Raw genomic sequence first — 72,089 nt, forward strand, 5'->3', positions numbered from 1 at the left:
ATATGTTTTTATATATGTTGGATCATCAATGTTTAGAATTTTTACACATGCCCAGTATAAAATTATAATACTCTCTTTGTTAATTAAGTGTGACTTAAAATAAAAGCAACAGACAATCTCAGTTTGTGACTTATGTGCCTTTTCCCGAACACTCTAGATATCTTACAAAATTACTCAATATACAGGATGGCCCAAAAGTCAGTTAACCCTGAGAGAAACTGTATATGTAATTCTAAGAATTAAATTTAAAGTGTTGTTAAGAACTGTGACAGGAGAGTCATATCTGGAGATGCTACAGGATATTGTGATGCCAGATCTTGAAAACAACCTTATGAACTACAACTTCCCGCCTATTATCTGGCAACAAGACGGTGCCCCACCGAACTATTCGGTTCCTGTTCGCAAGTTTTTGAATGAACACTTTTCTGAATTGATTGGGCGCCGCGGGACATTCGACTGGCCTCCTCACTCATGCGATCTTACACCTTGTGATTTTGCCTTACGGGGTATAATTAAGGATGCCGTCTACGCTGCAAGACCACAAACTGTGAATGATTTGCGACAAGAAATTGAAAATGCTTTTGATGAGCTTAACGCATATAAGGGTTTCTTATCAAAGATATGTGAATCTGTGTATCATCGTTGCTTAGAATGTATTGCAAATGATGGGAAACATGTTGAGCATGTACGGTCGATTGTGTTGTCTTGCCTTTCTCCAGCAATAAATACGCATTTACTTACTACAAGTTCTCTCCTAGGGTAAACTGACGTTTGGCCCACCCTGTATATGACACCACAAAATGTCTATGTAGGTACATTGATTCATCTAGATACATTGTAAGATTATTTTTATTCGTGTACCGAAAATCGCACGCTGTTTTCAGTTTTATTCTATGGTAATTATTGTTAACATATTGCTGCTTATTTGAATTACCTATTTATAATATTGGCGACAAAACACGAACGTGCTAAATCTTGCTTTGAGATGAAAGCATTTTAATGTTTAGGAAGAAAATGGTTTTTACATTCCTGCTGTAAAAGTTGGACCTGCTCTTTGCTTCTAATAGGTCCACACGATATTGTAATTGCTGTAGTTTGTCACACGTTTCTTGCTTAGAATTATAATAAAATATTAAATAATTCTCATTTCAGGTAAGTGCTCATTCTTCCCACGTTCTTGGCGATCAACGGAAAAGCAACAATGACTGATCAACTTTGTTTCTCTGCGCTGTGTTTGAGGTAAGGAATTGAGCCGCCTTTTGCATGTACAAACTATAGTTGCATCGTCATATTGTCACAACACTTACGTATCAGGGACGCCGACTTGTTAAAATTCTTGGGAGGGGGGCTCTGATCACTGAAATAAATTAATGAATGACTCACTCCCTCCCTTTTTAAGTTTTGGCCTCAGTGTTCGGAATCTCGTAAAAACCCATGAATTCCTCAAAAATATTAAAATTTTCATTTACAGTTCGAATGCAAAATGTCAATTGTTCACGGATGGATATGTCACAAGTTTTGTCAACAATAATAGCAAAATATTCCAGACTTGTAATATCTGTTACCACGGAGCGCAAAACAGATCTCCCTAATATATCAATGATCTCGTTCTGAATGTCATGTAAGAGCCATTTGTACCTCGAACGTCCATCCACTCTCCTAGTTCAATCACGTCTTCTTTTGAACTCTTTTTAGTAAAAATGTTAACAATACTCACAATTAAATACTTAGTATGTAGTAATAAGTCATGTGTTTTGCTGTATCTGGTCATAGCCCCCCTCCCCAAATTGAAGGTCTAGAACATTTCAAATGTGTTTTTAAAGTTAAGTTCATGTGGCACAATTCAGAGTAAACTTTACAAGAGAAGCAAAATAATATACATTAGATTCTCTTAAGCAAAATTATTTGGGGCCTCTGCCCCACATCGTTAACATTGGGAGGGCTCGAGCCCCCCCCCCCCCCCCAAGCCCCATGGAGTCGGCGCCTATGTTACGTATATGTGGTATATATGGCAAATGTAATGCACATGACATATTATTACGAATGTATATATTCATTTACAAATTTACTTTGCGAGACTTGAAATGTTCTCGGGTCCGATATATTACCGTTGTTCACGTTTTTGCGTTTTCTAGACATTTATTAGAGCACGGAACGTGTATGTATGCAAGTAGAATGCTGCAGAGAGAAGATTTCCTTCGAGCGCCAAATAGTTCGCAGGGACAACGCTAGATAGTGTACAGGTCGAGAGCTTCGCTCGAGCGAATAACGCTTGAACAGGCCAGACGAGCGGCATACGCTCGAAGCCAAATAGTACACGTATAACCGTAATTTGTCTTTGGTACTGGATCCTCAAATATCGATCGTGAAGTGAAAAACGCAGGGAAATTGAAACTAAAGTGAACATAGTCATCATCTCCATGTTAAAATGTAGTTTATCCTATCTTACCAATGCGGTTATGCATGAAAATGAAATAGATGATTGTGGGCCGAAACTACCAAGGTGGATATTCTACATAAATGTGTCGACGATTATCGTCACATTAAAATGATATTCCATTGAAAACACTCGATGGTGGGAGACCCGAACGAGTATACAAGCGAGCGAAAGTGGTTCCATGCAGTACTTTGTATGCAAGGTTCTTAGAAATACACAGGTTGGGTAGATGGGACGAAATCTATGCGCTAGTGTTGCATTATGCAGGTAGAGAAAATGTCAGACAACTGAACACCCTTAATCTTGTACACAAATCCGCATTATGCGATGTCACTTGTTTTTCATAAGCAAAAAAACTATTTTAAGTTTCTGGCTTCAGATAAATTGAATAACTTACTAGAGTACTGCATTGGACCAGTTTCGCTCGCGCAAACTCGATCGAATCTCCCACGCCTGAGCGTGTTTCGCTCGAATATATAGACCATCAAATATCATTTCAATGTGACAATAATCCTACCGTATTTCACCGCATAATCGTCACACCTGTTTTTTCAGTCCAAAAATTGGTTTATAACCTTTCATCGCGTAATCGTATCATTTTTATTTGCTTTTATTTATTTATTTTTGCTTTTTGGAAAGTCAATAACTCAAAAACTAACGGCCCAAAAAATCTGAAATTTGGCAGTTTTTGTCCTCTTGATACGTAGGTACAGTCACGTACGTCAGTGGGTTTGTTACAACTCAGAAGTGGTTAATCACTGTACAACGAACAAACAAAAAATCTTATAAATGTGAATTAAAAAAAATTGGTCGATTTGGCATGGAATGACCCGTTTTGAACATGGCACACGGGTACTCATTACGATATGTTTCTTTGTTAACTGAATATACATTTTCAACCACTGAACAGATTTCGGTGTACAGTCAACAAAATGACATGGATTGGATAAAAATACGAAGCTACAAAACACAGCAAATAACCACAGACTATCAAATATAAGGAATAAAAATGTGTTTTAAACAAGTCTAGAAAAACATATTTAAAACAAGTTGTTCTAAACATGTTAACCCTGTATGAATACTAGTACAAAGCTAAGTAATCGAGATTTAAGTTTTATTTGTTGTCAATAAGCTTCCTGGTAATGCAACGTTGGTGAGATTCGGTTCAAGATTATCTTCCGTCAGATAATCAACTCTATTCACACTCCAAGGATATTTAGAAGTGACCTACATTTCAAACACTTACGGACAACAGCCCTCCCACAAACCTTCCTTTACATATCCGTAACCTTGGGGAGCAGCTAGACGAAATCTGATTGGTCAGTTCCCTGCCAAACTGAATAATCAACTACCAGTTTTTACGCGACTTAATATTCGCTGCCGGAAAACTGCCGAAAAGCGACATTAAAATTGGTGAATTGCTTCTTGTTGAAGATTCATCATCCCGTTTAAAAAGATGCTACCGATGCGAGTGCCATCTCTTGTCATAAACTTAAACTTCGTCCCAAAGCGATCAAAATGCTTTCGTTAGCTGTAGTATTGCATTCTCAATTGCAAATTCCATCGCGAGTGATTTTTTTTAAAAAATGGTGCACATAGCTACACGTTGACATTGGGTTCTTGAAGTCCCCCCCTCCCCTATTTTTCAACATGATTTTTCTTCGCCTCGCACCTTGAATGTCGTTCAGGTATAAAAGAAGAGGCAACGTCATTGTGATCTGTCTGTTGCTGGTTGTGGTGGTTCTGGTTGGGATTTCGCATCTGGGATAATGTTGAAGCTGGTAAGCGAGATAATTCTTGACCCATTTTCTTAAAAGGTTCGAAAGGCTTTTCGGTCGCATATTTTCACGCCGAAAACGGTGACAGTGAAGGAAATTTTGAGAACATTGTGCAAGGAAAGTGTGAAAGCTTTGTGAAATGTGTATTCTCATACGGAAAAGTACAGGATATGAATGCTTTCAAGTCTTTTCTACATAATGAACCAACTACTTATGAAGTAGCCTAACTCTTATGAGATAAAAGCTTTTAAATGTCCAACAGGAGAGGAGAGAGAGTGAATGATATTTGCTTGTGTGTGTGTGTCAAAACTACAATTATGCGCAGAAATTAATCTATACTGGGTCTTCAGTTTACGTTGGATCTGCAGTAAATCGTGACTTGATCTGGAATCGAACTCAGAGACCGTTGATTGTACGATGACGTAGAACTTTCTGTGTGTTGCGTTTCGTGAATATGTGTGTGTGTGTCTGTCTGTGTGTGTGTGTTTTGTGGTAATTGGCTAATCGATTTTAACATAAACTTAATTATACTAGAATAACTCTAGATTAGTTACATATTTATTGACAAGTAAGTTTAGAATTTAACCAAAGTGAAACTAGGAATAGCTTTAGTTTAAGTTTTGCTCGCATACGGCGCTGATCATCACGAAACGTAAAATGCCAACAAGTCAGGTCTTCGATGCAGTTGGAATTTGGAAAAGATTAATGGTGATATTAACAATGCAATCCGTTAATTTTCTTACTCTTGCCCCTCTCGGCACAAGACTATCATTTTATCTGTGAGATATGTCTCAGTTTTTCAGACATAGCCCTCATATCACAACCACAATATTTTTCTCGGCAACGTTTTCCTACACCAAAGGCTTGAAAACGAGACTTACTGCTCCGTGTTGACATGGTTTTCAGACCGTAGCGCTCACTTCGAAATTTAGATAATAATTTTTGAACACTCTGTATAGCATTAGAGTTTTAATTTGACTGTGATGTAGATTTTCTCGTTATACTGATGCTGATGATCACAAAAAACATAGTTTTGTTTATATTAATGTAGATACATACGGAAAACTGAAACTTTGAAAAAATCACAAATAAATATGCATTATGTTGGTAAAATTATATTCGCAAGTATTCTTGTAAATGAATAAGGGAAGAGAGTATCATCTGCGACAAGCTGATCAAAATTGAAGTTGAACTGCTCTACAAGAGGAGGTAATGGCTCTAGTCATAGAATATTCAACCCTAAGCATGCGTGGGTGATGCAATCAGCTGCTTGCCATGTAATACTGCCCCTGCGTGCCAAAATGCGCAGATTCTTCAACACATTGTGCCTCTACTGGGTATCGAATCCGTCACCCCTTGATTAGAAGGCGACGACGTTACCACTAGGTCATCAGGTTCTAGATGTAGTGTTATATTGATTATAATTATTACTGCCTAATTATTAAGACCTGAATTTAAATCGTATTTGTTTTTCAAAGGGAAAACAAGGATATATATTTGTTTTTCCTCTCTGGTGACGTAGTATTAACGTCCTCGCTTTGTAATCAAGGGGTTCCGGGTTCGATACCCGGTGGAAGCACATAGTGGTTCGGATCCCACTTTAAAACTACTGGCCCAGTACCGATTAGCGTATATGTGCATGAAGTGAACTTAAAACAAATTAAACTCGTTATATTTTATTTTTGGTTTGATTCGTCATTTTCGAAGGTCGTGAAATATATGCTGGATTGGTGTCCCCTTCAATCTGCACACTAAATTTGTTCCCTTTAAATATACTTACTGCCTACACTTATTGGTTGGTTATGTTTTAAACCGTTCAGCTTTCGCGATGCCAAGTGGTAATCGTTTTGACTGTTTACCTAAGTGGTTCCGGGTTCGATTCCCGCTGGGAGTATCAAAATTTCGATGTTGAGCCACCATCATGATGGTAACTGGGGACCTACTTGAGAAGAAAAAGAGAGTAGCTGCCTTTGATCTGTAAAAACAGATAAAAAACTGTTTGACAAGCTGTGGTTTTTTAAGTAGCCGTTGTTCCATGGAATTTAGTTTCGCTAACCGCGGTTTCATTCCCTAGTGAAGATTGCTTCTGCATGAACGGCTCTACGGCTCATCCAGCCTCTCATCAGTGGGTATTCTAAGGCAACCCGGAAAGTAACGGCGGCAGGAGCGTGGTGCTGATCACATCACCTCCACTGTGTTCGAGATCGAGAATATGTGGGGCCCTACATCCACATATAAGAGATGCCTTCATGCCAGGGTACAATACACAGTCGTCGAAAGTGCTGAAAAAATTTCCATCTGAAACAGTCCGGCCAGGGAATCGAACCTGGGACTATCGACTGGACCACCACCACTTTAGAATTCTCCACGAGATATTTCGCATTAATCATCAGGCTGGCTAACTGTAGCACAGATGGGGAGCTCAGATTTTGTCTGCATTTAGCTTCCACTTATTCTCATTGTCACGTTATGATTGTCCCTACGTGGAGCAATGGGGTTCACCTAGTCTCTAAGAACATGGGTGCGTACCCGGGAGCAACCCTGGGTGGGTCAAGGCGGCAATAGCGTGGAGATCACCTCCACAAAATGGTCCCGGACACCCCCGTATGCCTTCACCGCATCTTGCCACGTGGAGCTGAGCAGCTTTACTTTACCTTACCATGGAGAATATAAAATTATTGTATCGTGTGCTCTAAGTGATCCTCTATTGAAACGGTTAGCAGAACCAAGGTCACCATAGCTGTAGCGTATTATCCGCCAGCGAAGGTTTCGGGTTGAAAACCTAATTGCGTGTTTCTTTGTAGATGTCCTCTTCATCTCTTAAAACTGCCATTCATCATCTTCATCATGATTAGTCTCCCCGATTGCGTAGTGGTAACGGTGTTGTCTTGTATTCAAGGGGTAATTGTGCCTAAAATCCTTATTTTGACACAATGAATTAATGAAGTCGAGACTGCATTACTTCCCCATAATTACCAAAAGGATTTGCTTAAATTGAACTGCTTTGCTAATTTCTAGATTGTAGCTGAAACTAGCTAATTCAGTACTCTTCAATAGACCCGTCCCTAGCTGAGAGTTTCAGGTCAAAACTATAGAAATAGGCGGTGTCCTATGACGGGTTGATCAACCTTATATCCAAAATTCTGAATAACTTCGTCGCCTTGTCATGAAGGGGTCCCCGGTTCGATAACCGGTGGAGGCACAGCTCGGATTCAACTTTAAAGTGCAGTCCTGAGTGGCTTATCAACCTACCTCTTCATCATGATTAGGCAAAGTGGCACAAAAATGATCCACATGTATCTAGCACAATCCACATGAGAATCGCAACCTAACTCAGAAGATGCATTTTGAGGCATCCAATTTCAATACTCGGCGACCGCAGACCACCGGAACGGAGAATTCGTCACGGAGGCAACTGAAAACCTCTCCGTGGAGCAAGAAAATAAGAATTTCCGAGGAAGCTGTGCGTCTTTCAGCTGCCAAAGGGATAAAAATGTCTTGTGGTTGTTCTGGAATTGATTGAACCGTGGAAAAGGAAGTGCGAGTACATGCGTTGCATGCAGGCGGAGGGCCAAGAAAGGAAATGATGGATAGGACGTGCGTCCGACAGCCACAAAAACCGGCTTCTTATGCGATCGGCGAGCTTAAAGCAGGCGGACATGTTGTGCCTGTGCTCATCAGAGTTGCCAGGTCGTGATTTCGATAAAATCAGGAAATGTTGTGAAATCATTATTTTAAAAATAGTGGAAAGTTAATATTCGTCTCATAAAATTATAATCAGCCACAAATCTATGGCTACCTGGGGGAGGGGGGTACCCTACCCCCACATCCCCTAAATGTGCCTTCGTGGTATGGGGAACTTTACCTTTAAAATTACAATAATGGAACTAGGAAGACTTCAGTGCATAGGACGAATGCAGAATGGTTTCCATAGGGGTTCCTGCTTCGAATCTCGGCCTGTGCATGGGTGTTCTTTGTGACTGTCCAATTTAATCATTTCATAAACCTTCCCGATGGCGTAGCGGTATGGTCGTCGCCTTTAATCAAGGGGTCCCGGGTTCGATTCCAGGTGGAAGCACATTGCACAGTGTTCGAATCCCACTTTAAGCTGTAGGTCCAGTCCCGATTAGCCTATCTGTACATAAAGTGGAAAACAACAATTCATCAATAATCAAATCACGCATGGCACGAATGGATTATGTGATTTTGATTTATTTTTATTTTACTCTGCTTTCTGCCACTTTTGGCTAATCGCGACGATGAGGATCGATGGTGATAAAATGAGATGGATGATGGAACAATCGCAAACATATATGGACGACATTATAGCCCCAGAGGGAATTATATTGGCGGTGAGTCCAGACGCCAGGACCTCAATAGTCTGCAAGAATCATAGGCGTCTCCTGAACGCATGCGGTGCATGCTGCGCATGCGTCCATTGTTGGAAAATGGACAGCTTGGTCTGCGACGATATTAATGAGCATTTCTACATTCAAATTTCTTCATATAGGAGATGTATTTATTTTAGACGAGAGCGCTCAACTAAGATTATATTACATTTCTTAGATCTGAAGTGACGCATGCGTCAATTGTGGGAAAATAATTATTACTTTATTTCACTTCAGATCCAAGAAATGTAATAACAGCGTAGTTGAGCGCTCTCGTCAAAAATAAATACTCTCCTATATGAAGAAATTAGAATGTAGAAATGCTCATTAATGTCGTCGCAGAGCAAGCTGTCCTTTTTCCCACAATTGACGCATGCGCAGCATGCACCGTATGCGTTCAGGAGACGCCTCTGGCAAGAATGCAGTCCAGGGTGTACTACACGGAGGAAGGGTTGACATTTAGATGCTCACGGGAAAGTCACCCCTTACATCTTACAAGATCTTCGTTAGGAGACCTAATGGTAAGAGACCCATAGGAAATCCAAGACGAAGATGAACAATATTGACCTGGTCCTCAAACAAGTTTGGCAGGAATTGTTACGTTTGGATTGATGGTGGCAGATGTCGCTGGTGCAGCAAATATCCATTATAGAAATGAAAGAGACTCATTTGTAGTTAGTTTTGAAAAACTAATATTGGTTGTAATGTGTCGTAATGTACGTACAGTCAGGGAAAATTCTGAATTGTAAGAGTCCCATTGTACGTCTTCGAGGCTGCTACACAACCTATAACTTCCCGCGAATGTACAGGCTAATTTATGGAAGTAAATTGTTACAAATAGCAGACTTCTTTATCAGAACAAACATTAGTATACCCTAACGCCTAACCTCACATGCCCTCACACTCACGACTCGCCTAAGCCATTGCCCTCCATCACCCTGACAAGTCTTGCGGAGGATGAGGGTGGCGTATGCCCTCATGAGGGTCGTCCTTCTGCGGGGTATCATATGGGCATATCTTCTCGTGGAAAGTAGCCTTCCTGCATCCACTCCATTTGAGTGGTCTAAGATTAAGAACAGAGGTTTTCTTCACTCAGATACGCTATTGTGCGTGGACTTTCGTTACGGAAACGGTTGGAAATTAGGGTACAATTATAATTTTATCGCATGAAATGTATTTTACTGAAGTAAACATATCTTTAAACAGACAAACAGGGTAGACACCAATTCCTGTATTCACCACTGTCGCGTATTCAAGTATCCACGAATCGCTGCGTGAAAAAATCAGGGAACCAGTTGAAAAATGAATATACCTGGCAATACTGATTTGGCTATTGCGTCATCTTCCCTTCTAACTAGAATTCGTGAATTTATATGTACAATCGTGATGTAAGCCAGCTATTGATTGTTGTGAATCGACCTACAACTATAAATATGTTTGTAACGGGTAGAGAAGAGTTTTTACTCCTGCTAGAATCCGGTTTCGAATATGAAAGAGATATGGATGATTAATTTGGAGCTACTATATTAAATTCGTGAATAGTATGACAGCTGCAAGTAACTCGAAGCAGAACAGCTAACTACCTTTCGCCATTTATCTACTAAAGATGGAAGACCGGTAGCTGAAAGAAATGTAGATTAATGAGACGTGTTCATCTCTGTCTAAGAGATGGCGCTGATTGTCAGCTCATAAAATAACTAATTACGGTAATGTATCTTAACGCGTATAAAGTCTATTTTTTCACGTACAACTGCAGTAATATGTATCTTTAATGAAAAATAATCCTTGGTCTAAATTTCTTGAAAATTTAATTTTGTTTTCTGAGAAAATGGTAAAGAGTGCAATGTAATTTTAGTTCCACTTGTATATTAGATAGAGCTGCTAGAAGAACCAACTGGTAGCGTACCTTGTGACGTTACCAGTGCGTAGACAGGGAATCGGTTAGTGTATTAAACTATACAGCATAGCTGTTGCCTAATTTGGGAGGGAGCTAGATTAGATTGAAGCAATGTCCCTCTGATTCTTCCTAGAGAGTCTCCGGGTACCTGGGCTTTCGGTGGAAAGGAGGTCTCCCTTAACGCACAACGCGAGAACAACCTGACGTTGGACAAGGAATGCCTACGTTGTTAGGTTATGTCCATTAGCATAAATACACAGTAAATGTATTATTTATGCTGAGAGAATTAACCTAACCTAACAACTTAGGCATTTAGCCTATCAATGAAAGCATTCCCCTGTGACGTCACAGGGCGGCTACTCACCGGGAATTCCTTGATTTCCGTAGACGTGAAAAATTGCAACTTTAATTAATACCAGGAATTCATATATTTGCAAATGCGCCGAGGAAAGTTATTCACAGTTTTATTGCAAGATGATATATCTTTAAGTTGATTAGGTAAATTTGAGTTTGAAATTCTTTCACAATTAATAATTTTTCGTAGATTAGTAGACTATATCTCGCAATATTTATTTATTTACTTCTTCTTTTGGATGGCGAAGTTAAGGCAGAAGCCTTTTCTTACACTTAACCATCTCTACTTCACATTTTATAAATTTAGTTGAAATATCTAACAGTTTGCGAAATATAAAACATCAAAATACCAAAGAAAATTTTAAAAAACACAAAAGGATAAAAAACACACAAAAAGAAAAAAAACACAAAAATACACATGCTGTAAGAAACGTAAGAAATGCACGTACAGCATGAACACACTTAAAATAAAGAAAAGCGGTCGGTGTTTGTCCTACAAATTTAGATCAAGAAAGATTTCATTTTATTGTCTTTCCTTGTTTTCAGTACTGGTAAGTTGCCTCCAGAAGATGCTTTCTTAATTTTGATTTGAAATTGCCGAGAGAAGAAGAGTTTCTTATGTCATTGGGCAGGTCGTTCCACACTCTAATGGCAGTGACAGTGAAGGAATTTCCGTAAAACGCTGTGTTGTGGGAGGGGATGGTGAGCAGGGAGTTGTTTCGTGAAGGGATAGCAAAAGTGTGTGCTGCGCTTAGGGGTTGAAATCGTGAAAGTAGGTAAAGGGGTTCTGTTGAATGCACTATTTTGTAGAGAGATGTAAGAGCGTGGAAGCGACGACGTGTTGAAAGGTCGAACCAGCCTAGGTCTTTGAAAGTCGGGGTAAGATGTAACTTTTGTTTGTAAATGTATTTCGAATCCGAGTATATGAATTGGCAAATGCAAACTCTGCACCTTAAATTAAATATTTTAAATATATATGCAGTTTAATTGAATTCAAAGTTTTGGATACGTTGGAATCACACAGACCCTTTACATTGTTAATATATTTGGGTGTGTGTGTGCTGAGAGGCGGTAGTACGTAAGGTTGAAATAGAGAAAACATCTGCTTGTATGCCCTGGAATTTTTGGAAAGTTTGCCCTGAAAACCGGGAAATATACTTGAATTTTATCATGGTCCTAGAGTAGCCACCCTTCGCCTGAACGCAAGGTTGTCCGCGTTAATTAAGTCTAATTAATTTCGGAACATCTCCAGCGGACTGCGCGAGTCAGTCTAGCGAGCCTAGTGGGCGTGTAGAACCTGAGCAAGGGGCATAGCGATAGGTTCTGGGTTGAGATGACGTCAGCGGCTCGCTTGGTTAATTGGCTGCTTCGAGAGTTGTGACTCGTTCCGATGCTTCAAATGCATAAGAGCCAAAGATGTTACGGAAATAATCTTCCTCTACGCGAGAGAACAAAAAAAGATAGGTTTAAGTGGTGATGGGAAATTATGACCGGAACTCTGGAATCTTGTTGCATGAAGATTGAACGTGGAAAATAAATGTACACGATAGTTTCGAACCCCAGAATAGGGGGAAAATAGTGAGGATACGTAGCCTACTTGCAAAGTACGACAATAGTGTTAGTATTTAATTCTTAATGACGATAACATAATGTTTAAAATCAGTTCACAGGTAGAAAACCCACCCTTGCGACACCATCTCATTCTAAGAGAGGTTCTTACTAAAACATTCGCGCTGTTTGATTTCTTCGCTTTTCTGGTACTTTGGCTAATCACGACGATGCTAATGGTGATAAAAAAATGAAGAAAGTCTAGGGTAGCCCATCCCGAAACAATAGACAAGGCACGTTCAGTATTACTAACGCCTTTTTTTATTACATTGTCGTCCTTCGTGGCGGAGTGGTTATCACAGCGCGCCACCAGGAGTCCCGGGTTCGATTCCAAGCCTGGGAAGACACCCCAGTGGCGCATGGTAACGTCGTCGCCTTGTAATCAAGCCGTCCCGAGTTCGATACCCGGTAGAGGTACATAGCGACTCGGACCCTACTTTAAACCGTAGGTCAAATCCAGATTAGCCTATCTGTGCATAAAGTGGACTTTAAAAAGCTCAACACTCAATCCAGGCCTTGGCATGGGTGTTCTTTGTGAGTGTCGCTTCATCATTCATCCTTGAGATTTTCCAAAAAGCGGCAGACAAGCGAAGAACCAAGTCATTCAGTCAATCGTATTTGATTATATTTGATTTCACCATCGCAATAATGATGATAGCAATAGCCGAATGTTTTCAAAGGGTTACTTGAAGTTCGGTTTCTCATCTTCTATCTCGGCTTTAGATGTCTATCTGTCTGTTTGTTAAATGTTGCCACAAGAAATTCGATCTGAAACCTGTTTACTACCAAACGCCAGTCATAACCAGTGAGCTGCCTCGAAGGGTTAATGTAAAGCCAATGCTTATACACTCCATCATAGTCTTCGTGGCTGCAAGTCGGATGTAGCCGTCAACCGATGTCTAAATTTTGTTTCTACCTTCACCAGAAACGTCTGCAACCGGTTCTTCTGAAATTAGAGGCGGGATAAATCCTGTTTCTGCAAGTCTTAACACTATCTTAATAATCTCGGGTTCTTTTTTGTCCATTGTAAGAGCTGAACGAGTAGTTTGTTCAGTGGCGTAGCTGAAGTTTACTGGTGACCCTGCATCAAGGAGTTCTTCCCTTCAGTAGCGTGTTCAGTGGAGGGACTTGTGGGTTATAGTTCCTATTTGGCTCAACTTGATTATTTTTATGGTATATACAAGAGAGAGCCAAATGAAGACCTTCACTTGTTTTTGTTTCTTATCTAGTAGGTTTCTGTACGTAGGGTTGCACAAGTTTGCTCCATTTTAGTACTGACCTATTGCTGATCTGCATATATTTTCAACTTTGAGGTAGTGCCTGTACACACAGAAAACTAAATGCATCATATGGATTGATTCACCAGAATGCATCGATTGATACACTAAAGTGTGTTTCATGGCTTCTTCAAAGAATCAGATTCACATTTGATGCATTTGGGTGTATTTTTGTATGTCGTGAAAGAAACACCAAAGTGCATCATTTGATTCAAGTGAGGATTTCTTTCAGTCGAGATGCACTTCAATGCATTAGCTGATGCGTTTTGATGCACCTTGATGCGTTTTGATGCACCAGAATGCATCTTTTTTGATGATGCGTTTAAACGTTTCGTCCGAGCTACAAAAACTCTGTAGCTCAGACCAAACGTTTAAGTGCATCATCCAAAAAGATGCAGGAAGGTGCATCAAGGAACATCAACTGATGCATTGCATCTCGACTGAAAAAATTCCTCACTTGAATCGAATGATGCTCTTTGGCGTTTCTTTCACGACATACAAAAATGCACCCAAATGCATCAAATGTGAATCTGATTCTTTGAAGAAGCCATGAAACACACTTCAGTACATCAATCGATGCATTCTGGTACATCAATTCATATGATGCATTTAGTTCTCTGAGTGTATACTTCAAGAAGAGTAAGTCTTTGGGGTCCACGTGCAGTCACTTACGAGCCACTGCGAAGTCCTTTCCATATCTGGCTGCGAACTGAGTCCATTGTCGAACTTTCTCCTCCATTAGTAAACTTGTGGTAAGCGTGCACACAGATATTGCCGAGAACGTTCTGTAGGTTTTAGGCTGAGAGATGGCAAGAAATAACTCCTCTTCACTGGTGCAAATGTGCATAGTAGGTGCCATCTTTAAAATAACAAAAATGGTCATTTTGAAGCTCACCTGATTAGTGTTGCTGTCTTGAGTTCGTCTCGTAAATAACAGTTGATACTCATGTAAATTTGAGATGCATACAGTCCGCCCTACAATTTTTATTGGACTTCTAAGGTTTTCATTTGATTCTTGTAATATTTCTAAACCAATCAGGAAGATCAGCAATTAGAAACGCGAATGATATTGATGATACAGATATTCGAGTGTAGAGAGCCCAAGGAGACAGATGGCATACACTGACTTCATTCTTACAATACACAGATAATAGTTTTCGTAGGGGAGTAGTTATCCTAACGCGGTACAAGGTTAAAGATCTCGAATCATCCTCATTGTCGCGATTAACCTTAAGAGTAGGAAAGCAACTAAATTAACCCAAAGATACAAACACAGGCTGAATACGATTCTTGGAATAATAACCCATGGCTCGACAGCCCTTGAAGGGCCTATAGGCCGATCTCCCGACTGCCAGCCCCTCTCCCACAATCCTACTTAGAGTGTAAATATCTTCAACAGGTATTGGGGTGACGTGGGGTCAGCACGTCGAACCCCCAGCCGTTATAGATTTCCGAGACCGGGTTACGCTACTCCCCAATCTCCTCACGATGGTGAGTTGCCACCGGTCCTATTCACAGGCAGAGAACCCAGAGACTGAACCCAGGCGGACTCGAACCCATGCCGTCGGAGCCCAAAGCACAGCGCCTTAGACATCACGGCCACGGAGAAGGACGATTCTTAGAATAGTGATTTCAAAATCAAAAGTGGCAAAACTGGATGTGTTACATAAACATTGACTGATTTGTTGTTTTAAGTCCGTTTTATGCACAGTAAGGCTAATCGGGACTGGGCCTACAGCTTAAAGTGGGATCCGAACCACTATGTGCCTCCACCGGGTATCGAACCCGGTACTCCTTGATTACAAGACGAAGACGCTACCACTGCGCCATCGGGGAGGCCCTGTTACAGCAGCAAAGGCATGGAGTTCATTTATTTCAAGCTAAGTTCGCGGATGTCTGCTGACGTCATCTTGTCAGCTGCTTGAGCGAAAGCCTCTACATCACCCGCCTTCTTTTACTGAAGAAACTCTGCAAGGTAGCAAGAAACATTTGTGACGTTACCGAGCTGCACCAGGAGCGGGCTAGAGTTAAGCAGAAAGACAATCCCATGCCTTTAGTTTAAAAAGAAAAGAGCCGACCAATCAAAACCCACATTACCACTTCAGGATTTGCTACGTGTCGACATATCCCCCGTTATTAATCCTCGCGCATAGCAGCTACAACCTCTTTACCACTTTTTTGCGTGAATTTTCAGCTTGTTCTGGTTATGAGGTGTATTCAGGAGACTTTTTGCCATCAAAATTCATTACTAGGATGCTCGCTTCGAGAGAGGAAACGCAGTAATTGGTTTGTATTTCGAATCAGGCGCCGTATGAAGACGTGTCGCGCTGAGAATTCGAATCACTTGCAGTCTCTTATTACACGCTTATTAATAGGAATTTATGGGCGACATACCGCTGTGCCCGTACAAGGCGCCATTTTGGGCCCACGTCAAAAAACGTGCTTCATTTACATAAAAATGCACAGCCAGAGCGCGTACGAGCTGGTTGATGGGACAGCTGGGTTACAATTCGCCTGCATTAATGTCCTGGTCATCAAAGAACCAACTTGAAATTCTATTCCTGTCGAATGGCAGGGAGGGTCACGTGAACCCTTGAACCAATCGTTTTGCTCCAGTTGTCACGGTGATGGGGATTTCGTGTGATATTCTGTGCTGCCAAATTTATATCTGAAAGAGGTGGCAAAGGCACCCCCAACAAAGTCAAGGCGCGGATAAGCCCTGAACATCGAGGGAAGGTTGTATGTTGACAGCAGAAAGTGTCATTTACGACTGAGCAAAAATGAAGCATGTGGCAACACTGCTTTTTGCACTTCGAAATTCTCACATCTGGAGAGGTAAAGTCTGTGTTTGCGCATGCGCTAGCTGGGCGAGTTCACTGGGAAAATAGGGGTGACGGCTGCGAGTGGAACAGATACAAGAACTCTTTTGCTTTTAAATATGTGAATTTATATTCTTGCTATCAATTGCTTCACTTTTGGGTGAGTTATTCAGGCAAGAGCGGTTTGGAGAATTTATATGGTTGAAAGTTGATAGTGGCACACGTTGTGTGAATTTCCCAATGCGTATAGTCGCCCTCGAGTCCCGATGGTGGCACATTGCATCATGGTTCGGATCCCACAAAACTATTCATCCAGTCGCGATTAACATATCTGGGCATAAACTGGGCTTAAACTTACTTCACACTTGCTTAAGCGATCTTGTAACGATCTTCTTGACGTATGTGTCCGTGACCATGCACTTCCCTCTGTTTCCCGGAACGAATTGTTTCTGGATTATACTGAGGGACATTGCCCTCTGTTCCTCCGTCTCCGACGCCCGTCTACACGCGCATGCACTACGTTATACAGTTCTATCAGCAGCACCGCATTATCTTGAAACGATCTACACTCTGTCCCAAGAGTCTCTGGAGCAAGCAAATGAAAACAAGTCCACTGCGCAAGTACTAACTCGATAGGGCTCAATCAGTGAACGCGTAAGAGGGGATGTGGGTACATGGAGGGGGAACGCAGTCATTTGTAGCAGCGCTCACTGTTTTGCTCCGCCCACTCGCTTTCTCCCCTTCTCTACCGTTATGTGCTGCTTTGCTCCACAGATTCCCGACACAGAGTGTATGAATCGGTTTACCTACAAAGAAACTACTCACAGGAGCATTTGTATACAATTACCAGGGTTCTAAACAGACCTGTACTCATATATTAATTAGCACAGACTCTTAAGTACATCCACATATCTTTCTTCTTCTTTTTTGCCTTTAAATTATGCGACTTTCACACACCTACACGCATGCGCAGTGGTAATCGCGCCAACGACAATATTTACAATTGCTCTACGAGCCACGATTCGCGATATATGAAATTTATTGTGATTTGGAACAAGGCTTGATGTGCGCGAACACACGACTTTTCTCATAGCGCGGGGCCATTAACACGCAGCAAAAACATGGTCGATTGGAAAAGCTGCAATATCTCATGCCACGTTATCAGGAGCATTTAAGACGAATATATTTGCATTCAATTTGGAGGCTACTTAATAGTGAGATAAATGAAAGCCAAGATTGGCATATTAATGAACGACTTAAAGGGTACCGGTTTATATGAACGCTTGGAGTGGCGCCAAAAGCTATGAGTTAATTTAATTGCCTTTTTTATAGACATGTTCAGGTAGCATTGTTGCGTGACTAATTTGGGCGTTGACGGGAACACCTTTCATTGTTGTAGAGGCGTGTGTGGATCCTTTCTCGCCTCTATATGCTACCAAGTAGCTTGTTTGGCGACTGTGCTGTACAAATATTTTTTTCATGCACTCTTTGCTCAATCTCTCACACTGGTATATGCTGGAAAATGCTTGTTTGGCGATTACGCTGTGCAAATAATTGTTGCCGTCTTGCTTGCATTAAGGCCGCCAGGAGGATTTTTTCCCTCAGGTGTGGTCAAGTTGAGGGAAACGTGGGTGATGCGCTCCCCCCAGTTAAGAAAATTCTCATAAAGCATTCTCCACTGGGATAATTTGCATAGGAATCCACCCACTCACCGTATGTACTGCATGTTGATCCATACAAACAGTCCTTTCCCCCAAATGGGCAAAGCATCCCTCCCGCCCTCAACCAATTAGGAATAATTTCCACTTATACCGGCTGCAACACTGGTAACTCGTGGGACCAACAATCACCACAGTTGCCGATTATTGCGAAGGTGAGAGAGGACCCAGCGTCGATTGCCTCGCAACAATCGCCAACGGTAGTGATTGTTGGTCCCGCGATTTACCAGAGTTGCAACTAGTAGTCTATAACAAGGTGGCAACTTTCCCCCATAACACTTCATTCACTCATATCACTTCTTACTCAATTCACTTGAATGTACTACTTGAAGAAGTGAAAGTATTGGGAGAATTATTCTGGATATAGTTGACTTATATAAAATGAGGTTGTACTGACCATATTAACCATTAGGGAGGGTCAGATAATTTACCCCCCGTTTTAAGATTGTAAGGAGAAAAAAGAGGTGTAAGGAAAAGCTGGAAAGCAAAGTGAGATTTCATATTTTGGTCATGAGTCACAAAATTATTATTATTATTATTGTTTCACAAATTACAAAATTCAAATGGAATTAAAAATACCGTGGTGACGTTGCCACGTTCAGACTTGCGTCCACTATTTAAATATAAACTTGATTCCACTTACTTCCTTTTCATAACCATCCATCATTCTGTTGATGAACAGTTCAGTGTATTTTCTGTACTTTTTCACGATACACATACAAATCAGAGACCACTTAATCTGCTGTCTTTCATGGCACTCCTGGTCCATGTTTTCACGCAACAATTTCACCATTCAAATTATGTGGAGCTTTTCCAGATATCTCAGGAGGGCAAGTGCCCCTTGCACCCTCCTACGGTAGACCTTTCTTGCATTGGTTGAAAAGTTGTTTGTTCGGTGATTATGCTGCTCTCCATTTCATGTTGTCAATTTTCATTGCTTTGTCCCGTTCTTGGAAGGCACATGGTTGGTTGTTGATCACGCTGTACATATTATAGTATACCTTTATTCTTCTTGGTTACTTATGCTTTGAAGTTGTTTGCTTGAACATGCTGTACCAATAGTTGTATGCTCTTGTCCTGCTCTTACAGTTTGCTTTGGTGCTGGCCATATCGGTGGTAGTGAGTGGACAGAACCACCAGCCGTCATATGGAACCAACTACCAAACGGGCGATCACCAGAGGTCAGAGACCGTGGACAACCAAGGTAACGTACAGGGGAAATACAGCTACGTCGACCCTAACGGCAAGACGATCACTGTGAAGTACACTGCAGGCAAGGACGGCTTCAAAGTGCAGGGTGATGACTTGCCAGTGGCCCCGGCAGCACAGCAACCAGGAGGATACCCCCAACAGCCCAGCTATCAACAGCAACCCTTCGGATTCCACGGCCAACCCCAGTTTAACGCCCAGCCGCAGTACAACCAGTACAATCCACAACCGCAGCTCGGCCAATACAATCCTCAGCCCCAACACAACGCTCCTCAACCGCATCTCGGCCAATACAATCCTCAGCCCCAACACAACGCTCCTCAACCAAACCAGTACAATCCTCAACCCCACCAGTACAATCCTCAACCCCACCAGTATAATCCTCAACCCCACCAGTACAATCCTCAACAGTACAACCCTCCTCAGCCCCAACACGTTCCCCAGCAGAAACCCTCCTATCCTCAAGCAGCACCCCAACAACTTCAGCCCCTCAACTACCACTTCAATGCCCAGCTTCCCCAACAACAACACAGTCCAACGACGCAATTCCCCGCAAGTGCTTTCCAGCAACCTGCTCATCGGTTTGGACCTTCGAACCAGTTTGGCAGCCTCGGACAGTTTGGCAGCCAAAGTCCATTTGGCGGTCCTGGCGTCAGGAATTCCAACGGAGGACTTGAGGTCTCTGTCAGCCAGACACCTGGTCAGGGTTTCAACTATCACATACGGTCTTAACAGATACTGCTTTCCAACAACTTCAAGACTGTCAGTGCGGCTATGTGCGACGTTAAAAGCGAGTGGAGAGGGTGGATATGTATTATATGTATGCTTGTGCAATAGTTCGTTCCACGAAAGTATTCCTCAGGCATAAGCGCTAAGGCTCATTCTTTGTGTTCATTTGCGGTGTATATTTCAAGCTGCAGACATCCTTGCTAACTGAAAAATGTTTTCTTGGAATAGCCCTTTGCATCCCAGTCTCGAGAGGAACCTATAGTAAAACTATAAGAACTGTTGAAGCAAGAGAAATATAATTGAAAGGCCACTTCATCATGTTCATTCAATACTATTTTTTCTTGTATCATTCTTGGCAGCACCCCTTTCTTTTCAACTGACAAACTGATTTTCTATGTCTTAATTCTAGTCTTTGTGTGTTTTCTGCTTTGTGTTAACATTTCGTGTACTCTGACTTAATATCCTATGTGCGTCCGTGTGTGTTTCGTATGTGACTGACATAGTTTCATATATATTCTGGAATCAAACATATCTTATTCTGCATAGTGTGCTATGTTAGGATGTCTGTTGGTGCAATTCCAACTTTATACCATTCTCTTCTTGATATTTTTTGTTCGGTATTCTCTCTCTTGCTATCTATGTTGAACCATTATATCCATATTTCTCACTTGTCTTAATATAATATTATATTTCTCAAGCAAGTACTTTTTATCAAGGCTTTTCCTTAACTTCTACTGTAGAATTTCTATCACTTTTCAACTATGTATATATTTATTTTCCTATTTATCTTCCTCGTTCTTACAATCTTCTAATATTCTCGTGTTCTTGCAAGTTCTTTAACTTGCATCTTCGCTTCTATCTTTCCACTTTTCCTAGAGCAGATTTTTGGTAATGGTTAATTTCACGTACTGTGTATAGTTTGCATGAATGTGTATGTATTTGTGCTTGTGTACGACGGCGTGTGTGTGCGTGTATGTTCTGTATGTGTGAGTGCTTGTAGCTGTAGCTTTTATCAGATCGTTCTTTGTATCCATGAGAGTTTCATGCTTACATCTTTCCAATTATATTCTTTGAATCTTCTTATGTTGTTATAATGACACAATATGATTATCACTTCATATCTCTCTTCCTTGTTCTTTACCAACAAGTATTCTTCTAATATCTTAACTTTATTCCTTGTTAAAATATATAATAGAATTCTTTGATATGTATTTCAATCTTATCTTTCTTTTCTGTTAAAAGTTGCTCGTTGCTGACATTGAATTGTAAATTTAATTACTAATTACGAGTCTATCCTATGTTTTGCTATATATTCATATCATATATTTATTCGTTTCCTAAACACTCTTATCTATATCCCTATATCCTAACATTGCTTGAAGTGTTTCAGAATAGTTCTAATTCTTTCTGTCTTCTTTTCGTTGTGTTCTTCATCATTTCTTTACACTATTTTTCCTTCCTTATTGAATTCTATTTTACCTATATGTAGACTGTACCAGATGATTAAATTCCTATCGTTTACACATCTTCTTCTACAGATAAGTAACATAGCATTCATAAATATTTTATGAGTAAATATTTTTTCATTGCGATTTTTAAATGCATGTTCCAAAGTTGAGCGTGTATTTTTATTGAAAGGGGTACAGTAATATTTTCTACAATATATATATAACCCTTTTTTCAACAATTTAGGTGATTTGCTTTTTACATTCATTTCTTTCATAATACGTTTCGTTTTTCGTTGTTAGGAAGTTTGACTAGATCATAAAAAATAAGTTTTCCGTCATGCTTTTAGTCATCCAACATTCCAAGATATGTATTAACGATATATCATTTGATTATTTCTTTTCTTACCTATAACTTTATATTCTACTTTCCACTGTTCTATGTGCTTTTATCAATTTTTGTTTTCTTCGCAATTCTATCCTCTTTATACATCTTTATGCTGTCATGAAGAGTTTTTGTCTATTACTTCCTGATTGTCCTACATATTTTCATTAAACAATTCTTCTATATTTAATATTTAAGCTACTCCTGCCTTATTCTCTCACATTTCCTACTTCCTCCTACTGTACTTACCTCATTGCTTTCTTCTTACTTGCTTTCCTTCTCTATCACTATTATGCAATAAGTAGTGCTTATTAGTACAGCTCTTATGAGGTAAGTGCATTAATCTTCTTTACTTCCAATCTTACACTATTCTTGTATACTTACTTTTTATTGTTTCTACTTTAGTTCCTCTGCGTTCTTTCTCAAATTCTTATTTTTTACTACTTTAAATTCTCGATATGTTGCTCTGTTCACTTCTTTAGTATATTGCTTTATCCTATATAGATAATTTATTTTCCTTATTTTCAGAATGCAATATCTACAATCATCTGTCCTTTATCTTATCTTTCTATATCATCCTGTGCCTAATGTTTAACTTTCTATCTTAACCTTCCACGATTCTACCACTCTATTCTTTGTATCCAATCTGTAAGCCTTTGTATATATTTATTCAATAGTCCTTAATTGCATAATACTTAATTTTTTCTGAATATTATAAACAAACTTCACTTCTGCTTGTACCATTTTTCTATTTGGCTGCTTGTAAGATTTCTCTTGCACCAAACCCACTTTCTAGATGTATGTTATTCTGAATCTTTCCTTTTGTACTTCTTATTAGTTTGTACTTTTGTCTCTCTTTCAATTACCATTACTATTGAACAGTTTTCTCATCTTAGTATCCTCATAAGGATATTTATTTCTGTTACCTATCTTGTTGTATTTAATTCTAGTTTAAGAAATTTCTTCTTTGTTTACTATTTCAACGTTTAGATAATTTCATCTCCTTACTTTTTTTTAACTTTTCCTCTTTTATTGCTTTTACACAATGTATTTCTGTTACTCTACATAATTACATAAATATTTATTTTATTGTAATATGTATGTAAAACCTTACTCCTTTCTTTATCCAATATATCCGTTGTGGTAATCTAGTCCAATAATTTTTAATATCTGATAAGCTTTAAATCTCCTTCCTAACCTCTATAAATACTACATAATGTATTTTCTGTTTTTCTGTCGTTTCCTTTCTACTTCTTACATTTTCAATTTCAAGTTTCCAAGATTTTCCTTCAGTTACTTCTTATAATTGAGTAACATATTTAATTTCTCTTTTTCCTTTACCTTATGATTTAACTGTAAATATGTGTGTGTGTGTGTGTGTGTTTGTGTGTGTTATGTAGCGTGAACATGTGTGTCTATGGTTTTATATACTAATTTGTGTATGTGTGTTCATTGCAATTTTCATTCACTAATATCTTTGAGAATAACGTAAATTTACTTTTCTCTGAGCTCTTGATCTTGCTATGTGCTTCTTTGCGATTTCTAAAGTTTTTTTTACTTTATTTTTACTTTATTAAGAATGAATATAATCGCTTCTCTTAAAGACTTCTCTTATTCATATTCTTAATTTAAGTGTTCATCAAGCCTAGCAACCTCTATAATAAATATTTTGAGGTCCACTTTAAAATTGTGTATGAACGGTTTAAATTTATAGTTAATCTGTCATTCTACATATCACAGGATGTTAAATTTTCGGTAGCTTATTTTCGTTCTGTACTGTTTCTAATCTTTTCTTATTCTTTTCCCCATAATTCTTAACATCTTTCCTTACAACTTTTCTCTACTGATATCTAGATACTGTTTCTAGTACTTTCGTTGTAGTAATTGTCACTTCTAAATATGTTTCAAACGCATTTATGTCTCCTTTACGTCTTTACTATGTTCACAAATATTTTGTTGGCCGTGACTCCACTCTTTTCTTCTTCTCTTTTTCGTATCATTCTTTCAATATTCTCTGGCATCTCACATTTCAACTATTTCTGCAAACTTCTGATCCCTTGTCTATTTTCAATTGTGTAGTTACAATATCCGTACGTGTATTCTTCTCTCTCTCTCTCTCTCTCTCTCTCTCTCTCTCTCTCTCTCTCTCTCTCTCTCTCTCTCTCTCTCTCTCTCTCTCTGTATGTTCTACCAAACTCATTTACGTTCTTTATGGCATTGCATTTGCATAATCAAATTTACTTTTGCATACCATATTTATATTTTGGTTTATACTTTTGCACCTGCAAAACTTCTGCTTTCCTGCCTTCTACTGTCTCCCATTTTTTTCAGTTTGTTTCCTCAGTAAGATCCACGTGCTTCAGCAAACATTCTTTTTTCCAATATTTCAATCCTAACCAGTGATTCTATTGCATTCTACAACACAATTCTGTTGAATTTCTTCTCATTTATATATTTTTAGTAACTGCCTCCCTATGTTTATGGTAATTTACCCTTCATTCTTACCATTTTTATGAATATTCTTACAAATGACTTGCTTCCTTTTGTATGTTGGTTCTTGCCCCACCACTCAGTTGATTTACACATTGTGAACTTCTCGCTACCTTTTCTTTTATTTATTTTTAATTAAGATGAATTGTTATAACAATTCTCTTTATTAACTTCCTTTTACGAAGTTTTCTAAAACTTATTAATTCTTTGTTCTTATTCTATCCCTGATAAAATTGTGTTCTTTTATCTATATTTTCAATTATACCTTACTTTAAAGAGTTTTATTCTTCTCTACTTTGTTTTCTAGCTTAATTTCATCTATTACTTTTTCAGTATGGGTATCAGCACATTCTCATTCCTTCTCTCAAGTACTTTATCCAATATTATAAACTTACCTATTCTTTTATAGCATAATTTTATGTTATTTTATTATTTATCTCGTAGCTTTGTTTCAGTGTACATATTTACATAATTTCTAATCTACTATTTCTCTTTCTTCTTGCCTTGTCGACACATTACAGGAATTCCTTTTCTTTCATTATAGTATTTTTTCCATGAATTTCTATTCACACTTTAAATAATTATTTATGTTCATTTCTTTCTTGCGTGAGTGCGTTTCATATCCGGTTCATTAATTATTTACCTGCATTTCTTTCTTGCGTTAGTGCGTTTTATATCCGCTTCATTAACTAGCAAACATAATTCTTATTATATACTTCTCTCCTTATGTTTCCTTCAAATTATCGAACTGGTCGACTTATGTTATATATCCTTTTATTATACTCTCCCTTTTCCATTTACTTTAGATATTCCCTTATATTTATGTTATACATGTCCTTCTCTCTCTCTCTCTCTCTCTCTCTCTCTCTCTCTCTCTCTCTCTCTCTCTCTCTCTCTCTCTCTCTGTGTGTGTGTGTGTGTCTTGTCTCTTTCGTGTCTTCATATTCTCACATGCATATTTTCTAATCTCAGCTGATTTCAGTTCCTTGGCTACTTGATTTGCTGTTCCTCTTATGTATTAAACAATTTTCTGCTTTATTTTATTACTTCATCTTCTCCTTTACTTGTGAGTTTCCTCTTCTGTATTTGCACTGTTACTTCTTATTCTTTGCTATGTTCTTTGTTATGTTTTATCCGTGTAGTAACATTTTACTAATGCTGTTTTCATAGTATTTCCTTATCATTTTTTCTACCTTCTCTGCAAGTTGTTCATTAATTACTTGGACTTTCTGTTATGAACGTCTATATTCTATTCTACATTTCAAGAATTTATCGACTAGCTTCTAATATATTCATAATTCAATGTTTTCTTCACATATGTCAATGTTTTCGAATAATTTTGTTCAATTTATTGTCTATTCTTGTAATTTCCTGTGTAAAGATGTTCTCTCTCTCTCTCTCTCTTTCTCTCTCTCTCTCTCTCTCTCTCTCTCTCTCTCTCTCTTTCTTCTCTCTCTCTCTCTCTCTCTCTCTCTCTCTCTCTCTCTCTCTCTCTCTCTCTCTCTCGCTCTGTGTGTGTGTGTCTGCGCGCGTGCGTATGAGTCGTCCTTACTACGTGTTTCTCTGATACCTTTCATTAATAGAACTCTATTATATTTCTTAAGCATTTATAAATCCCTTCATTCAATCTTCTAAACATCTTTCTTGATCTTGCTTTTTCCGAAAATATAGGGAGAAAACTATTTTTCTTCGCTTATTAATAGTCTTTTGTAGTATATTTTCCCATACCTTAACTATGGACGTTCAAGGATTTCCTTGAACTTTTGAGTCTTCGTTGTAATTGTAAATATAGTCTACAATTTGTATATTTTAGTATGTATTGATGTCATTTTTATGCGGTGCTGGTCAGTAAATATTGCTTTGTGAAAATGTGTACGAGTTTGTGTGTGTGTGTTCTTTTTCTGGGCATTTGCAATAATTTCTATGTGTATATACACACTCCACTTTCCTGTTTCTTAATATGTATTCAATGATTCAAGATTACGGTTCAAAAATACCATTGATTTAAACTTTTCTTTGGGAGCTGCTAACCGTTCATAACTTGTGAATATACTAATGCTTTTTCAGCTTACATTTTTAGACTCTGGTGCTTATTGTCGTGTATGGACATTGTAGAGTTTATGCATGTGGGCAAGTATGTGTGTGTGTGTTTAGGATAAAATGTCAGTCCCTTAGTCTTCAGAAATTCCCTACTCAACATTACTTGTCACAAATTAATTCTCGTTAAATATACCTTCAGGTCAATGCTTGTGTGGTCTTGTATGCATTGAGAGCCAAATTTGTACCGTTCAAGCTAGATTTGTTTGCTTGCAATATTCTATTCTCTTGACTCTTTCTGCCCAAGAGCGGAATTTCCCTTTGGCAGTTTCGGTACAGATCTTCTTATCTCTAATTAGAAAAGCCGAACTTGTAATTGCGAAGGTTTTTTGCCGTTTCCTTTCGGCTTAATCCTCAGGCTCTCGTGAATAAATGGTTTGCGTGGAGAGCAAGAGCATGTCTGCACTCAATAATTACTTAGTTTCTCCTTTCAATCTGATTTTGAATAACACGGAAACACTGCAGTTGGGATTCGTTGCATTTAACCACACTTTTTCTGTGAATTATTCTTGGTTATTGTAGTTAGAAACTTGGGAATAATTTTAGCCTGCATTGATTTTATTTCCGCTAGTATTCGATGGCAGAAGACCTAGACCTACAAACCTTTTGGCCTAACACACTATTCACAGGAGCTATAGCTTCTCTTTCTGCCCATTGGCGGCGCTACGTAGAAACTTATGGTTTCTTTTGTCTTCTGTTAAGAATTAAGTTTCTTTGCGCATGTGTGTGTGTGTGTGTGTGTTCTTCCCTACTCCATTCTTAGAATGAACTGCTTCTTTACTTTCTGAGTGCTGTACGTATATTAACTAATTCCCTTCTCTGTTGTTTTCACATACTTTATGAATATCCTTGCTTCTTTCGTTGGACAATTGCGAACATAACCATGATGCAAAGTGGCCTTGTAGAAAAGGTATAGTATGTTTTACTTAGAATGTACCTGCTCAAATGCTGAACAATTCTCAGATTATATTTTTAAGTGAGCTTGTTCACTGTTAATTACTCGGATGTTTATCGTGAGATGTAAAGGACTGTTTCAAACTTCAGCAATCCTGTACAGAATACTAACATTAAAGAATAAAAACAAGAACTTCGAGTTTGAGGCGTTTCATTTGTTAATAATATTTCCCTTAAACTGTGAAAGGCTTCAAAATGGTGTACAAATATACGCTGTATAATTAATTGAAGAAACGATGTGAAAGTTGCAGTGACGATCATTTCCGACGCTCATTATTGCTTAATTTTTGTCTCACTTGCAGGCCATATAAGCTAACCATAAACAATGTGGCTTCCATACACCGTCCTGGCATTGAAATGGGTATTATGTTAGTATATCTCTGTGAATGTATGTAATTTGTGCCTTGAAGGCGCCTCATTCATTTGAGGATTAAACGACATTCTATATTCTAGTCATGTAAAACAGTCTAAGGCTGAATCGTTGTGCAGGTTATGGTGGAGAATACTAATGAATCCTTGGAAGTTAAATAAAGGGGAATATAAAAAGATCCTGCTTGGCTTCTTTTTTACTTTTATGTTCTTATTGTTGAGGTGCTATTAGCAGGAATGTCAAAATGGGCTATTTGTAATCAGTTCGGTTGATAAAAATAAACTTGGTCTTGTGCATTAGCATTTTCAGGTTTCACTGAATATACGAAATCTTTTGACGTTTGTGTAGATTGCAGTAGGTTAGGAGAACGTTAAATTTATCAAAGTCCGACAGGAGCTATCGTTTGAAGTAGTGCAATGTGCCTCTAACGGAGATCGAACCCGGGACCCATTTGTTACTAAATTAGGTAAAGTGGTATTTTGTAACGATCTTACCCGGATGTCTACCATTATCTCAGGAAATAGGAGTAATTGAAAGATAAAGTTAGGTGCAACCAAGGGAATACCAATAACTAGTTTATTGTAACATAAATTGTCTCCAATATTATACCTAATTAGATAGGATTTCGCCGATTCCGATACCAGATCTGATAGGCCATTACCGGCGAGTTCATTAGGGAGGGGTATGTAATAATCACTCATGAAGCATCGGAATACTTTTGTGTAGTTCCCTCCAAGTGCCAAAAAGTATCAACAGTTTGATTTGTTTTATTTTACTTCGCTTCTCTGTCACTTTCGGCTAATCGCGAAGATGAAGATGAGTGAAGATATGATGAAATTCATGCCACGGAGGTCGGCTAGTATCAATCCTTATACCATTTCAAATACCTCCTGTGTACACACGCACAATATCAGCCTAAAATTCGATACTTGTATCACATGTAATATCCACGTAATACCTTTTTGTGATTTCGATCATCTCTGTTATCTGCATTATTAGATCTGACATACAGTACTTGTCTTCAGTAACTGTCCTTGTCCCCCCACTTTTGGAACCCAATCGCCGCCACTGCATATCTTCAATTCTTACACGAGGATTTTTAGAATCAATACTGGATAGATTCAGTTTACATGACATGACACTTGGATGCCGAGCTACGCAATTTTGATGAAACACTGAGAGTGAAACGAAACTCAAAGGGAAAGGAAACCGATTTATGCCCATCAAAGCGAAAATTCAATTATGTTAGCAAACTTGTCTTTTTAGAGACAAGAATCCTGGGTTAAAATCTTAGTAAAATATAATGGTTCCAGAGTTGATCATAGCATATCATTGCTGGTTGCGTTTCTCGTAATGCTGCACAAGAAAAAGGAACAGAATCCAATCGCTGCGAGAGCAAGCAGACACGTGGCTCTCCGTGCAGGGTGGTGTTTGAATGAGCTCCTGATCTTGAGATATACAGTGACCTTGATGATCTGTCCATTACTCTTTTTAGTTTTGGCCAAGGCTGGCGAAATCCCGTTACGTGACAAACGCCCTTCAAATATCTAACTGCTGGCATTTCCACACTTGTTTCTTTTTCATATCTGTCTGCGTGGTCAAGTTAAGAAAGAAAGATCTGTCCTTTAGCAGACCCTTATCGTACGGAGGAGATTTTGGAGCTGTTTCAGTATCTTTTGCGAAGTTACTTCGGGGTGTAAGGAGTGACCGTTTTCGAAGGCACCATGCCATCTTTTCTTCCACACGGTACCCCCTGGACCTATTTTGCAAACTATATAGACTCTGGCAAGTGAACTCACAGTTATGGACCAGAATTTTTTGTAAAGGGGGGGGGGGTTGTCAGCCCTTTGGAACAACTTGAATAGTAGAAATAGTTATAACAATAATAATGATTATGATTGTTATCATTGTACAATAATCACAAAATGTTTGGAATATAGTTATAATAGGCATTAGGTGATTGGCACAGCCTTGGAATGCAACAACACATTGTATCTGTGTCTGCTGGATGCTCTTGTGTTTTCGCTGACATATGGCACAGTGACTATTACCTATTGATAATATAACAATATTTCAAACTTTTTGTGAGAAGTGTACAATAATACAACAATAACAATCAAAAACTAACAGAAATAAACGAATTGTATACTGCTATTATTATTAACTTCCTGGTAAGACTCTTCTACTTAATGCACCAGATGAATGGATATTTATCCCAACTGCTTTTCATTATTATTTTACGTTTCATACAGTTGGTGTCCTGCAATGTGCAGTTATATTATTTTGTTATTAAATTTTATACACCTCATCCAAGAAAAAGCTTTAAAAGTTAGGGGGAAATTTGTTCCTAAAGTCAATTTTCTCTCAACTCTCGCAGAAAACTGAAATTTTTGGAATGTATACAATTGTGGAGTCATTTATTCATTGGATTAAATGCTAGAATATAGAAATGTAACCTGGTTTTGCACTCAATATATTTGATCTGGTTATTCTGCTATTAGTACTATTACCAATAAGAAACAAGTTTTCTGTTTGTAACTTGAAATGAAGGACGTCAATTTCCAGGGTTCTCCAAATGCTCACAGCCAGTATAATCAATCCGCTGTGGGACTTTTGTTTTGTGGTGTCCATGTGGGTTCGTCAATTTCATCGTATATCAACATGCATCCTCATCTCGCAGATTACACGATTACCATCTTCGTCGTGCAAAGGCAGGAGCGACTTTGAGCGAATCCATGTTGGGATCTTAAAGCAGAAAGAAACGAAAAATGTTGCTCGGAATGCGCACGACCTTAAACATCATGAAATTGTTTTACAACATCCAGACGCATTTGCTTCCTGAGACAAACAAGAAATATGCATCCGTCACGTGACAATCATCAAGTTATTTGAGAAGGCGAGGAAAAACTGGTTCCATTTATAAGACGAGGAAAACATTTCATCCATTACGGGAGCGACTTTCACCGAATGTCTTCTCTGAAAGAAACAGCCAACATTGTTGCCATCTTATGTGAGAAATATTTCCGTTGCCACAAAGAAAAAACGTTCTGTCATAATTTTATGTATCAATTATAGCAAATTCGAATCTAGCTAGGATTTTTTATATTTTTTAAAAATTTTGTTTTGTTGTTTTATGTTCACTTTATGCACAGTAAGGCTAATCGGGACTGGACCTACAGTTTAAAGTGGGTTCCGAGCTACTTGTGACTCCACCGGGTCTAGCTAGCAATTGAACGTTATGTTTCAATATCACGCAATAGATTGTAAAATTATCTAGATTGATTATAATTGATTTGATTTATTTTACTTCGCTTTTTGTGCCACTTTTGGCTAATTTGCGATGAGTGATGACATGATGAAATTGATGAATCGACACTCACAAACATCCATGCCCAGGCCAGGATTCGAACCCGGGACTCGTGGCGTCGTAACGCGATGTTGTAACCACTCAGCCACGACGGCCGGCTTGTGTTATTGTTGTATTTGTTATTTACCGTCACTTTTCCGCCACTTTTGGCTAATTGCGGCCAAGCGGGTGAATGATGATTACATGAAATTGATGAAGGGACACACACACTCAAAGAATAGTAATGCGCAGGCCGCGATTGGAATCCGGGAACTTTGGTGGTGACATCGAAAGTCAACCGCTGGACCTTGGGCTAACGCCAGCCAAGGAATTGGAAGAGAAAAACCTCTATAATATTCCAGGTTGTCAAAGATTACATCTGCTTAGAATTCCCTCTAGTGCTAGCGTGAATCTTCATGCGGCTTACTTTTTCTTTTGCGTAGATATCTGTGATCCAAAATAGGGTTACGTAGCTACGAAACTGTCGCGAATATCTAGGCAACAACGAAAGGAAATCACATCAAGATTCACGTGCATATTCCGGAACGAATTCGATACAGAAGGAAATTTAATGTTTTGGGGGAAATATCATAGTAGGCTTCCACCAGGAGCCTATTTTCCACGCTAGCTAGGCTATCTGCGAAGTCTGAAGCCTAGAAAGTAAAATACTGAAGAGAAATCTCTTAGAAACTGTGTGAATTAAGATTATTTGATAAAGAAGATAATGGCGATTCTGAAGTTGGCATCCTGAATTCTTAGGAGTTGGCAACCTGAATTCTTGGGAGTTGGCAACCTGAATTCTTATTATGAGTTGACAACCTGAATTCTTATGAGTTGGCAACCTGAATTCTTAGGAGTTGGCAACCTGGATTCTTAGGAGTTGGCAACCTGGTTTCTTAGGAGTTGGCAACCTGGATTCTTAGGAGTTGGCAACCTGGATTCTTAGGAGTTGGCAACCTGGATTCTTAGGAGTTGCCAACCTGAATCCTTAGGAGTTGGCAACTTGGATTCTTAGGAGTTGGCAACCTGAATTCTTATGAGTTGGCAACCTGGATTCTTAGGAGTTGGCAACCTGAATCCTTAGGAGTTGGCAACCTGGATTCTTAGGAGTTGGCAACCTGAATTCTTAGGAGTTGACAACCTGAAATCTTTGAAGTTGGCAACCTGAATTATTAGGAGTTGGCAACCTGAATTATTAGGAGTTGACAACCTGAATTCTTTGGAGTTGGCAACCTGGATTCTTAGGAGTTGGCAACCTGTATTCTTAGGAGTTGGCAACCTGACTTTTTATAAGTTTGCAACCTGACTACCGTTGGGATGGCAACTTTGCTTCCTTGAAGACGTCAAGAATGAGTCTAGTCTTCTCCCTTCCTCCATAGCCTAGGACCAGGTGTCATAGTGAGTTAGACTCAGCATACGCCACTGGCCTCCACGACGTCGTGGTTGTAACGTTGTCGCCCTGTATTCAACGGATCCCGAGGTCGATACCAGATGGAGCCACATAGTGGTTCGGATCCAACTTTAAACTGTAGGCCCAGTCCCAATTAGCCTTCCTGTGCACAGAAATGTACTTAGACAACTCAAACAAACAAACATCACGCAGGTTTCTCAAAAGGAGAGGGAACTTCGAGAACGGTTTCCCTGGCCTTAGTCAGAGATCCATCAAATACAAGTACAAAGAGAATACCTACGCTTCCTAACTCTTACTACGTTAACCACTCAACTGCAGAGCCGGTTACAGAGAATGTCGTTATGGACCTCGCCGATGGCGTCGTGGTGACGTTGTCGGCTTGTAGTCAAAGTGTCCAAGCTTCGATGCTCGTTGGAGCAACATAGTGGTTCTGTAAACTACAGACCCAGTCCCGATTTACTTATCTGTGCATAAAGTGGGCCTAAAGGGGAATTTTACTAGCAACACTGTTTGCGAATAGAATGGTCTTCCGCAAGAATTCATGAGGGAAAAAAACTTTCAAAGTCACGGTCACCGGAGAACGATTTCCTCTCGGTGGATGCTTTCAGGGACAGTTTTTCAGGAAAAAGAGAGGCCCGTTACTTCTCGGACGGTCTTCGATAGTTCATGGCCGCCCAGGGTGCCACGCCCGACTCTGCCAGAAAGGGGTCCCAAGGACAAGTACTGTACACGGGCGTGTCTCGCGTGGGACCTTGAAGACTCCCGAAGGCCCCCGGAATAGACGGTTGCCATACAGACTCCAGCCAGAGAGAGAGAGATACGTGCATTCCACAGCAACTGGAAAACTTGATACACCTCTTCTCTCCCACAAGGCCATTGTTGTTCTTGAGTTACGGAGGATCCTGGCTTCGATTCTTTGATCTTTGTTATCTACCGTCGCTTTGCAGCCACTTTTGGGTAATTGCGATCATGGAGATAAGCAGTGGTATGATGATGATGAAGGGACACTCACAAAGAACACCCATTCCCGCGCCGGGATTCGAACCCTGGAGCTCTGGCATTGTAGCGCGCTGCGCTAACCACTTCGCCACAGAGCTGAGCTCATCCTGGTTTTGCCCTGAGGGAAATGTTATGGTAGAGGATTCTGGTCATTGCTAACATTTCTGAAGTTTTAGGTTTTCGTTTTTAAGTTCACTTTATGCACAGATAGGCTAATCTTGACTGAACCTACATTTAAAGTGGGATCCGAACCACTGTGTGCCTCCACCGGGTATCGAACCGGGAACCAAGAACGTATTTAGGGGGGTCCAGGGGGACCGGACCCCCCCCCCGAAAGACTTACTAATTACAAAAAATAAGTAATGAAAATAATGAAGTAATAAAATAACTAGAATTAAAAAATGCAAATATACTGTTCTTTAATCTTTATTTATTTCCGCCAAACTTATTGGAAGGCAAGGATTATATCGGGACCATACAACTGTGAATGACAGTGGCAAAGTAGATTTATGAAAGATTTATTACTACTTACAACCTAACATTCATAAAATATTACCCGGAACTTTACGTTTCGTCAACTGGATCTAATAACCTTTTATTATATTTAATAAATATTCAATTCTTTATTTATTTGACATTAATTTCCTTGCCAGGGCATGTTTTTTGTACAAATTTTGCCGACCTTAACTACACGTAAGCTATATAATGAATACGTGCTGTTATATCACTATTCTTATACAGTACAAAAATACAATATTAGTTAATGTTAATATTTTAATTAATTTAATATAACTATTATTTTTGTTTAAATATTATTATTATTATTATTAATTTGAGACACTTGGTTCGGACCCCCCGCGGTGCCTGCCGGGAGCCCCCTATATTATACGGCGGCGACGCTACTACTACGCCATCGATGAGGCCCCCGCTATCATTTCTATAACACTGAAAGTTGCATACTGTAGTTACTATTAAGTGTTGATGGCAGCATCTTCTATCAAGGAGGTCTCGGGTTCGATAGTCGGCGGAGGCACATACTGGTTCGGATCTCACTTTAAACTGAAGGTCCAGTCCCGATTAGCCTATATCTGTTTATCAAGTGAACTTAAAATAAAAAATTCAAAGCAAAGCATCTTCTGGACGATTGATTGATTTGCTTTATTTTACTTTACCTTTTGTGCCACGGTAGCCAGCTGTGGTAGCTCAGTCGTTAGGGCGTCTGACTATCATGCGAGATACCCGGGTTCGATCCCCAGTGTGAAAGAACCAGGATTATTTCCACTTGTTCAAGCGGCTCCTGCGCCCACCCATCACCGTATAAAGTGGGTAACTGGAGGAAACTCTGGGGGGGGGGGTAAAGGCGGCCAGGCGCGTGGTGCTGATCACATCATCCCCACCTTCGGCCGTGATCAGGAAAGTGTGGAGCCCTAACTCCACATCCCCTATATGCCTTCATGGCGTGGTGCAAAGCGCAGGGGAGCACTTTACTTTTACTTTTGTGCCACGTTTGGGTAATTTGCGAAGATAGGGATGAGTGATGATATGATGAAATTTATGAATGAATACACAAAGATCCATGCCGAAGCTGGAGTCGAGCTCGGGACCCCTGGCGTCGTAGCGCGATGTGCTAACCACTCTACCAGGAGCGGCTCTGGACGATTGAGGAGTAAGGACTATAGTAGACTGATGCGTTTTTGGGGCGTCGTTTTTTTTTTTATGTGTTATTATTATTGTCAAGTGTCAAGCCTACTCTATGCACAGGTAGGTTAATCGGAAGTGGACCTACAGTTTATAGTGGAATACTAACCTCTACGTTCCTCCAAGGGTCCCCTTGATTAAAAGCAACGATGTTACCACTGCCACATCGGGGAGACCCCAATTTGATTTGATCATTCCTATTTAGCAGCGCTTTTCTATCCCTCTTGACTAATCGCGACGATGTGATTAAATTTATTTAGGAGACACTAATTCAGAACCACTCCACCACGGAGATCGGCGGCTGCCTGAATAACGACCAATCATATTTCCACAAGGAAGGGAAACAACAAACAACATTTCCTGGAAACACAGTCTACGATTCCGCAATGATGAAAACTTTCTCCTTGGCCTCGTCCATTGAAGGTCTGTTAATGAAAGCCATCCAGGGAAGAAGAACGAGTTCTCCGCTTTGAAATTCCACTCGAGGACCGCCACTATAAAGACGCTAATCATGTCAGACGGGAAGGATGCGTTGCTCGCCCCGGGCGGCCCGGCCCGCTTCTCCGCTACCAGAAGCAGCTCATGTGTGAGGTTGTGTTGAAATACCTGCTATGAATAATTCAACGCTCGCTACAATTACCAACATCTGTAGCTCTGTGGAACTTGGGCACTGGAGTTCTTATCCAACGCCCTGTGGAACTGTAGCGAATGATCACAATGCAAAAACTCAATGTTTATGCTCAGGTGGGACAATAAGGACTGGACCTACAGTTTAACGTGGGATCCTAACCACTATGTGACTCCACCTTATATCCAACCCGCGACACTTTAATTACAAGATGACGTCGTTACCACTACGCCATCCTTAGGTGCCGTCCTAATTGCGAACCCTTGCTGCCTGGGCAGGTATAACTTGGGAGGACTGTGTCCTGATTGCTTACCCTTTCTGCCTGAACAGGAATAACCTCTGAGGGCTATGTACTAATTGCGAACACTTGCTGCCTGGACAAGAAAATCCTGGAAGGACTGTGTCCTGATTGCGGACACTTTCTGCCTGAACAGGAAAAACCTGGAAGGACTGTGTCCTGATTGCGGACACTTTCTGCCTGAACAGGAATAACCTCTGAGGGCTGTATACTAATTGCGAACGCTTGCTGCCTGAACAGGAATATCCTCTGAGGGCTATGTACTAATTGCGAACACTTGCTGCCTGGACAAGAAAAACCTGGAAGGACTGTGTCCTGATTGCGGACACTTTCTGCCTGAACAGGAAAAACCCCTGAGGGCTGTATACTAATTGCGAACGCTTGCTGCCTGAACAGGAATAACCTCTGAGGGCTATGTACTAATTGCGAACACTTGCTGCCTGGACAAGAAAAACCTGGAAGGACTGTGTCCTGATTGCGGACACTTTCTGCCTGAACAGCAAGAACCTGGAAGGACTGTGTCCTGATTGCGGACACTTTCTGCCTGAACAGGAAAAACCCCTGAGGGCTGTATACTAATTGCGAACGCTTGCTGCCTGAACAGGAATATCCTCTGAGGGCTATGTACTAATTGCGAACACTTGCTGCCTGGACAAGAAAAACCTGGAAGGACTGTGTCCTGATTGCGGACACTTTCTGCCTGAACAGGAATAACCTCTGAGGGCTATGTACTATTTGCGAACACTTGCTGCCTGGACAGGAATTACCTCTAAGGACTGTGTCCTAATTGCGAACGCTTCCTTTCTGGACAGAAATAACCTGGAAGGACTGTGTCCTGATTGCGAACACATTATTCTGCCTTGGGACCTACAACGTCTCGTACTTCCTGTGTCCTTTTAACGAATTTTATAAAGGGGCTCGGTTCACACACTTGAGACTGGTCAGTGCTTGTAAGTCACAATTGGAACATAGAAAATTCAACATAATTAAATTCGTCGTCAAAGTACATATAATTTTATAACAAAAGTGTGGTCTATTTTCATACGACTACACACTGTAGATAAATTGTTTTCGTGTTGTGTTTACCAATTTCACAAAGCTTCACTTAGTCCAATGCAAATTGTATGATATGGTAATATCACATTTTACTTTGTTACTAAAAAATTACGAAAATGTCACTTACCATGTTTTACACCTAGGTCTTTAAATTGTTAGTGCTGTATGCAATACATTGTATACAGTCATGTGTGGCCGATTGTACCATGTCGTTGCAGATTTTAAAATTCGGCTAGCAACAATGCAGCAATTTGTAATGGCATGATTATTATCCTGATTCAATTATATAAATGATACAGAAAACACACAGAATTTTTAAAACCTCATACTGCATTATTATTAATGTATTAATATTAACCTAACCTAACCGACAGGACAATGGGAGCCAAGGTAGGCAACATCTTAAGCTCTGCGCTCCCATTATGAATTAATTACCCTTCAAGTCGATAATATTCCCAGGTTGGAAATCTTTTGTGTGTAAGGCGAAACAGGATAAGGTGAAATGGGATATCCCGTTTCGCCTTAGAGAGTTCGTGTCACATAAATCATTTGAAATTCTATTGGGGGAGGTGAAAACGCAATAATGCGAAATTGAATATGGCGAAACGGGAGAACACACCATAAACGAACTCGAAATTTTAACAAATTAATGTAGAACTGAATTTAAAAATTTCATACACAAGTGAAATTTTTTAGTCACCATGGCGACTAGGAGTATTGTTTTTGTTTTTTTTTACCGTTGGAAATTCACATTTTACCTAGTCTAGTTCAAAGGGAGATATGCTTTAGTCAGTGAAAGTTCAATGTATTTTGTTTTGCAATGATAACACAAAATATTATCGGTTTACAAATTTTATAGAAATATTTTTTTTCCCCGTTTGCTCAGCAGACTTACTAGCTGAGCAGACTTACCGTTTGCCCCTTACTAGCAGAACCGTAAGTAAAGAGATTACATTGAAGGGAATAAAATGTATGTTGGGGAAGTTTTTGAAGAAGAAAAGTGCTAAAAAATTAGAAAATTTTAGATTTTTTTAAATTGACATAATATGCACGGATCCAAGAATTAAAAATGAAGGTTTTCCCAAGTTTGTATTATATTTAGCAGAACACTAAAGCGACTAAACTTGTAAGTCGTTTCCAAAAAACCCTGAAATTTTCAAAATGTCATAACTCGAAAACTGTTGTTTGCAGTTGAACCTTTTATTTGGCATGGAATGGTACATCTACATTCTTGTAAAATTGAATAATAGATGTCGCACAGCATGAACTGGCAGTAACTACTACAACAAAAATTGTATTCTTCATTAAATAAAGGGATGTGCTACATGTAACTTCCAAATATTTTATTTACCAAGAAAGCCTACGGAATAGTACAAAAAAGTCATTAATAATTATCCTGATTGTAATAAGATAACAACCGTTACTTTAAACTAAAAGGAGATATTATTTTTAAATTAGAAAACTCGGAACGCTCGTATGCAGAATGTTCTATACCTTACCAATATCATCCATCAACTTTTCATTACAAATACGTAACAAAATCATAGTGTTTGAGGAATAAACCCTTCTTAATTTTTTTTTATGGATTGTACGGGTGCAAGTCTCATCACTGTATAAACAATCACATAACATGTCATGAGTCATCAGGCATGTTATGTGGTTGTTTTTACAGATCTATTAAAGCCACCCCTGCAACATGTCATGAATGCGTGCCCTGCATATTCACGTTACCAGCCATTTGTGGAGGTGATGTGATCAGCACGACGCCCCGGCTGCTTTTACTCCAATGTAGGTTACCCCAAAGAACCACAGGGAAGCTCCTTGCAAGGACAGTGTAGGATAAATTCCCCCAGGAAACGAACCCGGGTCTCCCGTGTGGCAGCCCGACTACATCACCGCGGCTCCACAGAATTGTTATCTGCAAACGGCTGGTGGCTGCAGTCGCGTTTTCCCCTCCATGAACTCACTTCCATTCTCACGCGTTCATTGGTCGATTCACCACTTGCGTAGCAGACACTTGTTTTCGTTCGCCTACTCCAGATATTCCTGCGACAGAATGTAGCTGTTTCCTTGTAGTGTAATTTCGTGGTCTCTAATAAGATGGACATTTCTGTCATCAAGCCATTTCGGTCCAAAATTTTGTTTAAAATTTCAAGAGCATATTTTGTTTTAGTTTGTTTTTCTCATGTATGTTAAGGCCCTGATAAACCTTGAGCCTGTGGTAACTACCAATTTTTGTTTTTCTTTTTGGAAATATTGTTGTTTCCAATACACATGCATACCCACACAAATAGTGTAAATTCTACAAACTCAGATGTGCTTAGGAAAGACCGGAGACTTCCATGGGGGTTGTGGTATTGTACCTCGAGTAGGCAATAGGAAGTGTGATTCATAATCATGAAATGTCCAGATACAGTTGCAATATTTGATAATTTGAATAGTTACTGGAATGGTTGTTCCTTGCGAGAAAAGTGTATGCGATTGTCACCATCAAAGTTAAGGCATCTGTCACACCGGGAAACAAGAGTTACGATCAGTCTTGCGAGACGCGAATGAAAACTTTGTCTCGAATCAGACAATATTCTTCAACAAGGTCTACAAGAGCTTGTTTCCCGGTCTGTCAGGTACCTCAACAAATGTTCTGATGGTAAATTTCTCGTATCGGACAAACGGATTTCTTCAAATTTACAGGACAAATTACTTACCGAATGCAGTTTCTTTATACTTGTGGAAGTTCGGGGAAGTGTTTTCTCGCATCGTTCATTGAATTTTGCCGGTAAATCATCTATTTTTCCATATAAATGTGTGACCGATGCACGAAAGCTCTTGCATCCATTTACTTCCAGGTGGATGTAGCCTATGTGTGATGACGTCATCCCGGTCAATCCCGGTCAGTTATAACACCATTAAGCCTTGTTTCCATGATTATGAAAAACTAAAATATGCTGACCAAGGCAGTAATTTATTTTATAAAAAAACATAAACTAACGTTTTTTTATAAAATAAATTACTGCCTTGGTCAGCATATTTTAGTTTTTCCCGGTCAGTGTTTCCAAACACGTGTTTTTGTAACTGAAGAAGGTACGTTTCCGCAAATGGTTTGTGGGGCTATGCGAGAATGGTGTGTGGGGCTATGCGTCAATGGTTTGTGGGGCTACGTAGGTATTTTTGAGTGCAGTGGGGTGGAAACACTGCATGCCGAGTACGGTAGTGAAACTGTGACCGCCATTTTGCGTGTTACCGAAGGCAAAAAGAAACGAAGAAAACTTACTCGATATGTCGCAAATGGAGCTTATTTCCGTGAAATAAGCGAAATGCCACCTTCAGCAATGTTTCTCAATGCAGAATACGTTAAGTACGAATATTCAAATTAAATGAACTAGCAAATTTCATCCATTTGTCCGATACGAGAAATTTACCGATCTGACTATGTAGAGAAATAGTGTAAGTATTCTGGCCATAGTAAAATGATTCGGCCATACTGCACAATCGACCCTTGTGTTTTACCGTTTCGGCGTATACAAAAATATATGTTCAGTCGTAGTTCATAATCCGTGCTTCGAATTGGCACTGTGCATTTTTCAATTAGAAGTTCTTGTTCTGTGATATAATACAAACTTTTTTTACATTACTTACCACAGATGCTTTCCTTTATCGAAATCCATGTTGTAAACACACAGTATTGCCAGGTCCGAGTTTGGTTTTTAGCGTGGATATGTATGCGATTTTCCACTAGGATTCAACTTTCATTATTTCGTTATTTCCTATGTTGTTAGGTTAGGTCCGTAGGTTTGGTTCTCTTAGCGTAAATACACTGTAAATCAGTGGCGTGCCCAAGGGGGGGTTGGTGGGGGTTATAACCCCCCCTCCCCTTTTGGCCTAGTATTCCTAAAGAAAAGAACATCAAATGCAGGAAAAGATGGCAAAATGAAGGCTAACTACTAAAAAATGTATACATAACAAATTAGGGATTTAACTTACATCTTCGCGCAAATTCGGCTCATTATGTTTCATTTTTAATGGAGGTTCCTCAAACTTAATACTACATTTTTTTTCCACTTTCAATCGTTTCCTCACCATAAATCCTACATTTCTGGAATCCTTGGTTCATACCCTTTCCAACGATGTGTCATACATATTTCTATTAGGAAGGGTCGATTCGACATCCTTACTGATGATTCTTTTCAGGCCTACCAGAACTTACTTTCATACATAAAGTAATTAATTTGCGAGAAAAGGCAAGTCAGGGTAACAACGACCTATCAAAGGAAATGAACTTCAGACTCAAGAGTTTTCCCAAATGCTCAAAGAACACGGTTGAAAGCCACCTCAAAGGGTGATCTTTTCTTTCATGTTTATGAAGCGACCAGTAATTCATTACCTTCTGCTCTGCCCCTTGAAAGAAAATTTGGTCAGAGTTGTGTGTCGGAAGACGCTGTACTTGTAGGATTGCAAAACACGATTTTTGCACTATTTTACAGAAATTGGGCAATTTTTGAAAGTGCATTTCAATGTTTGAAATTGCATATTGTTATGGGACAGTCAATTTGAATACAACAAAAGCAGATTTTCTTAGGAAGGATGCAAGAAAGGCTTGTAAGGTTCATTTTCTTTTCCATAAGCTCAGCATCAGCCTCTATTAGCCTGTTCAAATATTGAGATATTTGACTTGAAAAATATAGTAAGGGTAACAAAGTTAAAATATTCACTATTAAGATTCACCCTTTTTATTCTGTGTACCGCAAAATTGATTGAAATGCGACAAATGGCTTTCGAGAAATAGTGTTCCGAAGGAACCCCTGTTTTCTGTTCTTCAAGCTGTCCATGATACGGAGTCTTAAGAAATAGTTGCATAGTATGTGGAACAGATGGCGTAGTGGTAATGTCGACGGCGGATTGACCAGCTAGAGGCCCATAGTCGATCGGATTTAACTCTAAAGTACAATTATAGTCCTGATTAGCTTATCTGTACATAAAGTGGATTTAAGCTCTTTGGAATATACATATAATCAGTTTCTCAAAGTTGCGATATTAGATCAGCGTCAGTGGCATGCACAGGATTTTCGAAAGGGATGGGTTACGTACACTTTTTCTGGTAGTTAGCCCTCATTTTCCCATCTTTTTCTGCCTTTCACGTTCATTTTTTAATAATACTGGGCCGAAAGGGGAGGTTATACCCTCCCACCAAGCCCCCGTTGGGCACGTCACTGATCAGCGTAATTGTCAAAGTATCTTAGTTACTTTTAAAGTACCAGTAACTGTGACTGAGTAACTGTACGTGAGTTACTTACAAAGAGTAACTTTCGGAACACTGTTGTTTGGAAAAGATGGCGGAGTGGTGACGTCATTGGCAGTTCGATACCCGGTTGAGACCCTTAGTGATCCAATTACCACTTTAAACTGTAGGTCCAGCACTCATTAGCTTAACTGTGCATGAAGTTGAGTTACAAGTCAATGCTGACCTCCTTGGCGTAGTGGTTAGGGCAGTGTATCACGGCGCCAGGGACCCTGGGTTCGAATCCTAGCCTGGGCATGTGTGTTCTTTGTAAGTGCCCCTTCATCACATCATCACTCAGGAGCGTATATTCCAGGGTAGCTAATGCTATCTGCGAAGCCTAAAGGCTAGACAGTAAAAAAAACTGTGAATTAACCTGATTTCAAAAGAAGATAATGGCGATTCTGGAGTTGGCAACCTGAATTCTTAGGAGTTGGCAACCTGAATTCTTAGAAGTTGGCAACCTGAATTCTTAGGAGTTGGCAACCTGAATTCTTAGAAGTTGACAACCTGAATTCTTAGGAGTTGGCAACCTGAATTCTTAGAAGGTGGCAACCTGAATTCTTAGGAGTTGGCAACCTGTATTCTTAGAAGTTGGCAACCTGAATTCTTAGAAGTTGGCAACCTGAATTCTTAGGAGTTGGCAACCTGAATTCTTAGGAGTTGGCAACCTGAATTCTTAGGAGTTGGCAACCTGAATTCTTAGAAGTTGACAACCTGAATTCTTAGAAGGTGGCAACCTGAATTCTTAGGAGTTGACAACCTGAATTCTTAGGAGTTGGCAACCTGAATTCTTAGGAGTTGGCAACCTGAATTCTTAGAAGTTGGCAACCTGAATTCTTAGGAGTTTGCAACCTGACTACCGTTGGGATGGCAACGTGGCTTCTCCCTTCCTTCATAGCCTAGGACCAGGTGTCATAGTGAGCTAGTCCAGATTTTAGACTCAGCATACACCACTGTCATCATTCATCCAAATGTGGCGACAAAAAAAATTCAAATCAGATAGATCAGCTACCGTTTGCTTCAAGGTTCAAGCAGAAGAGTCATGTAAAAAGAAAAGAATATTTTATTTACAGTATAAGGTATCACAAAAAACATATAACAAGACGGGGAAACAACAGATAATAAAGTTAAGTTTGGCAGGAATTAGGAGTCACCTGTACTTCTTAGCTCTTGTTGAAAGTGTAGCTGAAACCGTCTGGGGTCCTGTTGAGGTTGAGCTTGCCAGGCGGGAAGAACCGGTGTGGTGCTGGGGTGGTGGCGGGGGCGAACCCCTGGCGGGGGATCTGGTTGTAGTTGGGCTGTTGCTGGCCGCCGAAGGAGTAGGAGTACTGGGCGTTAGGTCCGGCAGGAGCGGGGTTGTACTGTGGCTGAGGATTGTACTGTTGCTGAGGGTTGTACTGTGGCTGGGGGTTGTACTGTGGCTGAGGAGCGTACTGAGGTTGGGGTGCGGCGTGGGCGGGTGCTGCCGGGGCTCTTGGAAGATGATCGCCTTGCACCTGGAAGCCTCCCTTTCCTGCCGTGTAGTGGACGGTCAGTCTCTTTCCACTGGGTTCCACGTAGCTGTACGAGCCCTTCCTGTTGCCTTCTCCGTCGGTCTCTTCCTTGAACTGGACGCCATCTTCCTGCACGTAGGCGGCGCCGAAGCTGCCGTCGCCGGACAGGTACCTGGCTTCACTGAGGATGGCCGCGTGCTGCGGGTTTTGGTACCCCTGAGCGGTGGCCGCCGCGAAGAGGGCGAATAGAGCCAACTGCAAGAACAACACAAACACCATAAGCGCCAAAACTCTCACAGAAGAGCTAAATATAAACATCTTATCATGTTTATTATTTTAACAATATATGAAACACAACAATGAGTTTGTTGTACAACAATGAGAAAATCTTCGAGTTTTGTTTTTCGTCGTCTTCTTCTAAGCCAACCAAACCCATCAAACCTAACCTAACCACCACAGATTATTACCACCCTACCAGCCAATGGCAATGCTTAAACCAGTTGTAGTAGCAATCACTACCTTAAAGAAAACGGCGACTTTCACAGCTGCAGAACAAGCAGGTTGTGTCTTAAAAGTTCCCTGACCTTACACACCTAGACTTCTGCATTTGGGGCTTTCTGAAAGACAAAGCCTATGTGCCACAGAATGTGCAACAGCTACAGAAGAGAATAAGAAACGCCCTTGCTTTGATGGACGAGGAGATCTTGGGAAAAGTGTGGCAAGAACTACAATTTCAATACGATGTGTGTCGCATAACTGGTGGAGGCCACATTGAACATTTGTAGACATTTATAGATACTTGAAGTTTTACTGATTGGTAGGCCTACACATCAAATGTCATTGTTGTATTCCAAATAAATTCTTAAAGTCATTTACTCTGTTATGATACACCCTGTACTACACCTAATATGCACAGAACAGATTTACATATACCAAAAAAATTGTTGGACATGTATATATTCAGGAGCGGCTTAAAAGTTGGACGATGAGGGCGAATGTCCGGGGCGCCATTCTCAATGGGGCGCTAAACTGGGACGTCTCCCAGTTTAGCGCCAACGGTTCCATAATCGTAGATATTTTTTTGTTTGTTTGAGTTTACTTTAAAGTCCACTTTATGCACAGAAAGGCTGATCGAGGCTGGCCTATAGTTCAAAGTGGATCCGACCAACTATGAGCGCCTACCGGGTATCAAACTCGGGACCCCTTGATTGCAAAGCGAGACGTTACCATTACTTCGGGTAAGGCAATAGTTAGAGTGTGCCGACCTTCATCGCGGAGTGGTTCGAATCCAGGCCTGTGTTTGTTAGTGACCCTTCGTCAGTTTCAACACATCATCACTCATCCTCATCTCGATTAGTCAAAAGTGGCAGATAAAATAAAGTAAACAGAATCAAATAAAAACCAATAATTAACGGTGTGTACAGAAGAATGAAAGAGAAAGTAAACAAAGACAGGAAGAAATCAGCGAAAGCACAAAGTAAAGCAATTCCGAATGCATAGTCTACAGAGTGGTATGCTTAGCAATGATGGAATACATTTGAATATAGATGCACGAGGCCCAATTGGAAGGCGTGTTGCATCGTCTGGCGCTTCTTCCATGTCGCCTGTCGCTTGTTTCTGAAATTAATGAGGATTCCACACGACAGAACTTGATCCGACAGATAAGCCAGCTGATAAGTAACAAGCAGCAACAAATTGCTATCGACACCAAGTGATTTATTCTCGGATGGTGGGTGTCGTTCAAGCATCCATGAAACTGGAACACTTTCTCCCGCCCATCAACAGCAATTGAGGACTTCCGACATCTAAGAATCTACAAAGCTATAGAAATCAGACCACTTATTGTTGCAATAATTGACTTTTTCCTTTGTGAATGAATCTAAGAATGTAAGATGCGACAATGTAACGGACAAGATAAGAAGCACACTTAGACATTATTTGTCCTTCAAACTCAGAATACCGAGCCACGCTACACTAAACACTACACCACGCAACTTCGATGCACGTACGTTGTCATATTTCAATTCATTTTCGGCAATTTCATATTCCTATATATTTTGTCGCATCTTCATGCATTTTGAAGGATAATTCTGCCCTATTTTCGTGCTATTTTTAATATTTTGAAACATTTCAATACATTCTTTAAAGTTCTCATGCATAATGTGCTATCATTTTTAATTCACGTTTACGTATTCATGCATTGTTAATGCATTTTCAGTATCTTCAGAGTTGTTTTGCTATTTTCATGCATTTATAATATTTGGAAACATATTTTGCCACATTATAATATTATTTCAATGTTCTAATGCATAATTTGTTGTTATTCTAATACATTTTTTATGTTTTCAGGGATAGTTGATTTTATTTTGATACACCTTAATGTACTTTGAATATCTCAGACTTAATTTGTTATTTTAATGTAATTTTAAGGGTTCGAAACACATTTTACCACATTCTAATATTATTTTCATGCCCGATGCATAATTTGTCGTTACTCTAATGAATTTGACATATTTTCATTCATAATTAACCATTATTATAATGCATTTTATGCATTTAAACTTATCCTGGCATATTTAATGCATATTAATCCACACTCTTTGATTAAAGTTCACTATAAACCTGAATAATTTGAAACCTCATCAAGGTGGGCAAAGCAATATCCTTCCCCCAATCCATTTAACGGCCAGTAATGAGAATGAGAAACGATGGACCGAATAACACTGTTCACACCCAAGCTCTGAGCCCAACCCACGTTGATGTCTTTTAAGTCCCTCGCAATCCGGGTGGTTGAGTGCCCGCTTATTATGTTACTTAATAGGCGGTTTGGGTCTTTCACACTTCGCAGGAAACATTTTACAATGAGACACGCTGTAATTTGATTCACCGCTGCTCGCTATGTGGCTGTTGTCCATTATGGCTATGTAGTATTGCCAACTGCAGGGACATTTCACAAATAATGGTGATATTTTCATGTATTTTGTTCCAACTGAAGGGGAAGGCGTTGGTTATTTGTCAAAAATCCCTATTTTGTTTTTTAGAATGCAATAATGAGAGCGAGACAGCATTATTTTCCAACTATTGCTTAAAGATTCATAGCACAAAGAAACTGCTTTCCAGATTTCTAGCTTGTTGCGGAGACTAAGTGTAGCTAACTCAGTATTCTTATATTTGCCTCACGATAAAAATGCTGGAAAAATATATTTTTACATTGCCGAGTTGCAGGTTAGTCAAAATAAAATCTAAAATCTGGAAAAATATCGTCGCATTGCAATCAAAGGATTTTAAGTTTGATACCCAGATGAGGCACATAGTGGTTCGGATTTCAATTTAAACTGTAGGCTCAGTCCAGATTAGCCTATCTATGCATACAGTGAACTTGAAAGAAAACCCCAACAATAAAATCCATAAGCACTAATTCGGTATTATATCCCTCAGATAACTTAATTTTTTAGAAAATCATTCATGGAATTGGCAATATTGTACGTAATAATGCACGTAAAATCAGCATTGATATAGATACATTCTGATCTGACCTGACCTTTCACTTCTATATGTTTCCCAATAAATCAATCACTTTAAATAGAAAATCTTTAAACTATTTTGTTGCCACAATTCTTGAATCAATTCAAACGTAAATAAAGATTTCGGGAATATAAGATTGATAACATCAGGGATTTTTGTCCGTAATTGTAGCAGCATTTCCCAAATTACTTGTCAACACTGTTAAACTGTTCTGCTGTCACAATTCTAGAATCAACTCAATCGTAATTTTAATATTTTACTACATGCCATTGATCTCGGCAGGGATTTTTTGTCCATAATTACAGCAACATTGTCCAAAAGTACTTGGCAACACTGAAGTTAAGTGGACATTGTGCGCATCGCTTTAGCAGTGAGCAGGCATGAGAGAAGCACTGAATTAAGCTTTAGGCGTTGACAAGAAGACGTCAATCACAGACAAGCATATAATGACCTTCTCCTCAGACTGTTATTAGGATAATATGAAACTTATAGTTAGGCCTATGCGTGGACAAAGCTAAGGACGTATCAGGCACACATGATTATATACACCCTTCAGCAAGCTGTCGGAAATGAACAGTGAAAAATTGTTCGCTATTTTGTCCACAGGATACTTTTACAGCTAAAAAGTTCTTGAATTCCAACTGTTAAGCGTTTTTTGAGTGATTAGACGCTCACTGTCTAAATTGTTGTTTGGTTAATTTATCTTTCTGGTCGCCAGAATGGGGGTTTGGCAGGTGCCCCTTAAATTACTTAACTATTCTCCATCCACTCGAAGATTGAAGTTAAAGTAAACAAAAGTACTTTAGGTGTCTGTTATCTTGGAGATATGAAGTTGCACAACTTTCGAAGTGGCTAGCACTGTGCGTTACGACAGCAGGGGAGCCGGGTTCGAATCCCGGCTTGCTCGTGGGTGTTTGTGAGTGTCTATTCATTAATTTCATCATATCATCACTCATACACGGCTTCGCCATTAGCCAAAAGTGGCACAAAAGCTAAGTTAAATAAACGAAATCGAAACAAACCAAAATGAAATCACATATATGCCACTAAGTGGGCATATCTCCCAAGGGCAAAAGCTTAATTCGTACACCCGCCGGCAAAATAAGTAGTAGGCGGATTGTTCACCACCTCTTTCATTCAGTTTGTTTTCCACAATGAATTGAAGTCAATAAGCAGAGAACGACATCTGTTTCGAATCAACAGAATCCCATTCTTTAAAGCAACACAGGATGTGCAATAAAACGTAATGAGAATGGTGATGGACAATTTGCCTACTGTTATCTTTGCCGTTGACTGTACAATGGTCATGATCGACCCTGAATGTTTTCGGCTGCAGTCTCTACAAAGCATGTATGCACTCCAAAAGCATGAACAATACTTACAAGCTTGTACATGGTAGGTTTCTACGAGAATCGAAGCCCAGATGGAAACTAGACTGTGCTCATGGAAGAGGCGCCGGTCGCTTTTATACTTGATCGCGGATAACCTTCGGGAGCCGCGCTCTCGGCGTGTCGGGTGTTCACATGGGATCCTCCGCGTCTCGACCTTGACAATACTTGGGTCTCCATTGGCGTCGCCGGGCGAGGGTGATGCTCGGAGCTCCCCCGGGGCGATCGCGACCCGCCCACCTGGATGGGGCGTCCTTGGGCCGGTGCAAAAGCCGCCCGGAAGTCCTGGAATGGGCGAGAACCTAACGGGAAGTCTTCCGTTTTTTTGTTTTTTGGGCGCCGACGTGTTGTCCCAAGGTGTGGCCGGGCGAGAAGTGCCACTAGCCTACATGGGCTCTGTTGCCAGCCGGTGTGGTTGACCTACGAGGACGTTTTCACCTTCTGGACGGTGCGCAATCGGAATAACTAATTGACCTTCGCATACCAACTTTACACTTAAATAAGCAAATGGAAACTATACCTACGATTTGTATGCCTCTATTCTTTTGTACGTCACTCTTCTGGAACTTTTGCCCAATTGCAACGATGAAAATGAGTGACGATAATGATGAAATTGAAATTCCCATTGATCTAACTTTTGTTCTGGGTTGTTAATGGTCCAGTAACCCATAAATTCTAATGGGTTCTTTTAAGTTCCGCAACAGGACCGGAACATTTTTTCTCGCCCAATTTATATTCGGTCCAAGTTTAGTATTTTTTCATTAAAAAAGGCTCCTGGACCGTATTTAAGTTGATCCGGAGAAAGGATTCCTGGATCATATTGAAATTCATTTGGAAAAAAGGTTCCAGGACCGAATTGAAATACTTTACAGATAAAAAGGTCCTTTACGGTCCAGAACCCATTTACGCTTCCTGATTTTCTCTCCTGGACCGGAATTGAATTTATTAAAACTTCCTGGACCTTTAACAACCCTGTTTTTGTTATTTAGCGTCGCTTTTCTGCCACATTTGGCTATCGCGAAGATGAGGATGAGCGATGATCTGAAATTGATAAAGGAACCCTCTAAAAGCACCCAGCCCGGGATTCGAACCCGGTATCTCGGGCCTCGTAGTGCTATATGCTAACCAATGCACCACGGGTTTGTGTTTTGATTAATCGCGACAATTAGAATGAATGATGCTTATTTAAAATCATGAACGGGCAGTCACAAACACTAATAACTCAATAAATATATATTATATTTTAGCCCAGATATGTGTTTTTGTGTGGTGTGTTAAACCTGACTGCCTCTCAGAACATACCCGCCTCTCTGTCTACTCGACCAATGAACGCGTTAGAAGGAAAGTGATCGCATGGAGGGGGAAACGCGGGCTTCACTCAGCCGACTCGCTTTCTCCCCTCTTCTCTGCCGTTATGTGCGGCCTCGCTCCACAGACTCCTGGGATGAAGAATAGCATTGACAGCTCTTGTTGCTCCGAATACAACGTTTGAAGGCAAATTGCACGGCGGGGCACGAGCGTGCATTTTTATTCGCAACTAGCGTTCGTGTCCCGAACGAACCTCGCACCACCCCGGGGGCACACCTGTCCGTTTCTCGCATACAAATGAGATTGCTTTTGTGAAAGCCCTTTCTCGTCGCCATATTGAAGAAATTAACGAGCACGTGCATGCAAAATGCCCCAGGGCGAGGTATCAGAAAAGAACGAGAGATCTAAATGTACAGTCCCGATCAAAAGTGGATTGAGATGGATGTGGAAAACTGCGAGGAAATTTGATTTAATCGCCTAATGTCACAGAGCCGCGGCGGTACGGTGGTTAACACACACAAGATCCAAATTAGATTTTCGGCAGCAGTGATGTGTGGTGGGAATTTCTCCAAGAATATCCCTGCAGGTTATTGAATGAGGTTATTTTACTTCGCTTTTCTGACACTTTTGGCTTATCGCGACGATGAAGGGACACTCTCAAAGATCATCAAAGCCCAGGCCGAGATTCGAACCTGAGACCTTGGCGTTGTAGAGGCCTGTGCTAACCATTCCGCCACGGAGGTCGGTCACTCTACTCAAGACAAGAGTCAAAATGACTAAGTCTGGACACAAGAGATAGTGCAAAGTTGCGTATAGCCGATTTCAAGGATATGTAGGACCTTGCTTACTACTGTAATGGGCAATGCACAGTAAACGGCAAAGATAATAGTAGGGAAATTATCTATCACGATTCTCATTCTCTTTTATTATAGATCGTGTGTTGTTTTAAGGAATCGACTTCTGTTGGTGCAAAGATGATGATGATGTCCTCTGCTTATTGAAGTTTTCATTTTAATTCACCATCATCACATTTTGGAAAACAGACTGGCTGAAAAAGGTTATGGACAATTAGCCTACTATTTCTTTTGCCGATGGGTGTACGTATAATGTCGATATTACTTTTTTTTCCCCCTTCATATTTGCTCAAAGTTATTCCATGTAGTCGGAGGTTTTTTTTTGCAATTCGACGCCCATTCACCTCACTGTACTGTACCAAATGATTTGCAGACGAGTACGGGGAAGGGTATGGTCATTTTTTTGTAGCGTTGTTAACATACACTTACGTTCCGTAACCGCAGCTCCAATTCCCTCATTGACACCGCATTGATATATCTTCCTGCTTCCGCAGTGACAGGAAACACCTTGATGGCGACTCCGGTCCTGAAGATCACTCGCTCAACGGCTCACGTGCCTTGAATAGCGGTCAGCGTGACGTCATAATAACGTGAACCGCGCCCAAAGTCAACTACCTTGCCGCGATCACATGATCAGCGTTTTGTGCCGTTAACAAAAAATGTATTAAAAAATCTGGATACTATTTCTGACCATTGGTTCTTGTTTTACGTCGCTTTTCTTCCAATTTTGGTTTATCGCGGCGACGAGGTTGAATGATGATGAGGGGGCCTCACAATGGACGTAGACTAGGTTTAGTATTTTTACCCGTCACTCAATACCAGGACAATATTTGTACACAGTGTCACTTCATTTGAAAAAATCTCAAAATGTGAACGAGTTCCAACAGTGCTGTCTGCATATGAGAGAGAGAGCTTGAACTCAGCCCACGCTACGCATGGCAATATTAAAGATCTTGGGATTTCCACGAAGCAGTATTCAAACATATTGATTTACAATGGGAGAGAAACAGGAAATTGGGTTTTGTAAACTTTGAAAGTTAAGGTGATATCCTACCCCCGCGAACAATTGAACGTTTTCCTTTTCAAGCCTGTGTAAGCTTGGTCACGATTATCTTAAGAACCAGCCGACAGAAAATTTTCAAATTTTACCTCAGCACACAGAAATTATATATCTAGAGAATCACTATTCAATATTTTCAGTTACTGCAACAGCAACCGAAAATTAACTAATTAATTTCACTCTTGAACTGTTTCTTCTGTTCACTTTTCTTGACAGGGCAACCCTACTGCCATCTGGCAAGTCCGCCACGGAACCTCGATGATGAGCCAGCAGAGAGAGATTTGGATCAAGCAACAAAACAACATGTCTTTTGAACTTCTAACTGGGTAGCTTTGAAATTACGAACTGGAAATGCTGAATGTACAAATATTAAGTTGGGATGTGGTCGCGAAAGTGTTATTCAACATACCGTGATGGTGAAACTATGTTATTTTAAATTGCGCCGTGCATTTACAACAAAGAAATGACGTCATGCTATAAAATGCATGATAGAAACTACCTATGCGTGGAATTGTCCTAGACTGTGTAACAAGGAAGACTACACGCTGCGTCAATGGGGATTGATGAGGATATTATGCTCTCTCAGGGGTACTTCGCGTGTCGATGTGAATACACAGTCAAGATTCCCACCAAACACGTTTCGTACGGCCTGCGTGTGGCTGTGTAGTAAACATCTAGACGCCATTCGCGGCTATAAATGAGAAGGCTTGTCGTATGCACCGGACTTGATAGCAGGGAGCGTGCAGTATATTTAAAGCAGTTTCGCTTCCTGGGTGGTAATCAATGGATGAATATTTTTCAAGTTACCACATGTATAACAGGCACCCCACGACCTCGAAAGGATTCTTGAAGTTGTGTACAACTCCAGCAATTCAAAGGATAGCAGGGCGCGATTTGTGATTTTGTCAGTCATGGAGGTGAACATAGTGGGTATACTTTCTCAATATCCTTGTAAATGCTTGCCATTATTTCTCTAGATAACTATTCATTCTATACTCATTGACATTTGTATTTCAATTCATGATAGACACATTGATTTTTCCCAAATACAATAACACCAAGAAATGTTAATTGTTGCAAATAAAGTGTTTATGTATGTGCAGTGACGTTCTAAATACATTCTTCATGCATTGAAAATCGCGAATTGTGTTCTTTTTTTTAGCGAATTTCAACACATTCTGTACTTCAAAAAGAAAAAATACCGTGAAAATCCAACGTTTCTTGTGTTTTAGGCTTTTTGAAAATAAAATGTACCATATATACGTGGGTGTTTTACATGAGAAAATACCGACAGGTACCTGAAACCGCGTGTAATTGAATGTTTACCACAATTTTTCACCTATCCGAACGTTTTGCATCACCGAGTGAAGTGACGCGGTTTTGTCGGGGGTCAACCGCTCGCCTATCGTCACACGGGAGCCGTAACGTCAGTATTTGTCGCAGCGCGAGAACTGGGAAAGAACTTCCTCAAAAATCGTTTCCGTGTGAATCTCACGCCATACTACTTACAAATTAAAACAGTAGTTTAAAAGCACGAAGTATAATTTTCTGTACATTTGACTGAAAAGTGTGCTAAAATAAAATCGCGAATTTTAGACAACACCGCCGAGAAGCGAAAAGAAATAACAGCGAAAATATCAAGGTCCCTAATTAAGGGCCGACCTCCGTGGCGGAGTGGTTAGCGCAGCGCGCTACGACGCCATGGGTCCCTGGTTCGAATCCCGGTCTGGCCATGGGTTGTCCTTGTGGGTGCCCCCTCATGAATTTCATAATATCTTCACTAGTCCTTATCATCGCGATTAGCCAAACGTGGCAGAAAAGCGAAGGAAAGTAAGCCAAATCAATCAATTCGCGTACTATTACCTTTGCCGTTGGGTGTACCACCAATTCCCGCCATCCACTTTGGCGATAGTCGCCGATGCCTTGAAGTTGACCGAACGAACGTTCAGATTCACACGTTACGGGTTATTGCCTGCAGATAAAGACATTTTAAGAGCAATTATTATCTAGGAAATTCCCCCGTTAAGCCGTTAAGAACAGCGCCACCTCTCTGCATGGTAGCCTCACGGGTTATTCCTACGAGATTTCTGAACCTGTCGTGACATACCTCAGCAAACCAGACAATAATCTAATGCGGTTTTGTTACCGTGTACATTTCAGGTATTAAGATAAAAGCTTTGTATCAGCATCCTTATCATTATAAGAATCTGCCTTGTAGTTGGTCTTAAAAGCATTGTTGTACAACGGTGTTAAACAATCAGACGCCTTACTGTTGCGTGCTCAAGAGGTGATGGGTGAAGCCGTTAATGCTTAATGGTTTTAGCGAGTTGCAATCGCTGTATCGCTTAAAATGAATGATCACCAATTTGTAGTTCGTGGTGAGGCCTAAGCTATGTACAGTGTGTACATTTTAAAACCGGTCCCGAGCAGAAATGTGAGAAATGTTACAATATCGTGATCTGCGCATTTATTACCTTACAAAAAATGTTGGAGATGACGTCCTTATTGCAGGATACACATGTCCAGACGGTTTGCCATATTCCTAGCAACCTTATGGAGTACCTCTGCAGTGATATTCTGAATGGCAACAGCTCTTTCAAAATACCTCATAGGACTTGAGAGATCAGGAGATCTGGCGGGCCATAGTCCTTGTGAAACAACCCTGTCGTCAAGACATTCCCTCAGACAAACACGCAATGCGGTAGGGAAAGGGAAGGGGAAGAAGAGGAGGGGGAGGGGAGGGAAGTGTATGTATGCAAGAATTGAACAACAAGGTACAACAATATACACAAACAAACATTTGTTGTAAGGTACTAAATGCGCAGATCCCTATCTTGTAACATTTCTCATATTTGTGCTCGGGGCCTGTTTTAAAATGTACGCACTGTAGTTTCGTGCGTAGGGCGTCCGCAAAACGAGATTGCATTGCACGTGGAGAAGTGAATTTTTAATTACTTGCTTCTTAAGATAAGACGACGAAGGTTTTAACACACGCACAAACGAAAAATGTATGTTAACTATTTTTGATTGAAATATTTGAACCCGATAGTTATGTGGTGTTTTGTTTGGAATATGAATTCAGTAGTTTTGTAGATTTTTAAAGTACCGTATTTGCAGGCGTACAAGACGCACTTTTCCCCTTTAAAAGTAGGTGTGAAAAACAGGGTGCGTCTTAGTAATATACGCCGATACTCAGTTTTTGATTTCTTCCATTTCTGGAAATTTTCTCTATTTCTTTATTTCTTGTCTTTTTGAAAGTATTATACTCTTTTAGAGGTTCATATTCTCTATACTCTTTTCAATTTGCAAAAATCCCCAAATATACTCTTTTCCTTGCTATTTATTTTCATTCATTATTTTACGCGTAAAAATGGCTTAACATCCACAGAACGGAAAACGTCAAGATGTCAAGAAACTGAAGTATTTACTCCTTGACTCAAGAATTTCCTATGAACAATTTCAAGTGTCATTTTCGTATTCCATCAACAAGCAAAACATATTTCAAATTCATTGGAATTTAATTATAATGATTAGGGCTGAGTCGATACCACTTTGAACCGATGCCGATACTCTTACCGATTCCCACCGATACAGATACCGATACTTGAAAATTGCAATAATTAAAATTTGTTCAAAATATTGATCAATATTGGTGTGTAAATATTCTCCTCCAATTATATGCATCAACATACCAAGAAATTTGCTTTAGAATATTCAAGAATTGCATCAGAATATTAAAATACATATTATGTAGTCACAAAATATAGTTTTTTGTGCAAAATTAGTGTAAAATAAAAAGCAAGTTTTAATATTGCATAATTTCCAGGATAATTAGACTGTCAAGAAGTCGCACGGGATTTTTGCGGACCCCGTGAAAGAGCAAAATTCATGTGCACCTTCAACCTATAGACTATACTCTTTTTGGTCAACAAATATCTAGTCACCCTATCGTGCTTGCTTGAGGTGTGTTACGAAGAAAATTAAAATGTATTCTTTCCTAGTTGGATTAGGTAAGTTATTTGTCGAAAGTACACCTACGTATATCGTATTAATCTATAAGATTATATTTTATTTAAACTCTCTCTGGATGCTTCATGTTGACCAGGGCATTCACTTGTTTACTCCAGTTGTCTCAACCTCTGTGGTATGTGAATAATGCACAGTGTTGTGCTATGCAAACTTCCTGATGTATTCAGGATATAGGAAGTTCCATCAGCCTATGGAGTCAGCTGTTTGCAATAGAGATAGTAAAAATCACGATTCGGAATGGAGGAAGGTCTCCATGGCCTGAGTGATATAGAGGTGAGACAGACTGAGAAGAGACTGACTTTGGTTTTGGATTGAGGAGAGAGAGGAGCTTAGAGAAAGTAGTTGAGGGAAAGTGAGGCGAGTCCTGGTCAACCTACAACGAAGCCTAGAGAGGACTTAATTTATTTTATTCTTTGAATTTATCATCACTCTTCAGATAGACAGGTAATTATCCTAACCCAGCCATGATTCAGGATCAAAGGTTCATAAACCCCAATGAGTGACCATTGTCTTTTCTAGCTGTTAAGCGGTTTGTTTTAGCACTGCCAAGCGTTTGACTTGTCATGTTAATGACGAGTGCTCTCATCATCGAGGATGAAGGATGAATGAGTTACATCACCCATTGATTAATTGTGGGAGTGGCTGGTTTTGATCCCCATCATTCTGTAGAATGATACGATATATTACTTTATATTTGAAATACTGGGCGTTACCCCCACACCCCCTATACGCCTTCATGGCGTGGTGCTAAGCACAGGGGAACACTTTACCTTTTTTTTTTTTTTGAAATACTGTAAATTAATTATAAATTCAGTGATAACTAGTGTTGCCCACGGGACGAGACGGGACAGGCTTTTAAAAATTTGAGACGAGACGAGATTGATCATGTGTCCCTTTGACAAACGAATATTTTCGAGACGAGACAGGTCAAAGTCTCGTCTCGTGGGCAACACTAGTGATAACGTGTTTTCCTTTTAAGAAAATGTTTAAAAAAGGCTGTATGTCAAAACAATCCATGAAGTCGCAAAGTTCCAATTACAGTAAAACCTCGTTAATCCGGATCCCGATAAGCCGGACAGACAAAAGGGGAAGAAAAGCAGAATGCAAGGTTTTAAATGTGGCTAGAAGTCAAGACTCGCATTCGTCATATTGCTCCGTAACGGACTCCCCTTGCTTTAAGCCAACACACACATTTTAAAAGTCGAACAACATTCAGCAACAAGTTTGTAAAAAAACACAGCCTTTATACTGTACTGTATAGTGTATTTAAACCTATGCCCTTTAAATACACCATAATAAACATGTTTTGTTGCTATAAACGGAGTTTTAATGCACTTTCTACTGTACTTTGCTGATTCTTAACAAAGCAGCAGCTAAAGAGATAGGTTTAGAAGTTAGAAAAGGTAAAACTAAACATATGCTTACAGGCCAAAACCAAGTGTTAGGTAATAATCAAAATCTAATTATTGATAACAACTCATTTGAACCAGTTTCCAAATTCAAGTACTTAGGAGTAATGATATTAAAGAGGAAATAAAAAGCAGGCTTCATTCAGGAAATGTATGTTACTTTTCTCTTTATAAACTTTTGTCTTCTCGTTTAATATCTAAGAAAGTAAAAGTTAAAATATGCAAAACAGTAATTTTGCCTGTATTATTATATGGATGCGAAACTTGGTCCCTTACATTGAAAGAGGAACATAAATTGAGAGTATTAGAAAATAAGATCCTTAGGAAAATATTTGCGCCTAAAAGGGATGAGGAGACAGGTGAGTGGAGAAGGTTACATAATTTAGAACTACATAATTTGTATTCTTGTCCAGATATTATTAGAATGATTAAATCTGGAAGACTTAGGTGGGCAGGCCATGTGGCACGAATTGGAAATGAAAGAAGAGTTTACAGGATTCTTGTTGGAAAACCTGATGGTAAGAGACCAGTAGGAAGACCAAGACGAAGATGGAGGGATAACGTTGAGATGGACCTAAAGGAAATCGGTAAGGATGGAAAAGATTGGATTGATTTTGTCCAGGATAGGGACAGATGGAAGGTCTGTGTTGCTGCAGCCATGAACCTTCGGGTTTAAGAAGGCTGGAGAGTTACTTTGTTTTACTGTTCTTTTAGGTTATTTCAGTTAATCCGGACTTTCGTTAAACCGGTCAACTTATCCCCCCATTAGTCCGAATTAACGAGGTTTTACTGTATTGGGTTAAATTGGAAGCACTCGTAATAAAACGCACACAAAGAATTATTTTCATCTGCCACGGGGCGAGTGGCCGAGTTGCCCCTCCCTAAGACCAGCTCTGGTGGCAGAAAAGCGAAGTAAAATAAACCAGCTATGGAACAGGAATCTCATCTCATCAAGTTGTCGTTATTGGTGTTCACAGCCATCGGGAAATGACCAGCGGCCTTCAGAACTTACAGTTGAGTATCGTGCAACATTTACGCACCAAAGATGAAGAAACTAGTGCGTGCACACGGTCGCCACTTCCTTCAACACCTCTTCAAGAGAACTGACCCTGGATATCGATCTGAAAACCTTGAGAAAGGCCAATCGCACGGACAGGGAGGGGACGTGGAATCCATCCAACAGAGCAAGCATTGCGTACGTCTCCATCGACAATGGCCACGTCCTACGCACTCGCACGCGTCACTCACCTTCTGCGCAGTCTTCGAGGCCTGTCTTCCGGTTGGCCACTAAACAACGCCGTCAAAGTGGACACCAAGGCAAGATCTTGTTAATCGCAGAGCTGCCTGGACGTATTGCCAATGTGGCCATGACAGAAGAGAAGCCTCACGCATTTTTAACTGACGTGTACACGTACTACATCAGAATCTGTTTTAAAGTACAAATTGGCCAATATTTTTTTTAATAAAGTAAAGGAGCCCCATTGTTTGATTTTGTTTATTTCACTTGGCTTTTCTGCAACTGCTGCCTAAAACCGAAGATGATGATGAATGATGATAACCAGGGTTGCTAAAATTTCAAGAAACCATACATTCTAATGAGTTCCGCAAACAGGGCCGGAACCATTTTCTCCCAAAATTTAAATTCGGTCCAAGTTGCGTATTTCATTGAAGAAAGATTATTGGACCGTATTTAAATTGAGCCGGAGAAAAAGGTTCCTGGACCGTATTGAAATACTTTACATATAAAAAGATTATTTACGGTCCAGCCGGGTTCGATACCCGGTGGAGGCACATAGTGGTTCGGATCCCACTTTGAACTGTAGGTCCAGTCCCGATTAGCCTTACTGTGCATAAAGTGGACTTAAAACACCAAATAAATCAATTTACGGTCCAGAACCGGAATTGAATATATTTGCAATTCCTGAACCTTTAACAACCCTGCTGGCTGCCGTACCGGAGTGGTTAGCACATCGCGCTACGACGCCAGGGGTCCCGTGTTCGAATCCCGGCCTGGGCATGCATATTTGTGTGCTACAAAAACCGAAGTGAATATAGCAAATCAACCAATCAATCAGTTTAACAGCTCTGATAATATCATAAGATGGATGTGGACAGTCAGAATCATATCTGGATGACACAAAACGAGCCTCGCTCTGAGTTCAGGCGCCAGAGCCTCGCTAGTCTGCAATATGCAGTTCAGGCTGTCCTACGTAGAAGAGAGATTAACATTTGAGCGCTTATGGGAAGGTCACCCCTTGCTTTCATTCATATTGGAGGTGATGTGAGCGGCACAACGTTCCGGTCGCCTTCACACCTCAGGATTGCCCCCATTTAGGAATATTTATTGGAGGCTGGACGAACCCCAGAACCGTTACATACAGGGAGCTTGTCGGGAAAATTCCAACCTGAAATTACTCACTCTGAGAATCGAACCCGTGCCTAACACGCGACAGTCAGACGTCCTACGGACTTGCCACAGCAGTTTCTTTTTTCTTGAGAGGGGGTATAAACATATTAATAAATGCAACTTAATATTACTGAAATGCAATGCGATTGTAATATTTATTCGTAACCGGTTGTTAAAAAATACAATTTAGTCCCCACGGACAAATTGATCAATCAATTTGATTGCAGTGATTCGATTTGACTTTCGTTCTTTATCGTCGTTTTTCTTCCACTTTTGGCTAATCGCGACGATGACAATGAGAGATGATATGATGAAACTGATGAAGGGACCTTCACAGAGAACTTCCATGCCCAAACCTGAATTCGAACCCGGAATCCTGTGCTGTGCTAACCATTCCGCCACAGAGGTCGGTTAAAGAAGCTTGCAAATAAATCATTACGTGTACCAAGACTTTCATATTAGCACATACCTCGAACATCACCATGACACATTAGTTACTAATGCCCCGTACAGTTGGACTAGTGCAAGTTCTTATGAAATGTTTCTATTACTGATTTATTATCTATCATAAAATTAATAAATCCTAAGTGACCGTCACTGGTAGAAATACGCAAGAGATTTGCTAAGTTTAGCGCATCGAAAGGAGAGTTCAGTTCTACACCCCTCCCCCCCCTGCCCAACCGTCCCGCTGCGTTTCCGTTGAGTGCAATGGTGTCAGGCGGGCCAGCTCGTCGCAGCAGGTCTGCGAATCCAAGGTCCTTCGACCGCTTTTCCCCCGCTTTTGAAGGTCTGGTCATAAGAGACCTTTTTTTTTCAGCCTCCTTGTTTACACGGCAGGGTTTCTGTGACATCAAGATGAAACTTCTCAATGTCCAGCACTGTAAAGCACGCAACGCTCTTGTTTTTTAAGAGAAAAAAAACATATTGAAGAGCATCGCAACGCAACTTACACAGAATACATGATGAAAGTAATGGTGCATAGAAAAAAATATAAGTAAGCAAAAGCATAAATTTTACCACGGTTAGTGCTGGAAAGAACTGAAAAAAAGGCAGTTCTGGACCCATTCTATTTTCTTCATAGTATTTCTTCTTTTAATTTTTTTGGATCCTGCGGTTCAAATATCGATTTTTTGGGAAAAAATGTTCTTGGTTTACAAAACACGAAGTACTTTCTGCTGTTTTATGTTTATTATGCTTACATATGACAAGATTGTTCAAGATTTTTGTTCTCGAAGTGATAGACATACTACTTACTCAACAGAACCTTTTCCCTAACATATCTTACTTTCACACCAGGGATGGCCAAAAATATCAGGATTCCGGAAAATCTAAAAATCCCGATTCAAAAATTCTACTACACGGATTCCGGAAGCAATCCGAATTTCGGAGAGAGAAGTTTAACAATTTTTCCATTTTTTTTTAAAGAATAGATTTAGCCATCTCTACTTCACACGTCATGTACGAACACTTGTTTTCATAATTATCAATGTACGAATGCCCCCTCCCCCTGGTACCACTTGTTTTAAACTTGTGTCTGAACGTTTATATTCAAGAACGCTGCAAGATTACACCGGGTTGAATGTTCTGAAATTGTTTTAGACCAATTTCGTACCAAGCACACACTAGTAATTATCTTTCAATTAATCACGTCGCCTAGACTAGCAGCGACCTCTGAATTCCTCCGTGCAAGACACAAAAAATAACAATTACATTACAGAAACGATAGATCTTGTCCCAGGAATGAGATACCATCTTAAATTATGGCAGAAAAGCCTACAATTACACTATCCTTAATATCATAGCAGAAAAATTGGCCTCTCTCCTCGAGAGGTTAACACTGGTATTTTGCAGTGCTAAACAAACAGCTGATGCATCAACGGTAGATGCTTAAGTGTGGTGTTGAAAAGTTATGAAGATTTGTTACTAATTCCCACACAAGATGGCGCTGATGATTAATAGTTCAATTTGTTGCTCACACAGATCAGATTCTAATCCAATTTGGTTCAAATATACGAGGGCAATTTTTAGGTGTATGCGGGATCCCGGAAAGTCGGGACCGGGATCCTGAAAGAAAATTCCCGAATGGTCATTTTAAAAAGTCGTTAATTCTCGATGTTTTCTGCATGGCTAATGTTTAGAACTTATCGGAAATCGTTAATTTTTGTACCAGAAGTGCAAAACCAATAAGTTAAGGTGAAAATGATGTGTAGAATTCGAGATTTTCAGAGCTTCGGGAAGTTTTGAACATTCCTTGTCCCGAAATTTTCCGAATTTGTCGGGAAATTGAGAATTTTTTCCGTCCCGAAGGTCGGAATTAAAAAAAAAATCCCTTCCCAATCCCGTCCCGACCCAAACGTTTCTTCCCCGCACACCCCTAGTAATTTTAGTAAAATGTATTGTCTAAGAAACTATATTGAATATACTATTTAGCGCCAGCAATTGCTAACACGCTCTCATATTTTGCTAATTCCTCTTTGCAACGTCCCTCTAGTGCACTTCTTAAATGTTATTTACCACGGCTATAGAAATATCTTAATCTCAGGGGATAGGTTCTTTATTCGAGAATTCCAAATAAGAAAGCGTTTTATAACCAAGAGGATATAGTTAAATGCGGATCTATATTCTGAAAAATGTACACAATACAGAGAAAATATATACCGAAGCTTGTATATACATTGAAATATATATATATATATATATATATATATATATATATATATATATATATATATATATATATATATGCTGATTCCAAATTTACGTCGGTTATATTCTTCTTATATATATATACTGTATATGAATAATTGAAAGGAAGTCATCTTCTTCTTTCTTCTCGTAATTTTTGGGGAAAATACTTCTTCTTTTCTTCCTTCTATTTTGGGAAAAGGCTTATTGTTCTTTTCTTTCTTCTAATTTATTGCCTTTCCTTTTAAAGCGTAATGTTATTTATTACATATATGCGCTCGCTTTCCCCGCTTCTTTGGCATTATACAAACGACACAAGCTATGCTTATAGAAAGATTAGGGGCGACTAAACTGACAGTAGCGCCACCTCCTATGTAACGACCAAAAGGGGAATAGCCCAGGATCGCTAACAGCAAGCGCTGCCTATGGCCCAGTGCGTCTAATAAGGAGCGCAACTGTAAGTGCTTCGGGGCGTCTAATTTGGACACAGCACCACCGAGAGACGGACAAACACAAAAGCTGACGATGTTCTCCTCGTCAGAGGTATTAAATCAAATTTTGATCACTAGGATCAAAAAGGAGATACATTTCTGAATTCATTTGCTCACTTATTAACTTTCATAATTGTTTCATATACGAGCATATTCTTATTTATCTTAATTGGCTATATACTACATTTTATTCACTCCTTCTATAATTTTTATACTCTTCCTTTATGTATTTTGCATTTACTATAATATATATAAACACTCTTCTCCGCTCCTAGTTTCGGTACTATTATCGTATGGGTGAAACACCTACGAATCATATATTTCGGACTTCTTTACATTGCTAACGTGTTGCGGAACATTTCTTAAGGCGAAATAATGCATTTCTAACTAAGATAATGTTTATTTTTTCTATTTACGAGTACTTACTGTTACTTGTTGTTTCGAATCTGTAACACATTATGGCCGTCATAGCATACAGGTTTAGGGGGCGTTCTGAGAGTGTTTTGTCGATTTATGCAGTGGTGCAACCTCGTTCACCGGAAAATATCTACTTTCGTGCCCCTATTTGAGATTATGCTAATACGTCGCATTTACGTGTAGAACTTGTAAAATAACCTTGCGATTTACCACGTTCATTGTCCATACACAGCAATTCGGAACCATCTTTCTTTCGCAATTCGGAACCATCTTTTTTTCGCAATTCGTTAATGCTCTTCCTTTACGCACAACACTCTTGCAACCTTGAATATTGACGTCAGACGAGGAATGCCTACGTGGTTAGGTTAGGCCTGTTAGGTTAGGTTCCATTAGCATAAATACAAAGAAAAAATAATATTTTCGCTAAGAGACGCGTTACCTTTGTATTGCCTAACATGAAAAAGGTCTCTCCTGTGACGTCAGAACACAATGTTGCTAGAGTGTTGTGCGATAAGTGACACCCATTCGGGTCGGGACCATCTTTCTTTCGAAATTTGTTCATGCTCTTCCTTTACGCACAACCATCTTGCAACCTTGAATATTGACGTCAGACGAGGAATGCCTACGTGGTTAGGTTAGGCCTGTTGGGTTAGGTTCCATTAGCATAGATACAAAGAAAAATTATTATTTTCGCTAAGAGACGCGTTAGCTTGTATTGCCTAACATGAAAAAGATCTTTTCTGTGACGTCAGAACACAATGTTGCTACAGTGTTGTGCGATAAGTGACACCCATTCGGGTCGGAACCATCTTTCTTTCGTAATTCGTTAATTCTCTTCCTTTACGCACAACAATCTTGCAACCTTGAATATTGACGTCAGACGAGGAATGCCTAATTGGTTAGGTTAGGCCTGTTAGGTTAGGTTCCATTAGCATAAATACAAAGAAAAATTGTAAAAACAGCTCTCTCCTGTGACGTCCGAACACAATGTTGCTACAATGTTGTGCGATAAGTTTTCGGGAAAAATGGCTTGTTCCGAACTCGACAGGTGGTTCTAGTGAAAACACGGCGAGGCTGAAACACTGGCTACGGGGTTGCATCGTCTTAACACACGGAACATTGCACTCTCATGCAAAAAGCAAATGGCGGGAGCAGAAACAGCGTGTCGGACAGAGATTTTCGCAGAAAACAAAATGCATTCACATTAAAATGGATCAAATCTACATTCAGGAACTTCCAAAACGCTCAAGAAAATGATTTCCGTAAGTACTTTCTCCTGTAAATTTGAAGGAAATTTCAAGGAATCCGTTTTACCCATACGATAATGTTACCCTAGTTTCTTCAATGAACTCTGCTCTTCTTTATATGTCATGCTGCTATCTATCGTCGCTCTCGGGAAACATTTCTTCCTTGCATTTTTCATTGTGTCGTCGGAACTGGCACGTGGCATTTTGTTGACACATCAGTTCCCTAAATTTTATCTCTGCGTGCATGCTTTGGGCTCAGGCTATGGGACGCGTGCACGTTCGAGAAGAAGCGTAATAACTTTTCTCCTGAGATTTCGACCAATGTATGGGTCTTGTAGCCACCCACCATCGTGAGGAAATTGGGGATCTACGAATGAGTAGTGTAGCGTAACTCGGTCATGGAAACCTACAAGAACGACTGAGGGTTCGTCATGCTGACCCCACGTCACCCCGTAACTGGTTGGATGATCGCCCACCTCTTGTGGAAGTGAGAACGGCAGTCGGTAGGTAGGCCTTGGCCCTCAAGGGCTGTTGTGCCACGGGTTATTATCTTATTACACTACAGTATGTACATAGTCTCTCGTTCGGCTCTCGAGGCCTCCCCGACGGCGCAGTATCGTTGTTGCCTTGTAATCGAAGGGTTCCGGGTTCGATACCCGGTGAATGCACATGGCACAGTGGTTCGGATCCCACTTCAAACTGTAGGTCCAGTCCCGATTAGCCATACTGTGCATAAAGTGGACTCCAAACAACAATTCAATCAATCGTTCGGCTTTCGATGCATTGATCGGTCTTTCTTTAGTGCATTTATTATAACCGGTTTTGGTTGTACATGAATTGTAGCCAGTTCGCTGCTTTGATATATAATGTACAGTACCTCGCGCAACATATCACATGTGACCAGTGGCGGCGATTTGGTTCCAAAACTGGGGTAGCAAGGACAGTTTACTTTACCTTGGTAGATAAGGTTTACCATAGTGCAGGGGCAAAAGTGATAAAATGTGTTTGGGGGGGGGGGGGGAACTGCCCCTTCGTGATCGCCGCCACTGTAGGAGATGACATCGCGTGCGGTTCGTAATGCGCGCCGTATGCGGGACGTTCCTTTTGCCTGCATTTTGTTCGTGTATTTTCTGTGAAGATCAAAGCCACTATTGAATAAAGAGGAAGAATGAAACATTTCATGCCTTAATTCAAGAAGTACAGGCAGCAACAAATAGTAGGCTATTTGCCCATCACTATGCTCTTTGCTTTTGTTTTCCGCAATGTACAGTTCAAGAATCGAAACAATAAGCAAGGATAGACAGGGTGTCTACAATTTCGTTGAAACAAAATTCCCTAACTTTTGCACGTTTTCCAGACCAAGTCACTTACACATGTGTGCAAGAAGGACACTACGTTTTAGCTACACATCCCACTTAAACAAGTTAAAAGTAATAACAAGAAGAGGAACTGAATAGAAATTTACTGATTCATCAGGGGTAAGTTTTTACACAATACTTGCAACGTATTGGCTAATGACAACAAAGAATTATTTTTAAAAATAACAATGTACAGCATAAATAATACATAATTATAGTAAAAAAATAATATACGCATTAATTATAATATCAACCAAACACAACTCAAAAATTGCAACAAGAAAGTGGTAAATAGTCCTACTCTTGTAGATTTCTACTTGAAAATGTTTAAGAAAAAATGACCACTTTTCCTATAGTATCTAACATTCAGTTTCTGCTGTCACTGCAAGTAATACTCAGTACACCAAACTAAAGTATAGTTTGTCCAGAACAAATTAAACATTTCTTGCTTGTCCTGTTTTCATTTGTTCAGAAACCTATTTTTTGTAACACCATTAAGCCTTGTTTCCATGATAAGAAAAACTCAATATGCTGACCAAGGCAGTAATTTATGGAAAAAGGTCAAGGAAATAGAGAAGAAAGGTGAAGAAGACACAATGAACTGGAATGGGTGACTGAAGTTAAACAAAGAATGGAAGAAGGTGTTAGAAAGAGTGGAAAGGACAAGAGAAAGAGGAGAGAAGAAGGAAGAAGAATGAAGGAAAAATAGCGTGAGATAAAGAGTCCAACCACATTCTATGTGGAAGTAAATATGTTTAGCCTTTTAGGTGAAAGTACAGTTCACAAAGGAAAGCCACTTGCTAGAATGTTTCAGAACAACTTTCTAATAGTCTGGAGGGGAGTAATGTTTGGGTATCGTATATCGTCCTGTTTTTGTAGCTTGTTACATTTGTACATGGTACAGAGTGTGAAGAAGACCTTGCTAGAAGGTTGAAACGTTACGTTTAGTTTTTTTTACTAAACTGGTACTAAATTTTTTAATTAAATTACTGCCTTGGTCTTCATATTGAGTTTTTCTATTTTTTGTGGACTACAAGAAAAATGTGCACAGTGAATTTCCATGACTTTTCTAGGTTTTCCGGACTGGTAGAAATCCTGCCTGATCCAATTTCCATTCCTTTAAGACACACAGAAAGAAGAAACACAAACTAAAGTAGCTATGGAAAGTTTGCCTTCTGTTATCTTTGCTGCTGATTGAACCATCCTTCCCAGTATTCGTAGGGTTGCCAGATGACAAACTTTAAGAAAGATGCAGCACTTCGAACACAAGTTTTGTGTTTAGTACTGTTTGGGTGAGCTTGTAGATCACATACCCCTATTTAATAATTTTACACCGTTTCAGTATATTAATAGGCTTCATTACAGGCAACAATCTGATTATTCTAATATCTATTTACTATGCCGGTAGTATTCTAAGGTTGTGAAACTTGGTGTCTAAGTTTAAAAGAAGAACACAAGGGGAGAGTTTTTGAAAATTAAGAACTTATGAGAATATTTGGACCTAAAAGAGATGAGGAAACACGGGAATGGAGAATACTGTATTACATAATAATGGACTGCATAAACTATAAGATTCATTCTTTGTTGGAAGACAAGATTCTTGTCCTTGCGCTTGCAACTGAGTGTGTTGTATTTCCTTACAAATATAAAATGTTGTTACGAATCTTCAAGTTGAAGCAGTTGTCTATACCCCCATTTTCCTAAAAACTCGCCCGGACCATTTTTAGGACCAGAAAAAGAGGAAATGTCCGGGTAAACGAGGACGTCTGGTAATCCTAAGTATTCGTTAAGGGTTTGTGAGAAAATAACCGTCAAGATAGCTTTCCGTCCATAGTGTAAGACCAAAACGCATGACACTTCTGAGGTGATTGTGTGTAGAAACAGCGTGAGGTAAACGGCCTGGATGCTGGTGTTAAAATAGTCTCCTTTTTTTCCCCTGCTGGGTGAGCTTACAGCATCTTCGCTCCAACAGAAATCTCATCATGGATGAATAATGAGTGTCTTGGAGGGGGAGAAGGGAGAAACCATTCCCTCTGACGAATACAACCACTGATGGAGTTGAGGTGAGACAGCAATTTCGATTGTAATCACGTATCTACCACACATATATGCGTGTGTGTGTGTGTGTGTGAATGCGCTGCAGGATATCATCGTGGAAACTGTTGCCTTCTCGCTAACGAAGTACGTTTGGACGCTTCTCCAAAAAGCCACTCCGGAGCGACTCTTTCAATCACTCGGACACTAATGGAGGCTCCAGCAACTGGACTTCGCTACTGGAACCCCGCAATCTTATTATCAACAAATCTAACTTCACGTGGGTACGCATATCTGTAGACTTTATTACAAGAATCCAAAGTGACTGCAATGTCTGCACCAATGTTACCACTCAGAGCATACGTTTGATGTTTAGTTATATTTCAGGAGGACCTTTTCCAAACGTTGTGAATTTTAGACACTTTGCAGAACTGAATTTGAATTGCTGTTTTAAGTCCACTTTATTCACAGATAGGCTATGAGATCCGAACCACTGTGCAAATGTGGCTCCACCGGGTATCGAACCATTACAAGGCGAGGACGTTAGCACTACGCCATCGAGGAGGACCGCTTTGCAGAACTGATGAAAGTGAAGAAATTGCAAGTTTCAACATGTTTTCACATTTATACCGCCCTACGACGCCAGGGATCCTGGGTCGAATCCCGGACGGGATGGGTGTTGCTTTGCTAGTGTCCCTTCGTCAATTTCGTCATGACTCATCCTCACCGTCGCAAGTAGCCAAAAGTGGAAGAAAAGCGACCTTATACAACAAAAATCAAAATGATTTCACATTGCTCCAACCACTCGCTTTCTCCCCTTCTCTGCCCTTACGCACGGCTTTGCTTCACACATTCCGTAGCCAGACTGTAGATCCAAATTTCAAATGTGATGCTACATATGTTTGTATATGCACCCCCCTCCCCCTCATACTTGCAGGCAACCTGCAACTTCTGTTTTACAACTCGTGTTTACATTGAAGCTCATGGTTCTCCGAGCCAATCCGATCTGTCAGGATGATTGGCACAGGTACATGCCTTTCGGTGATTGGCTCATAAACATCACTTGCACACACGTGACAGCAGACATGGACTTGCGGATGAGGTCAGGATCTGTTCTGGTCAGTGGAAGAGCAGCGCTTGAGTTGTAATGCATGAAGAACATCTTGAAGTGTACAAAGCGATGCAAATGAACACACCACCGTCATTAACACCGAAGTGACATGGCTGCACCCAGTCGCCATTCGTCTCAGGGAACTCCTCCTCAGCGTCCCTCGAGCTCAATCACGAAGCTTCCGTATCACCCCGATTCATCTCCCAGTCTATTAGTCCTTATGGATGTATCAATAAAAGCGGGAATGATTCCAGAGCATCGTTAGAGAACTGGTAGCCATTTTTTGTGGCAGCGATTCCATTTCTCTTAGTCAAGACTAGCGTCCTGATTACATCACTCGCATCCTACTGAGGCTTGAGGAGCTGCCACTGTGAACATACGAACTTCCTTACCCGTATTTTCTGTGAAGATGATGGCATGTGTGCGTACCTCGTAGAATAGAACTTGGACAAAATGGTCTTCTTTCCAATGTGTTAGATTTATTTCTAAACAACGGAACTGCCAAAGTAAATTATTCTGATATTTCAACTCTATGTTTCATTATATTCTGCAGGAATATATATTCCTTTCCAGATATTATTAGAATAATTAAATCGAAAACTTAAGAGGGTAGGCCATGTGGCACGAATGGGAGAGGAAAGATGAGTTTACAGGATGGGAAATCTGATGGTAAGAGACCTGTAGGAAGGCCAAGATGAAGATGGAGGGACAACGTTGAGATGGACCTAAAGGAAATCGGTAAGGATGGGAATGATTGGATTGATCCTGCCTAGGTTAGGGGCAGATGGAAGGCTTGTGTTGCTGCAGCCATAAACCTGCGGGTTTAAGAAGGCTAGAGAGTTTGTTAGTTAGTTAGGACTGTGCAAGATCCTGTTGCACGTTCAATCACAGACACTGGGTTGTAGTTATTCCATTAAAAGTTAATGTGGTAGTTACAATCCAGAACTGTTCCAATGGTATACACGCGGTACACCGTGCCCTACAAATTTGAATTACGAGCGTGTCTTTCATACATTACAATAAAGATTATAACATCATTAAGCCTTGTTTCCATGATTATGAAAAACTAAATATGCTGACCAAGGCAGTAATTTATTTTATTAAAAACATAAACTAAACGTAACGTTTCAACCTTCTAGCAAGGTCTTCTTCAGACTCTGTATCAAGTACAAAAGCAACAAGATACAAAAACAGGGTATTATATATACACAAACATTACTCCCTCCAGACCATTTAGAAAGTTGTTTGGAACTTTCCAGCAGGTGACTTTCACTTTCCAACTTTCCTTTCACCTAAAAGGCTAAACACAATTACTTCCATATAGAATGTGGTTGGACTTTTAACCTCACGCTCTTTTCCCTTCATTTTTCCTCCTTCTCCTCTCCTCTTTCTCTCTTGTCCTTTCCACTCTTTCTAACATCTTCTTCCATTCTTTGTTTAACTTCAATCGCCCATTCCAGTTCATTGTGTCTTCTTCACCTTTTTTCTCTATTTCCTTGGCTTCCTTCCATTTTCTCACTAGCATTCTCTTCTCCCTTCCTATCTGCTTAGCCTCATCCCACTCTATGTCATGTCCTGTTTCTCTCGTGTGTTTAAATATTGCATTTCTTTCTCTCTTAAGTCGTACATCATCCCTATGTTGTTTCAACCTGTCTTTCAGCCTCTTTTTCGTTTCTCCTATGTACACACTCCGACATTCTTTACATTTCACTTCGTAGATAATCCCTTCCTCTTCCTCTTCTCTGTTTTCCTTTTTCTTGTTTGCATTCCTCGCTATTCCTAAGATGCTTCTCCCTCCCTTTCTGTAAGTTTTAATTCCCGCTTTCTTAAGCACTTTGCATATCTTTTCTGTGGTCTTCCCCATACTCCTTATTCCAAACCATCTCTCTCTTTCTTTCTCTTCCTCTTTTTCTTTCTCTTCCAATTCTTCCCTGCCCGTTTTCTTCCTTCTTCTGTTTATGTCCAGTCTATCCTGCTTCTCATAGCCATTCTTTTCCAGCTGTTTCCATAGGCTATTTATTTTGCCTTCTTTTTCACATTCTTTCATGCATATTTTCTTGATTCTGTCCTCCATATTCTTTATAAAATTTATTTTTGTCACCTCACTTACATCACTTCTTTTGTGGCAGAATACCCCTGCTGCACACTTCTTCTGATGCCAAGCGGTTTCAATTTCTTGTCCTCTCTTCCTTTTCATCAATATATCTAGAAAGCTTAACTTGTCTTCTTCTTCTATTTCAAGTTCCAATAATATCCCTCTTTCTTCATCTTGTATTTCTTTGGCAAAAATATCAAGCTGCCTCTTCGTTCCCTTCCATATGCCAAAACAATCGTCCACATATCTGCAAAACAGAATTATTTTGTCACCTCCTTTTTCTATCACTTTCTTTTCCCATTCATTCATAACCAATTCAGCCAATGCTGGGCTTAGACTGGAACCTATATTTAGTCCTTCACTTATTAACATTATTTTATCTCCCATTATACTGTAACCGTTATTCCAAATGGTTTCCAGCGCCTTCACTACCCTTTCACTATCCCATTCTCCTATAATTTCTTGTCCCATTCTCTTTTTAATAATGTCCAAAACGTGTCCCCTCTTGA

General features: G+C 40.0%; 2 protein-coding genes across 2 annotated transcripts; one reads left to right on the forward strand and one right to left on the reverse strand.

The window, feature by feature from the left end:
* The first annotated feature begins 4,138 nt into the window (after positions 1-4,138).
* On the forward strand, positions 4,139-20,326 carry LOC146003514 (uncharacterized). Its single transcript, XM_083141801.1, has 2 exons — positions 4,139-4,218; positions 19,366-20,326. Exons 1-2 carry the CDS (start codon positions 4,207-4,209, stop codon positions 20,215-20,217), a joined length of 864 nt encoding a protein of 287 aa, XP_082997927.1. The 5' UTR covers positions 4,139-4,206; the 3' UTR covers positions 20,218-20,326.
* Positions 20,327-43,714: 23,388 nt separating this feature from the next.
* Cpr100A (Cuticular protein 100A) lies at positions 43,715-49,152 on the reverse strand. The gene is made up of 2 exons (XM_083141803.1): positions 49,070-49,152; positions 43,715-44,417 (listed from the first exon to the last, which is right to left on the reverse strand). The coding sequence occupies exons 1-2, from the start codon at positions 49,079-49,081 to the stop codon at positions 43,833-43,835; spliced, it is 597 nt and encodes a 198-aa protein (XP_082997929.1). The 5' UTR covers positions 49,082-49,152; the 3' UTR covers positions 43,715-43,832.
* Positions 49,153-72,089: the final 22,937 nt, after the last annotated feature.

The sequence above is a fragment of the Lepisma saccharinum genome, chromosome 20, assembly GCF_977018435.1.
Source record: "Lepisma saccharinum chromosome 20, izLepSacc3.1, whole genome shotgun sequence".
Taxonomy (NCBI): Eukaryota; Metazoa; Arthropoda; class Insecta; order Zygentoma; family Lepismatidae; genus Lepisma; species Lepisma saccharinum.